The sequence below is a fragment of the Arachis hypogaea genome, chromosome 11, assembly GCF_003086295.3.
Source record: "Arachis hypogaea cultivar Tifrunner chromosome 11, arahy.Tifrunner.gnm2.J5K5, whole genome shotgun sequence".
Classification (NCBI taxonomy): domain Eukaryota; kingdom Viridiplantae; phylum Streptophyta; class Magnoliopsida; order Fabales; family Fabaceae; genus Arachis; species Arachis hypogaea.
This window is the reverse complement of record NC_092046.1, coordinates 64,212,073-64,284,161: the sequence shown is the minus strand read 5'-3', so window position 1 is coordinate 64,284,161 and position 72,089 is coordinate 64,212,073. Positions and strand designations below refer to the sequence as shown.

At 33.0% G+C, this 72,089-nt stretch overlaps 4 protein-coding genes across 5 annotated transcripts; 2 read left to right on the top strand and 2 right to left on the bottom strand.

Moving 5' to 3' along the window:
• Positions 1 to 781: 781 nt before the first annotated feature.
• Positions 782 to 5,290, bottom strand: LOC112722172 (cytochrome P450 736A117). The gene is made up of 3 exons (XM_025773140.3): positions 4,782 to 5,290; positions 3,069 to 3,625; positions 782 to 1,686 (listed from the first exon to the last, which is right to left on the bottom strand). The coding sequence occupies exons 1-3, from the start codon at positions 5,137 to 5,139 to the stop codon at positions 1,084 to 1,086; spliced, it is 1,518 nt and encodes a 505-aa protein (XP_025628925.1). The 5' UTR covers positions 5,140 to 5,290; the 3' UTR covers positions 782 to 1,083.
• A 14,393-nt stretch (positions 5,291 to 19,683) lies between these two features.
• LOC112722171 (bifunctional dTDP-4-dehydrorhamnose 3,5-epimerase/dTDP-4-dehydrorhamnose reductase) lies at positions 19,684 to 21,995 on the top strand. Its single transcript, XM_025773139.2, has 2 exons — positions 19,684 to 20,441; positions 21,221 to 21,995. Exons 1-2 carry the CDS (start codon positions 19,788 to 19,790, stop codon positions 21,668 to 21,670), a joined length of 1,104 nt encoding a protein of 367 aa, XP_025628924.1. The 5' UTR covers positions 19,684 to 19,787; the 3' UTR covers positions 21,671 to 21,995.
• Positions 21,996 to 43,988: 21,993 nt separating this feature from the next.
• LOC112721429 (uncharacterized) lies at positions 43,989 to 47,981 on the top strand. Its single transcript, XM_025772494.1, has 4 exons — positions 43,989 to 44,055; positions 44,843 to 45,220; positions 45,328 to 46,622; positions 47,952 to 47,981. The coding sequence occupies exons 1-4, from the start codon at positions 43,989 to 43,991 to the stop codon at positions 47,979 to 47,981; spliced, it is 1,770 nt and encodes a 589-aa protein (XP_025628279.1).
• Positions 47,677 to 53,200, bottom strand: LOC112722170 (hydroxymethylglutaryl-CoA synthase). Of its 2 annotated transcripts, none has more exons than XM_025773138.3 (12): positions 52,673 to 53,200; positions 52,031 to 52,137; positions 51,281 to 51,413; positions 50,695 to 50,838; positions 50,364 to 50,522; positions 50,125 to 50,198; positions 49,964 to 50,039; positions 49,761 to 49,816; positions 49,587 to 49,674; positions 49,371 to 49,511; positions 49,127 to 49,276; positions 47,677 to 48,191 (listed from the first exon to the last, which is right to left on the bottom strand). In XM_025773138.3, exons 1-12 carry the CDS (start codon positions 52,733 to 52,735, stop codon positions 47,991 to 47,993), a joined length of 1,392 nt encoding a protein of 463 aa, XP_025628923.1. In that variant the 5' UTR covers positions 52,736 to 53,200; the 3' UTR covers positions 47,677 to 47,990. The 2 variants fall into 2 exon arrangements, with proteins under 2 accessions (XP_025628923.1, XP_072063054.1); XM_072206953.1 differs by having other exon boundaries at positions 52,785 to 52,908.
• Between the last annotated feature and the right edge of the window lie 18,889 nt (positions 53,201 to 72,089).

The following is a 72,089-nucleotide window of genomic DNA, read 5'->3' as shown; positions in this document are numbered from 1 at the left end:
CAGACTCGCACAAGGAGAAACTAATCAAAATCAGGATGCTTGAGCACGACTTCCCCAAAGAGATCGAAGCTTTGAAAGCACGATCTCACGAAAAGGTCCGAACTCAAGCAGGGGCACTGTTCATGCATCGGTTCAAGCTATAATGGACCGGGTTGGCCGACCTCTTAGAAGGTTGGCCCATGACCGACCTCTTGGAAGGTTGGCCCATGACCGACCTCTTCGAAGGTTGGTCTATGACCGACCTCTTCGAAGGTTGGCCCATTATCGACCTCTTCACAAAGAGTTCGGCTAAATCACCAGAGAAGCCTAAAGAAGGCCCAGATGAAAGAACCCAGCCCAAATCTAAAGGCGGCTAAAGCCTAGAAAGATAAAGGCGGTTCCATTAAAGATAAGATGACTTCACTCAAAAGATAAGATAAGATAACTATCTGCAGAAAGGTCACTCCACACTATTATAAATACACTGGAGTACCTAGGTATAACTCATACTCTGATTCTACTAAAAACCTGCTTAAAACCCATACTAACTTAAACATCGGAGTCTCTTGTAGGTACCACCACCTTCCGGTGACGAAAGATCAGCAGCATCTCCAGCTCCACCAGTTCCACCAGGTCGAACACGACAGCTTCGGCCACCGGTTCCACCAGGTCGGATACGACAGCTCCGGCCACCAGATCCAACAAGTTGGACACGGCAGCTCTGATCACCACAGCAAATCTCGTCCGAGATCGACCTCCAGTTTCATGTAACCCTCGCAACAAGAACAGTAAGTGACATCAATTTGTTTAAAAAAAATTAAAATATGCATTGAATATACCTGAAAGATCATAGATAAGTAGATAACCCCACACACATAAAGATGTTACGTGGCTTCATCTCCGTCTTTATGAAAATACAAAACTCTGAAGTTAAATATTTAAAATTTTAGTCCTTCAAAGTGAGAACTGGGAAATAAAGAGTATTATTACCGAGTATTTTCCCAAAAACCATAAAAGCATCAGAACTTAACTTTGGTGCTTTGTTTTCCTTTTTTTTTTTTTTTTTTTTTTTTTGTCACTTTTTAAATCCCCTTGTCTAACTACTTAATTCTTTGGGCTTGCAAGGGCTACAAGAGGAACCTTTCTATAAATGGTTAAGCCAACTGTTTCAGACATGTCCAAACTTTCCACACCCTCTGGTAACACCCATTCAAATTGGTGAAGGAGGTTGGCTAGCACAATCTCAACAATAACCATGGCGAATATTGTTCCCGGGCAGCCCCTTCTCCCTGCTCCGAACGGAATCAACTCGAAATCATTCCCTTTCACGTCTATATAATTATTCATGAACCTCTCCGGTGCGAACTCCTCAGGTCGGTCCCAATACTTAGGATCTCTTGCTATTGCCCAAGCGTTCACAATTACTCGTGTTCCCGAAGCAATGTTGTAATCTTGCAGTTTGATATCTTGCATGCTTTCTCGTGGGACTAGTAACGGAATTGGTGGATTTAGTCGAAGTGTTTCTTTAATCACGGCTTTTAAGTAGTGCATGTGAACCAAATCATCTTCAGTTATGTTCTTTCTGTTACCAACCACGTTTTTGGCTTCATCTTGCACTTTCTTCAACACCATTGGGTGCCTTAAGAGCTCAGTCATTGTCCACTCTAAGATGGTAGATGTAGTGTCTGCACCAGCGACAAACACATCCTAAAACGAAGAAAATTAAATGGACGACAAATGATGTATATCTATATTCTATAGTACATATTTGCTGATAAAATCAACTGTATACTTAAAAATCAGCTACCAAATCAGTTATCTATATACAATATATTGAAATATAACATACATATTAAAAATGAGATAAACAATATATATATTCATATACAAATATGTAATAACTAATTTGTTAGTTAATTAACATTTTTGTTATTTAGTAAGAATGTTAAGGGCAGCACAATATTTTATATAGCCATTTATTCTTGAATAATGGCTTATAATTAAATCAAATCAATGATCAAGATTAAATTATCCACTTCTAAATTTTTCTATATTATTCTACATTATTATAGGATATTTAATTTGCAACAGAACTTTTTAAATAATTTGAGCTATATACTACTTACACTCGTGTAGCATTCTTTCATGGTATAATTAGGGGTGCACATGGGTCGGGTGAAGCCGGGTTTGATGTGACCCAGACTCGACCCGAAATATACATCGGGTTTATTTATTAGACCCGAACCCTACCCTAGACCCGATGAAACCAATACACTTTCGGGTCACAATTATACCGGGTGAAAACCGGGCCGTTAACATTACATTACGTTGATACCTTTTTATAAGCTAGCATGTAAAAATATCTAAATTTCCAAGACTCCAACTATTATTTAACATGGTAAAATTCACTTAAAAAAATATAACAAGAACCAACCCTTCTTTAAAATTAAAGCATAACCACAATCAATACTAAAGCAAAATCACAATCAATACTAATATTGTCTAATAATACCAAATATTTAAATCAATACAAATAACACAATATTATGCATTAGTCTAAAGTCTTATGCATTCTAAACATAAAACATTAACTTATAGTTTTATAATGACTAATAAAACAAAATATTAAAGTTTACAATACTTAAATTCCATATAAGAATAGTTATGATCCATCACTAATAACACAAAATATTAATTGTGTATGATGACCTGGCCACCGGGCCGACTTCGGATGACCCGAGCTATGGCCCGGACCCGACCCGAAATAATGACCGGGTCTATTTTTGAGACCCTTACCCGACCCTAAACCCGATGAAATCACACCAAATTAGCCCCTAAAGTGTTCGGGACCGGGCCGGACCTTCGGGCCGGGCCGGGTCTGTGCACCCCTAGGTATAATATTGATTAATGAATGTCTACTTTACAACTTAAACTATTTGTAAGGAACTGTGCATAAAAAAAACTGTTGTCACTAATCTTAATTAGCCATCAGAAATCAAAATATAATATCACCATTAAGCTAAATATATAAAGCATGGATTATTTGCAAGTATCATAGCCTCTCCTATATCCTCTAAATTTGTACTTACCAATATCAAACACTTGATCACTGTTCTATCAATAGGAAATCCAGTTGCATTTGTCCTCTGGAGAAAAAGCAATACATCAACAAAATCATTGTGGCCTTGAGAATCTGATCCAACATGATCCAAATTGCTAGTAACATCATCTGGATATCGATTCACATGGTGATCAACTACTTCCTCCAAGAATTTATCAAACCTTGTAGCTACTCTGTTTGCTCTAGTGTACAACCCCGAAACACTGGTCAACCAATCAAGCCAAGGCACAAACTCTCCAATAACAAAACTACCAAGAAGTTCTGTAAACTCCATGAACAACTCCTTCAACTCCTTCCCACTTTCTCCACCATACTTTCTTCCGAAAGTGACCCTACAAAGTATGTCATTGGTAATCATGGAGAATAATTGGCTCAAATCTATTGGAACAGAGGGTAAAGTAGAATGTTTGACTTCTTCCATCATGATTTGAGTTTCCTCCTCTCTAACGGAGCGAAATGATTGAACCCTTTTTACACTAAGCAGATGCAGCACACAGATGCTCCTTAATTGCCTCCAGTACTCACCTATAGTCCACGAGAATTAAATATGTATGAGTGAGTATTCGAAACAACAACTTTGTCAATACGGTTACAGTACAAAGGCACAACTTTTTTCTAAATACATACAATACAAGATATAGCTTCGTTAAGTCATTAAGAAATGAAAAATGGTCGGTCAATAATGAGGGTTTTTGGAATTAAGTTTACTCAAATATTTAAAAAAGTTATTTTTTAAAAAATTTAAAACGAACACTTGTACTCAATAAATACAAAAATCTCTTATCATAAAAATATAAATTAAAAAAAAATATTTATTTCGGTACGATAATTAATTATTACATATTAATACAATACAAATCAATCACCAAAAAAAATATTAATACAATACAATACAAATTTAAACGAATAAAAAAATATCACGTAAATTATATTATTTTGATCAATATTTAATTTTTTTAAAAAAATATATTATCATTACATTTACTAAAATATCCTTATAAATAATTATAAAAAGATAAACACACATCCCTTTAAATATTTTTGTTAAGAAATTATAAAACTGACAAAAATATCTTTTGCAATAAAAAAATTAAAATCAAATATGATTGATCTAAAAGTACTGGGATTCATTGTTCATTTTCATCTTCTTCTCTTCGTCAGGATCACCTCTCCCTCGTCGTGTTACCACTGCGTGGTCATACTTTCCCGTCAAGTCGGATTTAGATCCTCTAAATTTTGAATTTCACTTTATAAAGTAAAGTTTGATCTCACTCTTGAATAGTTTTTCTCTCCTATTTTCTCCTGGTCGTCCCACCTATGAAATAAATGATGAGAAATCAAACTTTAATTTATAAAATAAAATTTAAAATTTAGAAGATTAAAATCCCTCTCATAGATCTCCTCATCCCACCATCATGTTGGAGGTTCTTGCTTATCGGAGGAGAGTGGCGGAGCTATGCCTCGTGCTGCTTGCGTGAAAGGTGGATCCCCAACCAAAAAAAAAGTCGGATTCCTGAATATAACTTCAGAATATTTTTTTTTTGAAAATAAAGTTTTTTTATTTTATTCCAGAAAATATTGCGAAAAAAAGAAGTAGCTAGTAAGAAATATCCAATATACAATAATATGTTTCAGGTAGGAACATAATACCATTACAATCGTTAGCTTCTTGGATACTCACCATATGGGGCTGTTGACACATCTTTGGAACCATATATAAGTATGTCGAACAATTTCCTTTGGGGCCTGTTCGCAAATACAAGATCATGGGTTTTCATGATCTCACGTGCACCTTCAGCGGAAGAGACCACAAGAACCGGCACCCTCCCAAGATGGAGCAACATCAAGGGTCCATATTTTTTGGCCAGAGATTGGAGGGTGCGATGAGGGTACAAACCTAGTTGATGGAGATTTCCTATTATTGGGAATTTCGGTGGAGAAGGAAGTGAGTTTTTTCTGATTATGGAATAATTTGAATACCATTTTATTAGCAGAAACAAAACGGAAAAGATTGGCAAGATAATGAGAAGTATTTGCATGTTGGTTTATTTTGTGAAGTGTGAAGTCTCTAGCAGGTTCTTGTTGGAGTCGATAAAGTATAAGCAGGGAGCACCACATGGGTTGTTGGTATATATATTGGATAAGTTTACACTACCTTGACAATAATTTTCCTCATACTCTAATAATTATAACATTAAATTAGGGTATAGTATATTTTTATTTGATTGGTGGTTATTCATGTTATTTAAAATGATCATTGTTTATTTAGCACTTTCTAATAATTATTGCTCTATACGTTGTATTCGATTTGATTTAGGACTTAATTTATAGCAATATGTGTGGCTAATTTTTTTTTTATACAAAAATAATATTAGTATTTTTTTTAAAAAAAAAAGAGATTATTTAATATAATTATAAGTGAGTAAATTTTATATGTAAAAAATCAACAATAATATATAAAATACGTATTAAATACTTTTTTATATATTTATAATATTATAATATATTTTAAATATTAATATTTAACTAAAATAACATCTTTATCTCTATATTAAAAATAATTTTTGAATATGTGTGGCTTCTTTAGTTACCAATTTATCACCTCTGTTACTTTGACTAATGTGTAGTCATGGTTAAGGTTAAGGATACATTCAATATACGTTGATATAAGGTGCAACACACCTAGTCACCTATCTCACATCTCAGACCAGAATCTACCTCTCTCAAATAAAAACTTCAACTAACAAGGCAAAGAGAAAATAAATTTTAATAACAATTTAATTCGCAAACAAATTTTTTTATATTTTTACAATTTTGTAATAAGCCTTTGTACTTATAACTAAAAAGATTAAAAAGAGATGATAAAAATTAGAGAATCTTTAATAGAATCGGAATTAAAAATTAAGTTTATTTTATTGTTATTAGCTAATAGCAACAAATAATAGAATGTATTCAACTTAATAAATAAAGAACACAAAAGTCAAATAATTATAAAGTATATATAAAGCACCCACAAATATACATAGAAAATCCATCACAGAAAAATATACGCAAACAAGTATAATGCATGTTTAACCCTATGCAGGTCATGAGTTTATGTGTCGGTTTACATCCTGCAACTTGACATTACCTAAAAATCAGACAATCAATCTCAGATATAGTTTTTCATTGTGTCCTTCGTGTATACGTATCTGTGGTTAAAAATACCATCAGTTCGAGACCACCAGCAATCGACGCAAAACTCGATGCCATAATATACGCATAAGGGGAAACATCGATCCTCAATTTGTGGGCGTTCCCAAGATCAACACACAACAATTCGTGAGTTATACCCGCATTTAATAATTCAACAGTTCGTGAGTTATCCCCGTAATCAATGATTATCAATTTGTGGGTGTTCCCGCCTTTAAACATTTGGCACTAACGCCCAAACAACAATTATATTTCATATGCTCTCATGTGACGGACAGTCTTTCAGAGTCTTTTTATATTTGGCCTCTGCTCTCTTGTGACAGAGATTATTTAGATTCTCTTAGTCTTTGCTCTCTAATTTACTATGGCAGAAATCCTTTTAATATTTTTCTTTCTTCTTTTTTTTTTTTTATTATTCTCTTTTACTTTTTTATATTTTAATAATATAAATTATCTTCGCACTCTTCTCTCGCTTTTTGCTAAATTTGTTATGATAGGAGAATCATAAGATTCTTAGTTTTGATTTGACTTTCTAAAACTTTTAGAAAATATTGATGTTTCACTTTTTTATTAACAATTATTTAAACTAAATAATATCTTTAGTAAATGGATAATAATTATATTATTATGAATAGACTAATATTAATAATAAAAAGATAATATCATTATTATTTGATAATAAAAACCTGTTTATTAAAAGTCTTATTGTTAAAATTTAAGGAATTACATTTTAATTTCAAAGTTTTAGAAAGATTTATATCTTACTTTACAAACTTACTGAAATAATTTACCTACATTATAATTATAAAAAATATCATTATATTTTTATAAAATAACTATCTTACTCTTGAACTTTTACTTATTACCCAAAATATACATAAATTTATAAAATTATTATTTTTAATTATGATCTTTTATCAAAATACAATTTTATTCTCAAAAATAAATTTTGTGTTCGTGATTACACCTCCACTAATAAAATCAAACCTTCTTTTAAGAAATGTTCTGAAAAACGGATCGGACCGGCCGGTTCAACCGGATTAACCGGAAATCGGTCATCTGGCCGGTCCGAGTAACTCTTAAAACTGTTCTGTAAAAAACCGATAAAAAACCGGTCAAACCGGTAGTTAACCGGTGAACAGGACAAATCGGACGGGTTTTTCAGAAGACCAGTTTTGCCATCCTTATAGAAAACGGTGTTGTTTTCTGATGCTTGAAAAAAAAAAGTTCGAAAGGCCCATAACCCACCCAATCCCTTCGAGCCTAACGCCTCTCTCTCCCCTTCCAACCCTAATTTCCTTAATGAGCTGAAGGCTGAAACCAGCAGGAACGCCTCCACTCCACTGTCCTTACTACTATCGGCACCGGCAGTGGCCACCAGTCGTTGACACCATCACCACTCGAAGCTTCTGTCGCCATAGTCGTCGTCGGGTGGTCCGTTTGAAGCTTTTATCACCCTCGTCGTCGGAAGGTCGGGGCATAGCTTCTGTCGTCGGCCGCCTCTGTCCTGTCGAGCATCTCTATGCCACTTTAGGTCGTCTCTGCTTTCTCTGCATCAGTGAGCTTCTTAATGTTTTAATTAATTTTTTTGATAAACTCATAATGATATGAATTGCTAGCTTGCTGGAGTTGCTGCAGAGTTTTTCAGTTTTTCAATTAATATTTTTTATTCTATTAATTATATGAATCACTGGCTTGCTGGAGTTGCTGCATAATTCTTTATTTTTTCAATTAATTTTTTATTCTGTTAATTCTGCTACAGAATTGCTGTAACACTGAATGCTGAATAGAATTTCAAAACCTTTTTTCAGAACATTACTTCTGTCTCCATGATGTGCCGAATATTTGGCACATACCCTTGCTATTGAAAGTAATTCTAACATTATTTTTTGTTTCATTGTTTGGTTTATGAAGGAACTTGAATTTTTCTTTTGAATTTATTTTCTGTTAATGGCTGAAAACTAGTGATTTCATTGTAGAATTCTATATTCTATAATGTATTCTTCTAATAATCCTCTTAATTTTGATATAATTTCAGATCCTGGATTTTGAATGCTGAATTGAATTTTGGTATAATTTTATAATACTGAACAAAATTGGTATAATTTTGGATTTTGAATTGCTGTAATTCTGAATTTTGCTGTAATTGCTTTAATGGCTGAGGTTTTATTTTACTGTAATTAATGTAGTGTCTCAAACATGAAGTTAGGTTTTAAGGGGGCATGGAATAGTTTGTTTTGCACACCTTGATAAATTGTTGCTGCTGAGACTGGTTCATAGCTATTTCTAATTAGTAATTTGACATTAATTGAGTGAGTTTTGTCTAATTAAGTAATCATTGATATTATTATTGATTGTTGGTGATGGTTGATTGAATATGGATATAGTATTTATGCCATGATTTCTTTTAGTTATAAATTGTGATTTTTGAATTTGAATGTAGAATTTTAATGATGAGATGAGATATAGTTTAGTTAGTGGGTAGGTTATGAAATTTTAAATTTTATTATTACATGAATGATTAAATTTAAATTTTAAAAGATTTATATTACATTTTTAATAATTTTATTTTATATATAACAAAATCGGTTCGACCACGGTTCAACCGCGGTTGAACCATTGAACCATTGAACCAGTAACTTGACCGGTTCAATGACCGGTTCGGTTCTCGCAACCTTGCTTTTAAGTTTCTTTCCAAATTTTTGGTTTGATTTTTAATTAATTTTCGAGCTTTTCGCTTACCGGTTTTTCACAGAGTTCATCTTAACCTTCCAACCACCAAATCTTAACAAAATTTCACCAAAGCACAAAATCACTCAAAATCAAATCTCAAACATCAATTTATTAATCACACATTAAGAACACATTTAATTATTAATAATTATCAAACCCTACTTTCGTATGACAACCACCAAACTAAAACACCAAGAAAACTTTTTGAACGAAAAATTGAAAAAAAATGTCAAAATTGACTACTCTACCTCTAAGACTCACATGGCCGAACCTTGCATGGAGGGACAATAGCTCTACATGTTGCTTCTCCCAATGAAAAGTGGTACCGTTGTGAAGAAGACGAAGATAAAAACTTTAATTGGAGTAGATTTTTTTTATCGAAATTATGAAGCTCAAGAAATCGGAGCTTGAAAGTTTACGTTAACATGGAATCTTTCTCTTTCACTCATGGTCTCTCTCTCTTTCTTTTCTTGGTTCGGTGATTAATGAAGGCAGGAGAGATTAGTTAAATGAATGACGGTGGTGAGGTGTCATAAAGGAGTCATGTGTCACACTATAAAGCTGTTGGATTAGCGATTCAAGTTATAAGTATCTTAAATGGATAATTACTATTTTGTCGATTTTTAGCAAATCGATGGTGGCTCGATTCTAATGGTTTGGGAGCAAAACCTACTCCTCTTTTGCGGATACCAGTTTTATTTGCATCAAAATTTATGCCTTTGACAATGACGAAGAAGAAAGAACCAAGCTTTGCAGAAATTTGAAATGAACAATAAACTTTAAATGGCTTGAATAAAAGGGAAATCAAATTACAAAAAGGAAAAGTGTTTGAAAAAATAAATGGCAAATTAAAAGGTAAAGACTGAAAAGGGTAAAAGTTGCTGAATTTAAAGAAAAGGAAAGGACATTACAAGGAAGATAAATTGCATGAAAAGAAAGTTGCAGGGAATTTAAATGAAAAGTAAAGACATGGAAAGAACCCTTCAAAGAAAAAGACTCTTGACTGACTCAGAAAGTCGCTGGGGATGTGAGTGAGTGTGAGTGTTTTCTCTGAAAAGATTCCAACCCTTGGTCCTTCGAGTATTCCCCTATTTATAAGACTCTTCAACCAATCCGATTGAAATGTAACTTCCATGTACACTAATCCATGAGTAACCGTTCTCGCTCTTTGAGTGCTATCTATAAATGCCATCAACTATCTTCACGTATTCACTTCCTTCGATTGCTACATTGTCTCTCTATGAGTCCTAGTCGATCAACATTCTCTCCTTCATCGATTGACCATCCTCGATGACTCCACCTCGAAGTTCACAACTTTTTATTTTTTTCGACTAACAAATTGCATTGCTGACTTCTTCTTCGACACAGTTGACCACAATCGAGTCTGCCACTTCGACTTCCGAATTTGTATCAATCGATTAATAGAGAGTACATAACAGAGTATGTAATTGGCTTCAATCCAAAGTTAATTGTAACATATATTTGGAGGTTGATCGAAATATTATTTTGGTACTTGTCAATGATCGAAGTCTAAACTTGTCGAACATTGGCTTGTCAAAGAATTCAATAACATCTTTATCAAAAATATTATTTTTCGATATAACAAATGCCCCCTAAGTATTTATGTTTTCGACTAGAAGAAAGAAAATATAAATACTTACTATTATTCAATATTTTTGACGATGATACCAGCCATTTTTTCATCTTCTTCCTCAAAATATTTCTCATCAACATAGTTGAATCCATTTTTAGGAATGGAGTTTCAACTGCTTTGCCCCTGGAAAGACAATTCGATTCAAAGGAGAAGATTTTGCCCCTCATCGGAAAGTAAAAGGAACACCAGTATTAACTCGATGCAATTGTCGACCACTTTGGTTACCACCCATTCGATCTCGAAAAATGGTATTTCTATCACGGCCTCGAACAAAATAATTGTATCGAGTCTGTTGCTGTTGATATTCTCTCATCTTCTCAATCACCAAACTCTTGCCAATTCTTGATCCATTCAACTCCAATAACTCTTTTTTGTTGAAATTGATCTTCAATGGCTTGATCAATTTGAAACTGGCCCCAAATAGTTATTTGATCAATTTCATATATTGTACAAATTTTCACAAATATTTTCTCGTAGTGCATGACAAAATATTAGTGAAGCATCATGCCATTCTTGAAGAGCCCATGATAATTTTTTTTTTCAATTTATCGAAGAAAAATTATCTTTAATATAAGAAATGTCCCCAAGTATTTGTTTTCGAACTCTTGAGGCAAAGTGGCTGTTTGTCGAACTATTGGATCTTCGATATTTTGTTGAATATTTTCAACCGTATTCATTTTCGATACCTCATTGAAATTTTTTATGACAACATATTACCCAAATCATGGTAATTTTCCTTTACCTTCTCGGATCATTGTGGTCAAAGAGTTGTCATATTTGATGATTCGAAAATATCATAATCAAGAAATTTTTTTTTCAAATTTCCAACTTCACAATTTCCAAAGTGAACAGAGAAGCTTTTTCTTATCTGAAATTTGATCAACTTTATAGAGTTTCAAAGTTGAATAAAAATTTTTCTCTTTTCCACAATTATATCTAACAACTGTCAATAACCGCTTCTCAAGAACTTCTTTTTACAGACATACTTGTACATACCTTAATAGAGTACGCAACTCCTTCCAAAGTGTTCCAATATGCACCTGTAACTTGATAAAGTTCGAATTTGTGGAACATTGGCTTGTCGAAGAATTCAACAATATCTTGTCGAAAATATTATTTTTGATGTTTTTTTTTTCTAGATGGACAATAGCAAAAATACTTATCATCATTGAATATTGTTTTCGACAAACTCATATTCAACCATTTCTCTTTCTTTTTTCTTTTCTTCTTTTATTTTTTTAATTTGTCGAACTCTCTCAGCCAAATAGGCTAAATCAGGAATATGCATATTGAGTAATTTTCGACGCATATACAAGCCAAGACCTTTGATGGCTATTTTGACGATCTCGCTTTCAGGGACTGACACATAACATCGATTGCGAGCAGTTTTGAATCGAATTATATAGTCATATATTGATTCTCCATCATCTCATTCTATTGCAAGCAAATCTGTTAACGAGACATTCAATTCTGCTCTATAAAATTGAGCATGAAAAGCATTTTCAATTGTGCCCACGTTAAAATCGAACTGGGTCTCATATTTGAAAACCAAGTGAAAGCATTTTTTGTTAATGAAGCAGGAAAAAACTTCATTCTCAGGTTTTCATTATCTGCCAAATTTTCTAATTCGACCATATAGCGAGCTATATGCTCGACAGTTGACTCTCCAGCCTCTCCTGCAAATTTTGTAATTATTTTGGGATTTTTTTACACCCATTGGCACTTCTGTCATTTGCACTGCAGAAGGAAAAGCAGAAATAAAATATGGTTGATGCATGAAACCCACGTTGATACCCATTCCATTGAGGACATCATCGACAATCCTTGTCACCTGGTAATGATATCCACGCTGTGTGTGAAGTCTATTCAAAACTTCATCAGCATTTTGATCTCATCGAACGAGAAAAGCGATATGTTCTTCCCTTTCAGGATTGTTAAATACATTCTCCTCATTATATCCTACGTTCTTCTGGTCTACTACCAAATTTGGGGAATAGGCTGTCCCTCATCATAATCGACAATTCGAACAATTCTCTCGACTTGTTTAACCAGTCGATCATATTTTGACTCATTGTCAACCAGGATAGGATTCAGAATAGTAATCATCTGGTGAGTCAACAGGTTGACTAAATTATGATGGCTTTCATCAATATATTGTCGAAACTCAGCCATCGATTCTGGCACATTTCCAAATATGACTGGAAATGTGTACTACCCATATGAGGCGTATAGCCAGGAGGAAGGCCAAATGGAAGCCAACCTGCGATTACTTGCGGTTGATTTTGCACTGGGGTGATCGTAGGGCGTGAATTTCGCCCACTACCACCAACACTTGCATCAATAACTGCAATGTTCTCCCCATAATTATACTCTACATGTGGAATCAAATTTGTAAAAAATTTTGTAGCAGTTATTGGGGTATTATTACTTATTTCTGCATTGCCATTTGAAACTTCGTCAGTCATGGTAATAATTCTATCACTTCTTAATTGGATGCACCAAATATCAACACTGCATGCACAATGCAACAGTTGAAAGCAACAAATTTTGACACAATTAAATTTTAAAACTGTCCCACTGGACGTGCCAATTTGTTTTGTCGATTTTTAGCAAATTGATGGTGGTTCGATTCTAATGGTTTATGAGCGAAACCTACTCCTCTTTTGCGGGTACCAGTTTTATTTGCATCAAAATCTATGCCTTTGACAATGACGAAGAAGAAAGAACCAAGCTTTACAGAAATTTAAAATGAACAATAAAATTTAAATGGCTTGAATAAAAGGGAAATCAAATTACAAAAAGAAAAAGTGTTTGGAAAAATAAATGGAAAATTAAAAGGTAAAGACTAAAAAAGGTAAAAGTTGTTGAATTTAAAGGAAAGGAAAGGACATTGCAAGGAAGATAAATTGCATGAAAAGAAAGTTGCAGGAAATTTAAATGAAAAGTAAAGACATGGAAGGAACCCTTCAAAGAAAAAGACTCTTGACTGACTCAGAAAGTCGCTAGGGATGTGAGTGAGTGTGAGTGTTTTCTCTGAAAAGATTCCAACCCTTGTTCCTTCAAGTCTTCTCCTATTTATAAGACTCTTCAACCAATCCGATTGAAATGTAACTTCCACGTACATTAATCCATGAGTAACCATTCTCGTTCTTTGAGTGCTGTCTGTAACTGCCACCAACTATCTTCACCTATTCACTTCCTTTGATTGCTTCATTCTCTCTCTATGAGTCCTAGTCGATCAACATTCTCTCCTTCATCGATTGACCATCCTCGATGACTCCACCTTAAAGTTCTTACTCCACCTCGAAGTTCACAACTTGTTATTTTTTCGACTAACAAATTGCATTACCGACTTCTTCTTCAACACAGTTGACCACAATCGAGTCTGCCACTTCGACTTCCGAATTTGTATCAATTGATTAATAGAGAGTACATAACAGAGTATGTAATTGGCTTCAATCCAAAGTTAATTGTAACATGTATTTAGAGGTTGATCGAAATATTATTTTGGCACTTGTCAATGATCGAAGTCTAAACTTATCGAACATTGGCTTGTCAAAGAATTCAATAACATCTTTATCGAAAATATTATTTTTCGATATAACAATTACTAAAGTTAGATTATTAAAATACATATAATAATATATATGGGGATAAATATATATAAGTTACTAATATAAATGACATTAATAACATGATGATTATAAGAAATGAAGATATATGATGAAGTATTAGTAACTCTAAGTCCATCAAAGAGTATTGATATTTACTCATACCAGCAGATTTTGAATTTGAAATATTAATTACCCAAATTAAATTATAAAATATTCATCATTAATAGATTATTAAAATTATAGTTTCAATTATGCAAAATATCTTATTATAGCAAAATTATATAATAATCTTAATTAATCCAAACTCAAATGGTAATAATTATAAAAATTAATTTAATTTTATCTATTAAAATAATTTTTAATAAATAGTTCAAACTAATAGAATAAATCATAATTAGTTTAAACTTCAATAATCATAAAAATTAATGTAGTTACTTTTAAGTTTTAATAAAATAGTCTTCTAAAGATAATAAGTTCATATTAATAAAATAAATCGTAAATAATCTATAATAGAAGTTTTGAAAATACGAATTATTACAACCATAGATCTATGGTCACGAATTTTTTTACCTATGTTCATGATTTCTATGGTCATAGTTGTAGTGTTTAAATTCTGACACTTTTGCCCACATTTTTTTACGGTGACCTTAAGTTACTGTTACTCTATGGTCACGCGTAAAAACCGTGACCATAGCATGCTATATGATCAAGGTTTTAGTGTGACCATAGCTTATCTATGATCACCCAGTTTTAAAACTGTGACTATAGCCTACTCTTGGTCACTCCTGTTTTAAACCGTGACCATAGCCTAATCTATGGCTACGGTTTTAGTGTGACCATAGCTTATCTATGGTCACCCTATTTTAAAACTGTGACCATAGCTTACTCTATGGTCTCCCTTTTGTAAAACTGTGACCGTAACCTATCTGTGGTCACGGTTTTAGCATGACTATAGCTTATCTATGGTCACTCTATTTTAAAACCGTGAGCATACCTTATTCTATAGTCATCCTTTTGTAAAACCGTGACCATAGCCTTAACTATGACCACGATTTTAGCGTGACCTATGGTCACCCTTTTGTAAAACCGTGATTATAGCCTTATCTATGGTCACGGTTTTAGCGTGACCATAGCTTATCTATTGTCACTTTTTTGTAAAACCGTGACCATAGGCTAATCTATGGTCACGGTTTTAGCATGATAATAGCTTATCTATAGTCACCTTATTTTAAAACTGTGACCACAGCTTACTCTATGGTCACCCTTTTATAAAATCGTGACCATAGTATAACAACCTGAGTTTTTGAAAATTAAATAATGAGTTATTTATGATTTATTATATTTGTTGATAATTTTATTTAAAGAAAATTATATTTCTAAAAGTAATTAAATTAAATTTTATGATACTTTGAGTTTAAAACCAATTAGGATTTATAAAATTTTCTAAATAATTGAAAATAATGAGAGTTTTATATAATTTAAATTGAATAATTAAAAGTTTTGATTAATTTTCTGAACTAAAAGAAAATTTATTTATTTATCTCTAATTTTAAAGTAGAATACTTAATTAAAAATAATTTGTAAGTTGAAAAATAAATAGTATTCTTAAAATTAATTATTAGATTAAATTTGGTTTTAAATTATTACTCTATCCAAACCCTAATTCCCAAATCAAAACCCTAATTTTACCTAACTCTAACTCACCACCACTCATCCCTTTAGCCCTAACCCCCTTACCTTTTCACGCTACTCCCTAACCCTAACACATAAAATACATGCACACTTTTCAAAAACAGAAACAGAGAAAGATGTGATGCGAAGGGAAGAAAGAAAGGGAAGAGAGAAGAGGGCAAAACCGATCAGGAAAGATGGAAGAGAGATAGCACGAAGAGTAGAGGAGAGAGAGCATGGAGAGCAGAGGAGAGAGAGGGAAGAGTCGCGTTTTGCACCGTCCATCCCAAACCGTCGCCGCTGAACCGCCGTCGTGCCGTCATCAAGCCCGAGTTGAAGAGAGAGGGAGGCATGGAGTCAGTGTCTCACAGAGAGGAACGCGAAGCATGGGCCTCCATGTTACGCTGCCGATCTGTCACCGTTGCTACTGGGTTCTCATTGCCGCCGTCTATGGAGAGCCATCACCGTTCATCACTATCCAGCCACCGTTGCCGCTGCTGGAGGAGAAACCCGCAAAGAGAGAACGCAACAGTGGAGAGAGGGAGGTGCGGTGGTTGATGTTGGTGCTGTTGCATGTGAGAAGGAAGGGCCAGTATGCTATCTCAAAGCCGCTGCATCACCATCGGAGCTTCCTGCCACCATTCTACCCACGGAATGTCATCATCGGAGCTGCAGCTGCTCTGTTCTTTGGGTTCTTCTCTAACAGTAGGTTGTCTTACTTCGAAACTCTTATACACCATTACTATAGCGGTTATATTTTATTAAGTTTTATTAATTTTTAGTATATTTTTGTGCAAAATTCACCTTTTGGATGCTACTTTGAGTTTTTGTATTTTTCTTATGATTTCAGGTAATTTTTGGGTGAAATTGGTAAGTTTTAGCAAAGTCTGATTCAGCGGCAAAGAAAGGATAGTAGATGCTGTCAAATCCTGACCTCCATGCATTCTAACGAGCATATCCTGAGTTACAAAGGTCCAATTGACACGCTCTCAACGGCGTTGAAAAGCTAACTTCCAGAACTTTTCAGAAATATATAATAGTATATACTTTTCATTGGAAATGTTTGTCCAAAATGGGCGTTGAACGCGCAACTTACTCCCAAGACTGGAGTTCAACGCCCAAAGAGGAGCAAGCCCAACGTTGAACGCCCAAGACTAGAGTTCAACGCCACCCAGGGAGCAAGGAAACAGCACGCTCACCCCCCTAATGGGCGTTCAATGCCCAAAAGCCCAAGTTGAACGCCAGGCATACGAAGCACATGACCAAAGTAGGCCCAAAGTGGATTTTAGCACTTCTTAACTTATTTTATTTTCTTTTTGTAATTTTTAATTAAGAACAATATCTTTTAGGTTTAGTCTTAGAGTTTTTACTATAAATAAAGGACTTCCTTCCTCTTGAGGATCATGCCTCCCAGGAGGGGAGAAGCACAGACACATTACATTACACCTTCTTATCTGTTTTCTTTATAAAGCATGAGCAACTAAACCTCCTAAGTTAAGGATAGGAGCTCTGCTCATTCCCATGGATTAATATTATTACTTTTTTACTCTAATATATGTTTGATTCCATTCTATGATGTATTTTCGTTCTTCATCTTTATGGATTTGTGGTGGAACGAGAGTATGACCTCTTATTCTACATGAGCTCTTACGAAGCCTTAGCCGGATAGTATTGAGCTACAACTTAAGAATATATCACAGGTTCCAACAAGTTATCTGGGCTAATTGGGATACGTGACATGAAATCTCGTTAGTCATGGGTAATTAAGGTCTCTGTGGCGTTAAAGCTAGAATAATGAGCATCATTCTCCAATCCGAAAGATCTGACATTGTCTGTGGCGTTTTGAGTAAGATCACCAGAGATTGAATTGCGTGAGCTTCACCCTCATTCATATTGAATGACCATTAGCACCGGCGTTTGATGTGGATCAGAGGAGATTAATGACCACTAGGCCCGGCTTTAATCGCTTACAGCCTTGCCATTGAATGAATCACTCATTGTTAAAGTAGTCAATAAGAAGTTTTTATCCGGAAGAACAAGCATCTCCAAAGTCTTAACTGATTTTCCATCATTGTTTCTACACTAGTTCGGTATTACTTTCTTTATTATTCTGTTTTATACGCGGACAACAACCACTACCTGTTCTATTTGCCTGACTTAGTAAAATATAAATTACCTATAAAATATACGTATAATTTTTCATTACTTATAAATTATTAAGATTATAGTTTTAATTATGTAAAATATTTTATAATAAAATAATTTCTAAAAATAAGGAACTCCAATTCATAAAATAAATGATAACTTATTCATATTTAAATTTTTAAAAATGTAGGTTATTACAATGTAGATTAAGGAGCAGATTGTGATTGTGATGATAGAAAATCTGTAACCGAATATGTGTCTACTTAGGAACTAATTTGATACCATGGAACAGCAATCAACAACATGCTATAAGCAGGTCAAGTATGAAAGCTGAGTTTCGAGCTCTAGCAGCTACCTAGGCAAATTTCTTGTATCCCAAAGTGCTTGATTACTTGCAACCAATCCCATCCTGCATAGTAAGTCAAAAAACTTAGAACTAGACTTTCATTTTGTAAGGGGCCAAGTCACTACTCAAAAGTTATTTGTCACCAACATTCCAGTACAAGACCAGGTAGCAAATATCTTTACCAAAACTTTATCTATCAGTTTGTTCTAAGAATTTTGTAGCAAATCTAGAGTGGTTCCAAGACGCTCTCTCAGTTTGATGGGAGTGTGAAGGATAGTGATAACTTGAACATTAAAAAACAAGAATAGCAAGTTCAAAATTCTGTTACAATTGCTATATGAGTGATTGAATTCTTAGTTCATCTCTAGGTAGTTATTCTATTATGCAACGTTGCTATATATAAAATCCTTATATCCCAATTCAGATCAAGTGTAATTCACCCATTCCAAGTATTCAATACAAGATTATATTCATTTCTCTCTCAAATATCTAGATTTGATTCATTCTTTTCTTGCAATCATATTTTTCTTATACCATATTCATCAACTCCTTTGCAAACTTAACAGTTTTTTATAAAATAAATTGTTGTATCATAAGTTTTTCGAAAAAAAATTATTATATGGTAAAATGTTATTTAAGTTGCGTATGAAAAATATATGAAAAATTAGTAAGTTAAAAAAAAATTAGTCTACGAACCACTTTTATTTATGACTTTTAATGATATGAACTAAACTAAGTTGTTTAGCAAAATTTAGAGACTAAATTAAGTCACTTAACAAAATTTAATGACTAAATTGAGTCATTTGCAATGAAGATATGTTAATAACAGGTAGAAAAATCATGTTGGGACATAAAGATAAATTATTTTCTGTCACGTAATACCACCGTTTATGTCAATATTACGTGTCACTAACAACTACATCAGCATCCTATTATACTTAGTTGAAATTCTGATATGTGACACTGACAGTCTAGATCAGCATCTCATATTAGTACGTATTTATGAAAAATAATTGAAAAACTAACATGAGTCACAAATATAACCTTTAGAAACTAAATTAAATAAATTGAATTTTTAGAGACTAATTTAAAATACAAATATAATTTGAGTGAACAATTTGAGTATTAATTTTGTCGTTCAAATTGAATTTTCGCTTTTGAGCTGAATCACATCCCAGGGAATAGGGATTACACTCCTAAAATAATGGTAATTGAAATATTGAGTAGCAAAATTGACCATTCGTGAATTTAGCACAACAAAATAACAATAGAATCTTGTAATAACTAATAGCCGATTAACCGTGTTCATAGGAGTCACTGTCGGGAAAAAAGATGCAAATAATGTGTGTCCCTATTCAATACACACATTCATATCCGCTATATATGTATCCTCGAAACCTAGCACCCGAAAATCCCATTCTTCTAAGTTTCACAACAGAAAAATCTCAAAAGCAGAAATACACAACAAACTCAGAAGTCAAAACCAACAGAAAAACCCAGAGATTCATCACAAGTAGCGTTTCAGCTTCATACATGGGATTTCCAACCAACGGCGCCGGAGCTAACAAGCCCTTCAAGTTCCTCCTGTACGGTAAAACGGGCTGGATAGGGGGCCTGCTGGGGGACCTCTGCCGGGCCCAAGGGATAGAATTCTCCTACGGGTCGGGACGACTGGAAAACAGGGCTTCCCTTGAGGCGGACATAGCGGCGGCGAAGCCCACACACGTGTTGAACGCGGCGGGTGTGACGGGCCGGCCCAACGTGGACTGGTGTGAATCACACAAGGTGGAGACTATACGGGCCAACGTGGTCGGAACCCTGACGCTTGCTGACGTGTGCCGCGAGAATGGTTTGTTGTTGGTTAATTTTGCCACGGGATGCATCTTTGAATATGATAAGGATCATCCTCTTGGATCTGGTATTGGATTCAAGGAAGAGGATACTCCTAATTTCATTGGATCCTTCTACTCCAAGACCAAGGCCATGGTATATATACCTATCTTTTCTCTCTTAACTTCTGCCAATTTTTTTCATAGAAGAGATCTGTTCATAACTTGGTAAGTTCTAATGTCATCTTAGCTTTTGTAATTGAGAAATGTTAGGGTGCCAATACCTTTTATTGATACTAGCCAAACAACACCTTATTTTTATATTATTAGGATTAGAGTTTAAAATTTAAAATTTAGTACTTAAAGATTTAATTTAAAGTGTTAGTAAAAAATGATATATTTTGTTGGTCATGTATTCATGTTGCATGAGTGGGGTCGTTTTGACACTTGATTAGAAATTTAAGTTGAGAATCACTTGTACAGTCACATGTTTTAGTTACTCTTTCGAGCAATGTCACACATGTTATGTTTGTTTTATCTTCTTGTTATGTATGTATATGTGGACCCTCCGCAGTAATAGCTACTTGGCTAGTGTTTCGGTCTTTCGGAACAAAGTGGTGTTTGTTGTGTTGTGTTTCAAACTTCAATCCAACAGTGTCTAAATCTAACAGTCACACTAAGTAGGTGTATTTGCACAATTGCCCAAGAAAAAGAAAATGTTATGGTTGTCAAATTACCACTTAACCAATGTTTTATTCATAGATGTAGCTCAGTTTGCAAGAAAACACAAGAAAGAAGGGCAAAAAGTGTAAATGGAAAAAGCAATTGCCTATATAACTTTGGATAATGCTAATTTGACAGCCACAACATTTCTATTATGAAACATTGGTTTAGGCTAGTATACTTATTTACCCTGTTTCACCTTGTATGTTGCAGGTAGAAGATCTGCTGAGAAACTATGATAATGTATGTACCTTGCGAGTTAGGATGCCTATCTCCTCTGATTTATCAAACCCACGGAACTTCATCACGAAGATAACTCGGTACGACAAGGTAGTGGACATTCCGAATTCGATGACCATACTGGACGAACTACTCCCCATCTCCATAGAGATGGCAAAGAGGAACCTCACCGGAATATGGAACTTCACAAACCCGGGTGTGGTGAGCCACAACGAAGTCCTACAGATGTACAAAGACTACATTGACCCCAACTTCTCATGGAAGAACTTCGACCTCGAGGAACAGGCCAAGGTCATCGTTGCACCTAGAAGCAACAATGAGCTTGATACAACTAAGTTGAAGAATGTGTTCCCGGAACTCTTGTCTATTAAGGAGTCCCTTGTCAAGTATGTCTTCCAGCCAAATCGAAAGGTCAATGCTTGATTAAGCATGCATCAATAGGTATGAACATGAGTTCACATTTCATTTTGGTAAGCATGTGCAGGAAAATAAGAGAACCAAAGTAACTCTGAGGAAAGGGTTCCCATTTTTTGGCATTAGTATTGATTGCAGTTGGTGTGGATATATTTTTATGTTGTATTCTATTTTGTATTAATAGCACTATATATACTCATTATTTAATGGGAGTTGTTTACAAACACTGAATTAGATTTTGAGCTTCGAGCTCATTGTGATTGTAATGACTGAGAATGAATAGTGATCCAATTGGATTCAATAGTAAATTTTTGGTTCGTTCAAACGCTATAAATGGATGTTTGGAAGACACTAGTGTAGTGTCTTTACTATAGCAGCAATAGATCTTTAATGGTCAAAATTTGATTGAGTCAATAATATAGAGAAACAGCTTTCGTCATGAGTTATTATAGGGATAAGAAAAGTGATTAGTCATACAAGAAAGCTTATGGTAATTAACTTTGTGCAACCCCATAACAAGTAGGAAGCAGTTAATCACCCACACTTTTTGGGCCGGGGAAGGAAAATGTTTGGTAACCAAATAAAAGTTAGTCCAAAACACCAAAACTTTTCATGTTTGACATTATTTATTCCATGAGTGATGAGTGACATTTATTAATTAAATCAGTAACATTTGAATATAACACTCTCACCCGCATGAATTCATGTATGGCATTAATAATGATAACAGGAGCTGCATTACAATTTTTAAATTGTATCAATTTCATTAATAGTAATAACGATGTAGATATTATATAATAATATCTAAGTGTAACATTTTATTCTTGATACTTTTAATTTTGTTTCCTATCAAACATTTTTTAATAAATCTTTTTATTTTTCTTTTTATTTATAACCCTTTTCAAGTTAACCACTCTATTTTTTTTTTCAATTTTTATAAAATTTATACAAATGCTAATGAGACATAGTTGTAACATAATTGAATATTTTAATTATTATTTATATGTATATTTATTTATTATTTTTAATCTACTCACATAAAAATAATATTTAAAATTTATTTCATAATTTTCTTTCATATTCATATTTTATTTTTTATTTATAACATTCTATATAAAAATGATGGGTTGTATAACGAAATTAATTTAATATTTTTGGCATAACTTTATAATTTTATACCTATAATTATATATTTATTATATTTAATATTATACAATTTTAAAATACATATTATTATTATTATTATATATGTAATTAACAATAGTTTGAATATAGTATTTTGAATAGTTTAAATAATGTATATTTATTATTTATTATTTTACCATGAGAATCATCACGAGTGGTCACATAAAATTATTCCATAATATACAAATTTACTCTATAAAATAAGAAATTCAAGTTTAATATAACATCCCAAAATATTGATTCATAACATCCTAAAGAATAATCACTAAAATCATCTAAAAAACTTCAATTGTTAGCACAATATATATCACTAACACTTACTTCAATCATTGCTTTTTCTTTAGCGCAGCCCTTTTGGCATCAATAGCTGATAGCTCAATTTTTGTCTTTTCAAATTTATTTAAAGATCTTTAACTTCTAAAAATATCTTTAATATAACATCTATAATTTTTATAAATAACATACATATTTTATTATATATAACATTTATAATATCATATATATAATATACATAATTTTTTAAATATATTAAATATTTATAATTTCATACATATAAAAATTCACATTAATTTAAAATTTTAATTCAATCATCAATTATTATTAATGCAATATACAATGAATTATATTGTCAATTTAAACTTTTAATTTTTTTATTTATTCTGGGCGTTGTTAGCATTATTAGCGCTCATAAACCATCTTCTATATTATAATTTCATTAAAATTCATTTATCAATAATTTATATATAATTTGAAAAAATAAATAAATATTTACAATTTTTTTCACTTGTCTTTTATGACACATATTTTTGTTAGATATTTAATTCTTTTAATCAAATTGTAATTCTTGCTTATATCAATATATCTAAAAGTGTTCTATTAACACCATACATTAACAAATCTTAACATCTCAACTTTTTTTTTGAGAATGAATTTTTTAAGTAGAGATTTTGGTTTATTTTATTCAAAATAAACAAATATATTTAAAAATGTAATAAGAGAGAGAAAAAAAAACCGAGATTTGTGCATATAATTTGGCATTTCTTTCTTTTACAAATTTCAAACAATAAATATTTTGGGAAGGAGTTAACGTGCATTTAAAATTTTTATCAGAGATGTGATGGACGCGCCATTATATGGTATTAGGTTTAGAGTGCAATTCTTTGGTTAGGTAGCATCACCGGAAAGGAATTTGAGGTGGATTTTGTGTTTTATTTGGGTAATTATAGTTTTGAAGAACTTGATAATACTTTCCTTTTAAATTGTTACATTTCTTGTGAAATTACTAAATAAAAAAGAGAAAATAAATATAAATAGAGAATTTTTGTATTAATATTTTTAATGTAATTATTTTTATATAATTGAGATAATACACAAATTTTTTAATATTATATTCACTCTTTCATGAATATATATTATGTAAAATGATAATTTGTAAATCGAAATTTAAATATATCTCCTGTTTGTATCTCAAGATATTTTACTATAGAAGAAGAATCATACCCCACATAAATTCTTAATTTTTTTTTGGGTTTTATTTTGGTGCAAGAAGATAGGGCAATTGGAACATATATCGTACACCCAAATATTCTCAAATGAAAAATATTTGGCTGCTGGCTAAAAGATAATTGTAGAAGAAAAAATTAATGATAACTAATTGGCCTCAAACGAATAAGTGCTGCGGCATGTAAAATTGCATACCCCAAATAGAAATAGGGAGATTTATTCTTATAAGTAAGGGTCTAGCAATTAATTAGAGGCGTTTAATAAGTGATTCTGCTAATTCATTTTGTGTATGAACGTGAGCTACTACATGTTCAACACTTATTCTTTTAGCCATACAATAAGCATCAAAAGTTTGGGAAGTGAATTTTTACCAACATTATCAAGGCGAATTGCTTTGATTGGATTTTCTAAAAAATATGATTTTCATCGAATAATTTGAGCAAGTAATCTCGCAAACGTCAGGTTGCGAGAAAACAATAAGCACGCATGTGACCATCTCGAAGATGCATCTATTAGGACCATAGTTGTAAGAACCGGACTGGTGATCGAACCGGTCAGGTTACTGGTTCACTGGTTTATTGGTTCAACCGATAAACCGTTGGCTGAACCGGTAAAACCGGTTTCACATGAATAAAAAATATAAATATTAAAAATAGTCATAAACTTAATAAATTCAAAATACATATCGTTAGTTCTTCACCAACATTTTAAAAACAACCAAGTTTCAAAGTCTAAATATAACTAATACAAAGATAAACATGAAAGTAGTTAGTACTAGTACATTAGTATCATAATTAAACACAATATGGATAATAATTCATAAACTAAATCCAAGGAGTGATTTCGAAGTCGGCAAGTTGCTCTTCATCTGACAAATGTGGAGCTACATCCTGATTGGTTTCATTTTGATTTGCATTTTCCACAGAATTATTAGCTCCATCATCCTCCCGATCATCTTCCAAATCCAATTGATCTAGCATTATAGATAATGTTTCACAAATCAAGATAAAAAATAATATAAAACATGTTATAAGGCATACGAAAATCATAGTTGATCAAAACTCATAAATAAATAAAAGCATACCTAAATCATCTAAAGGTGATTGAAGCTTAAACCGATGAATTCCTCCACCCCTAATAAGCTTCTCACAATATATGCATAGCAGAATTATTTTTCCAGACTCCACAACTTGTTTACAATGACCCCATGCAGGATCGTTTTTTGCTCTATTATTGTTTTTTTGGGTTCCGATTGATGCATCAACAGTTGATCCTTGTTCTTGCGAAGATGATGTTTCTGATGGTGTATTCGCAGCAGACATTCTAAAAGAATATGGAGTAGCAAAATCGCAAAATTATAAAACAATAACAATCCTAAATTCCCTAGTTCCTATTCCCTATTCAGCAAGACAGCAACCTTAAATGCTTAAATAGTTAAATTCCCTATTCAGCAAGACAAACATATTCATATTTCATAGATTCAAATCAAGCATATAATTCAACAGTTTCATATTTCCAGTACAAATCAACAAAACAACAAATTTACAACTTACAAGTCAGCAAGGATATTCAGCTTAACAATTTCAATAAGCATATTCAACAGTTTCATATTTCAAGCTTTCAACAAGGATATTCAGCTTAACAATTTCAACAAGCATATTCATATTCATAACAGCAAGTCAGCAAGAAGTGCAGAAAAAAAGTAAGTTTACAACTTACAAGTGCAAATGTGCAATGCAGAACAGAGCGAGTGTAATGCATTTTTCACAGAACAATCATTAAACTTTAAGTGCAGAACCGAGAAGAAGCAGATTACACATTACAGAACTGGAGCTTACCTGTTTGACAGAGTCACAGAGCAGAAGGGCGAGGCAACGGCGAGTTCGACTGGAAAAGCAACGGCGACTGGGCGAGGGCGACGGCGCTGGAACGGCGAGTTCGCGGGTGGCGGGTCTGTATCTGTCCTGTTCCTACTCCCTTGGTTGAGTTGGTTCCTTCAGAGTTCAGACTGGCGGTGAGACGAAGAGGATGACGGCGGGCGGCTGGGGGCTGGGGGCTGGGTGAGTGAGGTGAGGCCGAGGCGGACTGGCGGAGGGCTGATAGGGTTAGGCTTAGGCGCTGTTAGGGTTTGGGGGAAAAGGGGAAAGTGGAAACTAGGGTGGGGGTGGGGTTTGGTAGCCCGTAGGGCTTTTCTTTTTTTTTTTTTTTAAAAAAAATAAACCAAAACGACGTCGTTTTGGAAAAGGAATTTTAAAAAAAAAAATTTTTGAACCGGTCGGTTAACCAGAAACTGCTGGTTTTTCGATTTTTATCAAAATCGGCCGGTTCAACCCGGTTCGAAACGGCTCTCTTCCTTATCCGGTTACATCACTCAACCGGACCGGTTATGGATCCAATTCACTGGTTTTTCGGTCGAACCGGCCGGTCCGGTCCGGTTCTTACAAAGTATCTAAAGGATCTACATAGTGGATGAATTGGTTCACATATATCTCCTTAAATTCTTTCTAGAAATTCAAGGGACTCAAATCTAATCTTTACTTATAATGACCTTACAATTAACTTTCCATGAGAACATGCAGTACAACAGAATTCACTAGATTGAAGAATTCTCTGACTCTTTAGTAAATATCCATAGAAGTTTTTAATAATTCTTCACATCGTAGTTGTTCTAAGATGTCCCAATCGATCATACAAAATTATGAATTTATTTGGGTTAGTAAATTTTTAGTTTACAATGCCATGTGATTCAATTGCACTGATTTTAGTATAGTATAATCTAAAAGAAAGTGATGGTAACTTTTTTAATATAATCTTTTTATTTAAATCATGAGTTGTGATATATAAGTACTCATGATTTTTCTCATTCGTTGTTTTAATATGATATTCATTTTAGCGAATATCGTTAAAACTTAACAAATTTGTTAGAGACTTAATAGACAATAGTGCATTATTTATTATGAATTTTGTTCCTCCAAAAAATAAAATTATAACTCTTTCAGAGCCTTCTATCATATTGCCTGAGCCAATAATGGTATTAACGCATTCTTCTTTTGATAAAAGATAAGTAAAATATATATTACTTTTAAAAATGGTATGCAAATTTGCACTGTTCACAAGGCAAATATCTTTATTATATGTTCTTGTCATTTTTTTTAAAGATAATAATAATAATAATAATAATAATAATAATAATAATAATAATAATAATAATAATAATAATAATAATAATTAAAGATGTACGCACAGTAAAATTATATTCTTGAATAATTAAAACGGACACATTTAGTGATTTTAAAGTTTTTAAATATAAACATTAATATTTTATTAAATATTATTTACATATTATACTTAAAATTTAAATACATAGAAAATAAATCTTAATAATAAATTTTTTACATTATTTTATGACATAAGTACTTAATGAACTTAAATATTAAATTTTCTATCATTGATTAAATGGTCAATATTTCTTTTAGAATCATCAAAAAAATCAGATACTTTATAATGAGTGATGTAATTTTCAACATCTTTGGAAAATAAAATTTGTCTCTTTTTCTTTGTCATCTTTTTTCAAGGATGCTTGATAAAGATCAACTAAATATCTTGAGTACGACAGGTATGTAACGAATGGCCCTTTCTATCGCAACAGAAATATTTATCTTCTTGATTTATTTTGCTCATTAATTCTTTCTTTATTCCACTTCTAGTAAGATCCTTTCTTGTTATCAAAATCTTGCCATTTATTCTTTTTGGGGTTATGATTTGCAGCATTCGCTTCAGAAAATGGGGCGGTGCCAGTTGGGCACGCTTCATGATTTTTTAAGAGCAATTCATTGTTTCGCTCAGTAACAAGAAGACAAGAAATTAGATTATAATATTTTTTAAATTCTTTTTCTCAATACTGCTGCTGTTGTAGAAGCACATTCAAGGCATGAAAGGTCGAAAAAATTTTCTCTAATATATCATTATCAGTTATCTTTTTCCAACATAGTTTTATTGGTGATGTAATTTGGAACATTGCTGAATTCCTATAATGCAAATACACTCATTCATATAGAGTTTGATGAAATATCACTGTCTTTTGATGATTATACCTTTCTTCAAGGTTCTTTCAAAGATCTGCAGGATCTTTTAATGTGAGATATTTATTTTTCAATTCTTCGTCAAGATGACAATAAAGGAAGATCATAGCTTTGGCTTTATCCTTTTGAGATATTTTGTTTTCAGTCTTAATGGTATTTTCGAGATCCATTGAATTAAGATGAATTTTGACATCTAATATTCATGATAAGTAATTATTTTTAAATATATTAAGAACATTAAATTTAAGATGAGAGAGCTTTAACATAATAAAAATTTATTACATGTATCTTTCTGAAATTTAATTAGTATTATGTTGATAACGTATTGTAAAATAACTAAATAAAAAAAGAAATAAATATAAAATAAAAAAGTGTAAATATAAAATTCTAGTATTAACATTCTCTAATATAGTTATCTATATATAATTGAGATAATACACAAGTTTTTTAATATTATATTCACTCTTTCATAAATATATATTATCTAAGCAAAAGTGTCTTATGTTATGTTGCTATATTTATACACAATTTTTTTTTTATTTTATGTCTCATGTTATGTTGTTCTATTTATACCCGTAGAATCCTCCTTTTTTTTTTTCTAATTTCATTAATGTTCAATCCAATTTTAAAAAATTTTGCACTTCTACCATTCAAAGTTTGAACCGTCCAAATAATTTTGATTGAAAAAATAAGTTATAGATGTTTAATTGATGGACATCCACATTGCAACAATTAAGACAGTTCTTTTTAACTTTTGCATGTTGACCTGGTCTTTACTGTTTGAATGTATAATGATACATGTAATTAAAAATACGAAATCCTCCTCCTTTCTCTCAAAATTGAGGATGAGTTGCTGAGTTTCCTTGATTAAAGTACATGTAATTGAAAATATGAAAGCCTCCTCTTTTCTCTCAAAATTGAGGATGAGTTGTTGAGTTTCCTTAATTAAAGTAAAATTTCTAGTTATGTGTCCCAGTATAAACGATAGTTGTTTTGGATGCCTAAATTTTATGTACTGGCTTTAATTCTTAGACAGTGTATATAATAGGATTTTTTTTTTATTTCCTATTTTCTTAAAGGTAAACTCAGATGCATTTAAAAATTGAAAAATATTAAAATAGTATTAGAATTTATTATTTTTCGTAATTATTTTTAGTTATTAACCAAATTTCTTTAGTTTAATAATCTAATAATATATTTTAGTCCATATTTTTAAATATTAATAACTAATTGTTGGCAAAAAATAAAAAAATTTGATAGTGTCCTCTAACATTTCTCTTAAAAATTACATATTAGTTCTCGCGATAGATAAATATTCGAAGATTTATACTAATCTAAAAAAATAAAATAAAATATAAATTCCTAGTGCTGATAATTTTTATTTAATTTTATTTTAAAATAAACTTTATCAAAAAAATTTTAGAAGAATTTTTTAATTTTTGGAGATAAATAATTTATTAGACTGTTATAGTTGTATTAAAAAAAATAAAATAGTAAACAAATTGTTTATTGACCACAAAAAAATAAGAATAATAATTACAAATTAGTATTTATTATAAACTTAATATTTTTTATTTTCCCTTTTTTTTTTTACAATTTCTTTCATTTTCTATGGTTTTTTTTGCCAGTAGCTTTTTTTCTTTATTTTTGGTTTCAAGATATAAAATTATAACAATGTTGAACAATTAAAACGGTATAAAACGTGATATAGGCTAAATGAAAGTCCAAAAAATAGTGCCAAAAATGTCCAAAAGTAAAAAAAAAAAACATCTTGTTAATTAATAATAATTATTCCTGGTTAAAATAAGGGATAAGTACTTTTTTCGTCCCTAACGTCAGGGGTCAAAATCAATTTTGTCCCTGACCTTTTTTTCTTATTAAAAGCATCCTCGCTCAACGTTACAAAACGTTATAAAATTATCCTTTTGTTCATAAACAATATTTTTTGGACAATTTTACCCTTTTACAAAAATAAAAAATATTAAAATTAATATTAAAAAATAAAAGAAACCCTCTCCATCCCTGGCATATCTCTCACTCTCTTTCGGTCTTTCTCTTCTCTCCCTTTCCGCCAACCCACCACCGCTGCCCCTACCTCCTTCTCCATCTTCTTCTCCCTCTCCATCACCACCCCTCTCTCTCTCTCTCTCTCTCTCTCTCTCTCTCTCTTCACCACCACCACCACCACCTCCTCCACCACCATACCACCCACTACCCTTAACTCTAACACCAATCATGCTAACTCTTCATCCATCAAAATCAACATCTGAATGGTTGAACAATATCACCCAATCAGTTAAACAAAATCAACACCCCCGCACCAACATCAATTGAATGCTCAACGCAATACCCGAACAGAGAAACAAAATCCCCACAAAATCAGCACCAAAAACAATTTTAAAACCGCAACCCAAACAAAAATGAAGAAATCCATAATTTAAAACAGAATTGTAAGGAAATTTGTTCCTACTTTCACATTAAGTCAAACACCTGCAAAACAACCCCGAAATATATTAGCAAACTACAATCTATGCCATCAAAGTTTACCGACTCATCAATCTGTGAACAAAATATGGACAAGCTCCATGTCTTTATTGACTATCACTTTTATTTAGACTTTTTTCTTTCATGCATTTCCAAGGCAGAATTACAACACATGAAAGCCTTACTAAAATCGTGGTTCTATCGTCGATCCACGTTTTGGGAAGAAAGTGGCCAGAGTTTGATTTCGTTGTCCAATGCAGAACCCAACCTAAATCCAAGGCACAATCTGTTAAGAAGATGATGGAACTATAAGTTTTTTTTCATTTTTACCTCTCTCAATCTCTTTGCTTTTGAAGTCTAAAATCTAGGGGCTTTTAAACGGTTTCATTTTTATTTTCGTAAGAAAATAAAAATATGACATAAAAATATAATTGATTAAACATTTTAAAAATATTTTCAAAAAAATAGAACAAAGTTAAAATCGCTATTTTCAGTTTTTTCGGTTTTAACTTTTGAAAATATTTTCAAACAAAAATACGGTGTTTTTGGTTTTGGGACAAAGGTTTGAATTTCTCTTACTCGTTTTTATAAGTTTTTTTGTGTTATATTCACCCAGTGTATTTTGCTTATTCTTTTCTATTTTTTTCTCCCTTTCTCTATGTTTTGTGGTTAGAATATCCATTATTTACCTCTAATTATACATACATTTTTTTAAAAAAGTGAAATTTTTTTTTATTTTTTTTATTTCATTTCACTTTTTAATTTTTTATTTTAGACTTAATTTTTGTATCTTTAAGTATATAGACAAGGTAATTAAAAAAATAGTGTTTTAATTAGAATTAAAATATAAATTTATTGAGTTTTATATTTGATTAAGCTGTGACATTTTGTTTCAAAGTAGCAATCATCTTCTGTTTCTAATATGGCAAATTTAGTTTAAGATGCGGTTAACGTAAAAAACATGAATAACAAGAAAGCATATTTGTTTAAGTTAATGGATGAAACAATAGCTTTGTTTGGATTATTCAAGTCATAGAGTGCCATAAAAGCATTTAGAAAACCTTTAAACAAAGGAACCAACATGAATAACACTCCATTTATCTATTTTCCCTCAAATAACCTCAATTTTTGATTTCAATTCCTTTAACAATCATCAAAACTTATTTTGGGAGTTCTTTACTTCTTCCATTCTTATTCTAATTGAATACAAATTTGAAAAAGAAATTTACAAGCACAGTAATGGTTCTAATGCACCATGCATCAGCTTAACAGCATATATAATAATCTTTGGCATTTACATTGATATTTAATAGGCTACATTCTGACAATTCTCTCTCCACCATGTTGTAGTATGTAGTCTTTCTTTATTTCCTCCAGAACTGCATCATTAGTGCTGTAAGAAAATAGAACAAATAGAAAAAAAAGTCCATTACTATATTTTCAAAACTAGAATTCTGATTGGGTGTGTATATAAAAGTAAGCCAATCATAATACCCTAGGATCAAATGATAGCAGATACATTTGGAAAGGTTACATGATCAAATGAGCTTGATGGCGGATATTTATAGAAAATTAAAGTCCAAAACCAGCATGAGTCATTAAAACAGGTTCAATTGCCATTGCATTATTTTCATCTAATATAAAAAAGTTAAAAACTAAGATTATATTAAAGAAACACATCTCGGTCTAAAGAAAATAACCAAAACTAACCGGAGTAAAAAAAGCACCAAAGAATTGCTCTTATATGTATGTATGTAAATTGTAAGTGTAAAAAGGGTAACATCTCCGGCAAAGACCTAATAATGCTTATTATCTTTTTTTTTTTAAAAAGTAGATTATACTTTGTAGCATACTCAATAAGTAGAGATTTGGAGCCAACGTTCCAAAAATTACATGAATAAAAGGTACTTGATCATGCAATAGCAAAAACGTGAATTCATAAAAAAAGGGTTAAGTACATTTTTCGTTCCTAAGGTCTGAGGTGAAAATCAAAATCGTCCCCGACCTTTTTTTGTTATTAAAATCATCCCCAACGTTACAAAACGTTATAAAATCGTCATGTTCTACTTCAATTATATTTTTTTGACCAAATTACCCTTCACTATTAATAAAAATAATATTAAAAAAAAAAAACAAAACCCCACCCTACCCCACTCCCCAACCTCTTCGGTCTCCCCCCTTCCCCCTCCAAAATCCCCTTCCTCCTACTCTCAGACACGCCCCACTGCCAACATAACCAAACTCTCAAACCCCCTGACCCTGCTTTCCAAGTTTCAACTTCCTTCTTCCTCATTCCTTCTATTCATTATTCTTCTTCTGTTAATGATGCTAACTACCTGAACCACTTGTTCAAATTGTAAAGTTTGCATTGAGGCACTGTCATTGCGGAAGAAGAAAGAGTGAGAAAGCAGTGCAGCTGAAGAATAATTGACATTTGAAAGGTATAATTATTAAGAGAGTGACAATGAGAACCCTCTGCAACGTATGCAAAAACGCCGCTGCAATTTTATTCTGCGCCACCGACGAGGCTGCTCTTTGCCGCTCTTGCGATGACAAGGTTTGACTTCAATTTTATCAAGATATTGTTCTTCCGCTCATTAATGTCTAGTCATTTCGATTAGTTTACTACACAAATTGAATTGTTATGGAGCAAAAATAATAGATAAAATTATTAGCACGGGTTTAAAATTTATTGTATACTAGGAGCCTAGGACAAGTATATTACATCGTTTGACTTGATTCACTTATATGAATACAATTGTTCAGGCCATTGGTTGGTAAAAAAGATCTAAAGCTTTTCTCTATTAGTCTACTGATCCACTGAATTGAGTTTTGTTTTATTTTATTTTTATATGGATTCCTGACTAGATTGTGCATTGTTGAGGTTTGAGTGTGGTTTTATGTTGGCTATTGGAGTTGTGTTGGGTAAGGAATTCAAGTGGAAAGAGTTAATGATAGTGGGTGGGGCGGTGGTGGTGGTGGTGGTGGTGGTGATGATGGTGGAGAGAGAGAAAGCGAGAGAGAGGTGATTGATGCGTAGATGATGAAGATGTAGGGAGACAGAGGGAGGGGGTTAGTGGGGAAGGAAGGGAAGAGGTTTTTTTATTTTTGTTTTAAGGGTAAAATTGTCAAAGCATTATTATTTTTTGTAAAAAGGATAATTTTATAACATTTTGTAATGTTGAGGATGATTTTAATAACAAAAAAAGGTCGGGGACGATTTTGATTTTGACCCAAAATGTTAAGGACGAAAAAAATATTTAATCCTAAAAAAAATTACATGAAGTTGAAAAGATACATCTTAACCATTATTGTATCGATTTTATCTAACTTACCAATTATTGGCTTGCTACAAATCAATCTTCAGCTTCATTGCTACCATGTGAAGCATCCTCATCATATGCTAAAATATAAGTAAAACAGTATCATTACCAGCCATTAAGCAATTAGAACATTATCATAACTCATTGACATATATACTTACAATCTCATCATGATCAATGTTAACATGATCAAGCACGTCATCTTCAAAAATGTCAAATTCAGGGCCTTCTAACTAACATTGATCAATGTCCCGACGAATATGATAAGTTGTTCAATTGTTCCATGTCACATTCATCATGGGATGATTAATGCCACATCCAAAAGTTGGGCAACATTAACACTTGCCAGCATTACTTGGAAAAAGAATCACCATCATAAAAGTACTATTTTTCACTTACTAATACAAGTTTATCAAATGCAAGTCAAAAAGTGAAGAATAGAAAGCTGAGACCTCACATGAAGAAATTGGCAGATACTTGTTGGTTCTCATAATGCGTTGGTCTTTATAATTCGATGTTCAAACTCAATGTATAATAATACATCACACAAATTTTCGCACACACATCCATGCCCTCTTACCTTATGCAATGCAACAATAAAAATAATAATTATCCTATATCCCGTTCCTAACGAAGCTTTACTACATGGATGAAATAGTGACATTACATCCTATCATAAACTATGTCTAAATTTTAGGAAAAATTGCTTAATATTTTTTTTTAACTTTGAACATACTTTAATCACCAACAACCAGATTAGAAAGGAAGAGACTCATCTTAAAAACTATGAAACACAAATCAAACTTCAACAAAAAATATTATGAGTTGTGACAGATTTCTAGCAAATGAAAAAAAGATTCATCAAGTTCAAATATTCAATGCATTTTCTGATCTCATTATCCACAATTAAAAAATGAGCAAAAAATAGAATCAATTTATAAATATGACTACACTAGTAAATATGACTTTGCTGATTTTACAAATATGAGCAAGTTAGAGATATAACACACATATAATCACATAAAAATAAGCAATAGTTATAATACAAAAGTTAAAGTTCTTACTTGTAGCTAGCGAGGACTTCGGGGAGAAGCGAGAAGAGAAAGAAGGTCTTCTCAACACCTTTGGTAGGCTTGGAGAGCAACGAATATGAAACTGGGCCAATGAGGACATGAACAATTTCAACACCAAGCTGAGCAAAAGAAAAAGATACTCAATCACAATGTTAATAATTTGATGTACATAAACACGTGAAAAGGCTAAGAATTGTGTTTTGAAAATAATGATCCACCCAAGTGGCAAGACAAGGTCCGATACAAGAATCAATAACAATTTTCAATTCAAATATTGAATAGAGTAAAAAAAATAAAAAAATATTTACTAGTTGTTACCTCTGATGCAAACCATGTTGGAGCGAGGTATAGGCACTCCAATTGCAGACATGGCAGTGAGACAAGGCGAGATCACCCAGTAGCGATGGCGAGATACAACAAGGAACAGAGTATCAGCGACAACTCAAGGTGAAGAGCAGAGAACGAGCAAGGAATTAGGGCAAGGAATAGAAAACCAGTGACGACGCAGAAAGATCTGAAAGTGTGGTGCAGTAGCGATAGAAGGAGGCAAGAACCCAGAGCCAAATGTCTCTCCTCTTTGAAAGAATGTTTAAAAGGGAAGGGAACATTTTGAAAAACTAAAAATATAAAGAGGCAATGTCTAATTATCAAATTTTTCAAAAACAAAAAAGCGGGGTTCCATTCATAAATATTTTAGGATGGTTAATGTGACTCCCACACAAAAGTGGGAGTAACAAATCTGTGACCTAAATAATATATATGGTCTCACTCCGTCACATACATGTATTTAAAATAATTAGTACATTTCAATGATATAGCATCTGAAGATACCCATTGGATGTGCGTATTTCCATTGACACAAACCCACACAACTTTTGTGCTGTTTCGGGAATAGATAATACATTTGAAGAGTGCTTCCAAAAAAACTAGTGAAGTAAAATTTTAACTCATTTTTCAATAAAAAGATACTTTAAGAAATGAATGTTTTTTCATAGTATCATTATTAATTTTATTTATCTAATAGTACTTGGTCTTAATGAAGATGAAAAGAGATCTCATGCAAAATTTTACCGTAAATTTTCTCCTTTTCAAAATTTTATTTTAAATATATTATTTTTTTAAATAAATTTAAAATATAAAAATTATAATTAATTTGAAACATAAAGAGTAGTAAATTAGTGTAGTCACTATATGATTGAAATTGTGCAAGCAAATTTTGTGGGAGTAAAAATCATTTTCAACCATGTAAGAAAGAACAGAATCAGAATTTACATATCTCAATACAATAATTAAGATTTCTAATTATTATTGAAGAGATGTTAGAATGAAAGAGAAAAAGTGACTAATTCAGAGAAACTAAGAGCGCAATACTAATGTGATAAAACTCATCAATTATGCATTACAATGCCTCCAAAGTCAAAATATATAGCAGAGGTTATGACCGCTGTAACACTCGACTACATAGTATTTTACGCTTAAGTCGTAAAATAGAGGTGATGAGGTATTACAACCTGTAAAATAAAATATATATACATAGTAATAGTTGAAAGGATTTAGTAATCATGTGGTGGAGCCTTAAAGGAAAGCTTAAACAAATCGTGAAAAGAAAAGAGCAACGCTCACGTAACAGAAACTTGTGTAAGGAAAGTAAATATACATATATATATAATAAGAGAGGAATGACAAAAGATACAAAATATCAAGTCCTAACTCGACCTGCGAAGCCAAGGCCGGCCAGAGAATATGTACATACATATATACATATATACAACCCAAAGTCTCCCCAAAATACTCAAAATAAACACTTAGTTCTCCATAAAGCTTCTAGGAGGATTAAACATAACATACAAGTGGAGAAAAGTCTAGATACACATATATACATAGTAAAATATCAGAACCAATGTCCCAACTTCGCTTGCATAGTAAATCCAGACACCTAGCGAGGTGTCTCTCGACCTGCATTTGAAAACCACAAATATATGTATGGGATGAGAACCGGAGGTTCTTAGCATGATAATGGTGCCAACATACATAATATATAAGGTCCCGAGAAAGGTAGAGGCAATCCAAGAATCCGATACTGAGAAATCAAACTTAAGGAATAAGCTAATCCAGATTTTGGGTATATAATCTAAGGTCCTTAGGTTTATAACTCAGATCCTAACTTAACCCTTCAAATCCTACTTCCTCCAGTTCTCCAGAACACCGGTGGAATAGTTCTCGTCACTCCTCCTCCAGACAAGGAGAATCTCAGTTGCACAAACAAACAATACAAGCAAAGAAAACACAAATAGGATGCAGTTACAGCAGGTAAAACATATAGCAAGTAGACATAGTAACTCAAATAGGCAAATCCAAGTAATGCAAACTCAAATAAAATAAACAAATACATATGATGAATGCCTGCCCTATGGCCGATGAGTCTCATTTGTTAGTTATAAAGACAAACCCGATATGTCCAGTAGCTAACCTTGGACAGAACAGCAAACACGGAGCAAGTGGGACAATGTCGTAACCCTTGCATCTTACCCGCGTACCCAGAGCAAATGACAACTTCACCCTGCCTCTTACCCAGGTGGTGTTACAGTTCTCAAACTAGAGCAAGCTGTGACAGAACTCAACCCTTGCATCTTATCCGGAGTCTCGAACTCTTTCCCGAAGCAAGTGGATAACACCACTGCATCTTACCTGGCTTATTGACTTTTATCCGGAGCGAGTGGACAATGCCATCACCTCTTACCTGGAGTCTCTACTTATATCCGGAGTGAGTGGACAATGCCACCGCCTCTTACCCAGCTACATATACCTCTTTACAATTCAATTCATTCATTATCAATTCTGTCTTTATTCATAACATCATCATCATTTTCGCACTTCATCAACCACAAATCATTACTCAAAATCTTTCTTCACCACCAAGTTAACCCTCCCTCAAGGTTCTCTCCCTTTCACCAAGATTAAAACTAAGTATTAGGACCTTAAAAAGTAAAAATAGAGGTTTAGAGGTTAGAAAATAGGTTGAAAATCACAAAAGGCACTTTTCCCAAAAGCAGGAGTCTCGTGTATGTGAGCTCTATCCGTATACGCGAGTATGCTGGACAGAGGTGCATGACTGCGTACACACGCCATATCTCGCATAGCAAGGGTGTAATTCGCTATCTCACGTACGCAAGCCCTGTCTGCATACACGAGTCTCATAGATAGAAGCGAATTCCCACATACCCAGCCATGTGTCCACATACACGGGCCCTGTGATTTCTCAAAAAGCTGTTACAACCTGCAGCAATACTTTCATACACCAAACTTTCGGCACGCATAATATTTTTGTTAGAAAACATTTTCTGCCTAATCTTCAAACGGTGTAAACTTCACGAACACAATTTTCGTTTGAAAAAAGTTTGACAGAAATTGAGGATCCAGAAGTCAAGTTATGGCCTGTCGAAGTTTAGTCAAAAATCAAGTTTTTCTCAAACAAATCACAAACCTCTATTTTCACCAACTTTCATTTCAAAACTAATTTTCACTCTTCAAAACCACACTCAATGTGTGTAAATTAAGATTTCAACCATTCCATCTCCTCTCCTTCACATCATTTTCTCAATTATATTGACTTCCACCCCAAACACCCAAAATTATACAACATAATTTATCATAATTCATTATCATCATCAAACATCAACATCAAAAATCCAAAATATCATTATTCATTAACTCATTCTCAATGTAATTATATATGTCTATCAAGGTTACTAATATCAACATACTTACACATTTCAACCTATCCTATGGTCGTCTAGCCTACGTTTTCACGAAACATTATACATTATCTACGAGAAACCAAAACCATATCTTGGCCGATTTTTCTCTAAGCCAAATACACCTCAACATCACCGCTGCTCAAGAGTCTACAGCCCCAAGGCCTCTCCAAACGGACTTCCATCTTCCAAGGTTCAATCTCCAACTTTCAATATCGCCAATGGACCTCAATTTAACATAATTCAATCTATTTTCACAACATGTCACCACAATCAACATTCAAGCCTACTAATTCAATAATCTACAAGAGGTTTGATGTTCTTAACTTATTCATGCATCAATTGAGCAAGACCCACTAATTTTCTCAAGTTAATTTGACCCTAGAACATCAAAACAACCCAAAATTCTCAACACCCAATTATCAAATTTTTGAAATTGGGGGAAGGAGAGACTGAGAGTGAGATTGATATTTTATTACAAAATTGGTTAGTGGAACTTGTAGAGCTCGATGCAGTGGTCGCATGGTCGCAAATGGTATGGCGATCGGAGCTCGGATTCGAAAGATGAGTGGACAAGAGTGTGGAGTTAGGGTTTGAGGCCCCTCTTCTTCCCTTTTAGCGTGCTTCTATGGAAAAATGAGGGAAGATCTGTTGTTTTGGGTTTTTTATATGTTGGGCCATGGGCCTAATTTGTGCTCAGTCCAACTGGTTTGGCCCATTGGCCCAATTTTGGGCAAAAACCTTTAGAATTAGTGTTAAAATTCAAATTTTAATTATTTCTACCTCATTAAAATATAAAATTAAATTTTTTATTTTACTTAATAATAATTAATTTATTGGTTAATTATTCACCAATTATCTGGGGTTTACATCCTACCCTCCTAATGAAAATTTTTGTCTTTAAAAATTTTGGTTACTGAGGAAAATAGATGGAAGTGCTATTCTAGGCCTCAACTCCTACTTCGGTCCCAAGTTCAATACTACGTTTGATCTTTGCAATCCTAAACTCTCAACTCTGCCATGCGACCTAGACGAATGCGAGGTTCCATCTTCAAATAGGACAAATTCGATTTATGTGTCCGGTATCACACTTAGCTCAATCCTGTTGTGACCATCCCGCATTTATGGCTCTCCCTCGCGGACAATTCCTAGATATATGTCCTGGTGTTTCACATCAAAAACATAAACCTAATTTGACCCAGCGCGGTTCGTCTGGAGCAGTCTCATTGTGGCCTTCCAATAGCAGCGTCCACTTCATGGAGCAACCTTCCGCGAACTGACTCTTGTTAACTAACTCAATGAAACTCCTTATCCTTTGTGGGTATACGTAATTGTAGATATCTCTCCTAAGTCCTCTCTCGTATTGGTCACAAGCCCACTCTTCATAATCGGCTGGATTTCTTTGACAAATCTTTGAGAAATGGCACACGTTGTTAAATTATTGGGTATACTCAGCAACAGATATATCCTTCTGCTTCAGCAGCATTAGCTCCAACTCCTTTACGGTGTGAACTGCTTGCGAGAAATATTTGCCGTAAAACTCCGCCCTGAACCTATTCCATGGAACATCGGTTAACTCCACCTGCGAGGTATAACACAACTCTTGCCACTAACACTGAGCATCTCCCTTCAACATATAGGTCACTATCTCTAAAAACTGTACTTCAAGAATACGCTGAGTGTGCAAAAACTTCTCTACATCTTGAAACCACTTATCAGCTTCCAAGGCGTTGACATTTCCATTAAATTGAGGTGGACCACTCTTAAAGAAGTCAGTAAGGGTCATAGACCTAAAATCTCAACCTACATTGCTTGTACTAGCACCAAAGTACCCATTTTGATATCCTCGGGTTCAATCATAAGATTTTCTCTCCGAGTACCTTGCCCGAATCTGTGAGACGCCATTTAGTCCCTGTTCACACCAAATAATGGATATCAAGTTGATCAGTCTCAATATCTTAAATTTAGTGTTTTAGGTCCCAAATCCATGCTCAGAAACATTCATGCCACATATATCAGTTAGATATCCTAAGTAACATGTAAAGACACCGATAGTATGCCCAGAAGTCAATGAATAAGGCATGTCCAAATGACGTATACATTTTCGAGCATAGACAAGCTAGTTAATACCACTTCAGGTTTTGCAACTTTAAGTTTTATGGCTACTTATTTAGGTTATAATCAAATACTAATGAATCCTAAAGACCAAGATAAAATAGCTTTTATTACTGAACATGATAACTTTAGTCATATGGTTATGCCATTTGGACTTAAGAATGCAGATACAACATATCAATGTCTCATGGACAGAGTCTTCCAACAATAGAATGGCTTAAACATGGGCGTATATGTAGATGACATGGTGACTAAGACCTCGAAGTAGGGTTCCATTGCAGCGACCTCGTCAAAATGTTCAATCAACTATGCCATTTCAACATGCGACTAATCCAAAGAAGTGTGCATTCGTAGTTGAGAGCGGCAAGTTTCTAGGGTCATGCTGACTATTAGGGGCATTGAAGCAAACCCAGATAAATGACGAGAAGTTTTAAACATGCAAGGTCCTGGTCGATAAAGAAGGTACATCAACTTATAGGCCGGCTGACAATGCTTTCAAGATTTCTCCCATGTCTAGCAAGAAAGTCACATCATTTTTTCCAATCCATACGAAAGTAGAAACAATTCGAATGGACAACACATTGTGAAAAGGCCTTTAAAGAATTTAAGAAGACACCGACAACACCCACAATCCTCCATAAGCCATAAAATGGTAAACCATTGTATTTATATCTTTCTGTTTCTATTAACGCAATAATCAAAGTCTTAATCACCATGAGAGTCAGGCAAGATCTTTTGACTCTTATGTATTGCTAAGGCATCCTCAAAATTAATTTCATCACCTTTAATTTCTTATGTGACACATCCACTTTTTCTTTTCCTGAAGCATCCGCTTTCTTCCTTTTCAATATAGTAGGATTAGTTCGAGAGCTCGGCTATGCAACTTCCACACCAACATCTTTTTAACCAAAGTAGTTGAATCTTCTTCCTCTCAAACTTTTCTCTTATTGATCCAAACTTTGAGACCAGCCAAAGTCACATTCGAGACTTTCTTAACTGCATCAATCATGACCCAAATACAAATCACACTTCAATTACACAAATTTGACTAACAAATCCTTAAAACACTAAATCTTTACCTATATGTTGTTCCACTGCTATTCTATATATATTAATCTTCAACATTTCAGATACACTCAATAACTTCTTTGACGAAATATTCTCTACCAAAAAGTTGACCATTGAATTATCTTTCTCACTATGATCCTCTACATCTAATACCAATTAGGTTTTAAACACCAATATATTGAAAATCACTCACCCGGATTCTTACCCAAATAAAATGGAGACTTACTCAAATCACTCCTAACTTTCACATACATTTCCTTAAAGACTTTAAAGGATGATAGAGAGAGAGAGAGATACATTTCCTTAAAGACTTTAAAGGATGAGAGAGAGAGAGAGGTTAGGAAGAAGTTGAGAGGGAGAATAATTTATAAGAGTTAGAACCTCACATTTGAAGTCTGTAAAAAGAAACCTTAACCGAAACTCAGTGAGAAAACAAGTGTAGACATAGAAATACGCTTAATCCTTATGGCAGTCACATACCCTATCACCTACCTCACATGGAAAAAACTCAACACACTAACATTTTCCCATCCCTAACGCACCACCCAGAGCTTAATTTTGACAATGATTCATAATCATCAAACATTGAGATGCGAGAGTTTACTTCAATATTAACCCAACCATAAGGACCATTATCCTCCTTCACACCTTTACCCTTAACCTCTGACATTGACAGAGAAAGAAAACACAAAGAGAAGACTAAACGAAACTACTTTAAAGAAAAAAAATTCAAAGTAAGTCACAGAACCCACTTACCTTGCTAACTCATTGTATCCTCTGCAATGTCTCTTAAATTTTTTTCCCAATTTTTTCTCCTATCAAAATTGACCGCCCATTCACTACAAAGTAGTTTTTAGACAACAATCAAATAGTTACGCACATGATCTACCATATTAAAACCATTACCGTTAGATCAAATAAATCCTTCAGTTTCAAGACTGTCTGATGGTGGATATTAATCCTCAAAAGTCGCACTCCTTTAAGTCATATAAACGCAGTCATAAAAGCCTAAGTAAAAATATAAATTTGCTCCTTTCTCCGAATAGTCAGGTTATGCTTGGGGGATACTAATCACATTCAATCGAGTTATAACATGTAACCTATCTAGGAAAGTTTAACATGCTTCTTCAGACAAATGGGTCAAGTTTGGGGATGTGATTTGTACCTATAATCCAGTTATAGTTGTTATAATTGGCCCACGTGATTAAAACACAGATAAAAAAGTTATATACACATAAGCCATAATCTTTCGTCAAAAGAACATCAATCACTTTAAGCGTAACTCTCATAACCACATTTTACCGCAAATCTCGGTCAGTGGAAATAGAGGTAAAATGATTATATATGATTTTATATAAGGCTACAAGGTAACAAAATAAAGTACACTTAAGCTATAGAATTTGAATACTAACTCTATCCTTTACTCGCACACTCCTCTTAAAATATTTCCTAACATAAGTATCGAGTACCTTTGCAAGTGTTCACCCCACTCGGTGTTCCTAGACAAACGACATATATCTCTTCCAGGGACGGATACATGGGGGGCAAGTGGAGGCCTGGGTCCCCTAGCTTTTTACAAAAAAAAATTAGTAGTAAAGTTTAAGAAGCCCAACCCATGAAATATAATAATTTTTGAAATTTTTTTAAAGCCCTAAATTGGCTAAACAAAAATACTATTCTTCCTTTATTCCTTTTGGCTTTTGACGTTTAGGATTCTTTTTGAAATTGAAGCCATAGGGATGCGGGATGCCCTCTACTCCACTGAGTTACTGACCACTATCTCACAACGGTACAACTACATACAAGGTACATTTTATTATATATTTTAAATTTTAAATTTGTTATTATATATCTTAAATAGTTACTATGCAGATTTATTGTTCTTGTTGATATATCTCTATGTACTGTACTACTGTGTGACTGTGTATATTATTAATTTGTCTAGTAGTTTTTTTATTTTTTATTTTTAGTAAAATTGATAGTGATTTAGTAAAAAAATATTATTAAATTGTTATTGATGTTTAATTAATAAAAAATATTTAGACTTTATTTATTCATGTGAGTATGTAATTATTTGAATTTTTTTCTGGTAAAAAGAAACTAGAACATTTTATGATGAAAAAGCAAAGTAAAATTGATGTAATTTTTAAGAGAAAAGCTGCTGATAATGTTGGAGTTCAAACAAGTCAACCCTCTAATCTTATTTCACAAGAAGTTTAAGTAAGTGAACTCTCTAATCTTACTCAAAATACACATCAACATGAATCCAAAGTTCCAAGATTAGAAAGAGATGTTGATATCTCTTTACTAGAAAGGGATCCAGGAAAGCGACGTCCAATTTGGCAGTATAATGTCAATGAACGTAATAAGATTTGTAGAGCATACATAGTAGCTGGGCCATACCAACCAACAAATATTAGTTATCCAGCTTCTGGTAATAACAATCACCGTCGATATTTTCAATCTTCTTGGTTTAAGAAATTTCCAAGTTGGTTAGAATATTCACCAGAAAAAGATGCTACTTATTGTTTGCCTTGCTACTTGTTTAGTAAACATTATGGTGCTCTCAATGATGCAAAAAATGCATTTTCAGAGTTAGGATTTAGTAATTGGAAGAAAGTAAACAATGGAGTGAATTGTGCATTTGTATGTCACGAGGGTTCTATTCCTAATTCTCCCCATAATTTATGTGTGAAATCTTGTGATGATTTAATGGCTCATTCTAAGCATATAGACAAAGTTCTTGATAGGCATAGTGATGAAACTATTGCAAATAACCGCTTAAGGTTGAAGACATCTATTGATGCTATTCGATGGCTTGCATTTCAAGCATGTGCATTTAGAGGCGACGATGAAAGTCCTGGATCTTTGAATAGGGGAAATTTTATTGAGTTAATTAAGCTTTTAGCTTCATGCAATCAGAATGTTAATAATGTGTCCTTAAAAATGCTCCTGGAAACGCTCAATATATGTCTCCCGGTGTTCAAAAAGATATATTGCATATCTTTGCTAGAAAAGTGCGTGCAACAATTCGAGAAGAAATTGGTGATTTTAAATTTTGTATAATTATTGATGAAGCAAGAGATGAGTCAAAGCGAGAACAAATGTCTGTGGTTTTGAGATTTGTAGACAAGCACGGTTGTGTTCAAGAAAGATTTTTTGATCTTATACATGTTTCTGATACGTGTTCTTTGACATTGAAAACAGAAATTTCATCAGTTCTTTCTCGTCATAATCTTGATGTTCAAAATCTTAGGGGACAAGGATATGATGGAGCTAGTAATATGCGTGGTGAATGGAATGGATTGCAAGCTCTATTTTTGAAAGATTGCCCTTTTGCTTATTACATTCATTGTCTTGCTCATCAATTACAATTAGCACTTGTTTCTGCAGCCAAAGAAGTTTGTTATGTTCATCAATTCTTTTCAAAACTTACCCTAATTGTGAATGTTGTGACTGTTTCTCCTAAACGTCATGATCAGTTAAGGGTTGCTCAAGCAAATAATGTTGCAAACTTAATTGCCAATGATCAAATTGTGACAGGTAGCGGACTTAATCAAATTGGTACTTTGCAAAGAGCTGAAGATACTAGATGGGGGTCTCATTTGAATTCTGTATGTAGCTTGCTATGCATATTTGATGCTACTTGTGAAGTTCTTGAAAAAAGCAGTGAAGAAGGTAATTTCTCCACTCGTGGTGATGCTAGTGCTGCTTATGATGCTATCACAACCTTTGAATTTGTCTTTGTTTTGCATTTTATGAGAAATATTTTGGAAGTTAGTCATGATCTTTGTCAAGCTTTGCAACGAAAAAATCAAGACATATTGAATGCTTTAACTCTGGTTTCTACTACCAAGACTTTAATCCAACGAATGAGAGAATCAAGTTGGGAAGCTTTCATAAAAGAAGTTATATTATTTTGTGAGAAACATGAAGTTGAAGTTCCTGATATGAATGCAATGTATATTCCTAGAAGAGGCCGAACTCACAAAATTGTTGACCAAATTTCAGTGGAGCATCTTTACCGTGTTAATTTATTTCTGGCTGTAATTGATACACAGTTGCAAGAGATTAATGGAAGATTCGATGATAATATGGTGGAATTGCTTACTTTAAGTTCAACTTTAGATCCCAGAGAAAATTATAAGCTCTTCAGTGTCAACAAAGTATGTGAATTAGTAGAACAGTTTTATCTAGGCGACTTCAGTGACCAAGAGAAATTTCACATTAGAATGCAAGCTCAACATTATGATCTTGATGTTCCTAATCATGTTGAGTTAACTAACTTGTGCACAATTTCGGAGTTATGTCAAGGATTAACGAAGACAGGAAAGTCTTTAACATATCCTTTGATTGATCGATTGATTCGCTTGGTATTAACTCTCCCTGTTTCAACTGCTACAACTGAGAGATCTTTTTCAGCTATGAATATTGTGAAGAATAGACTCAGAAACAAAATGGAAGATGAATTTCTTGCTAATTGTCTTTTGATTTATATTGAGAAGAAGATTGCTGAAAAATTTGACACCGATTCTATTATCGATGAATTTTATGATATGAAGAATCGACGTGTACCACTTCGTTAGTAAAAAGTATACATATTTTTTTGTACTTTAAATATATTCTCTATCGGTATATTTTTGTAATGCATCTTACATTATAATTTATTTACTTATTTTTTTAATATTATATATGTTATTGGCCCCCTCGATAACATTTCTGAATCCGTCCTTGAATTCTCTTCCTCAGTGCATGCAAGAAAGAGAATTGAGTTCATCTGCGATCGAGCTATACCTCAGATTCTTTTTCCACACATGAATAGTAACAATATTTTCTAAGTGCCGTTAACATTATATAATTACTATAACTAAATAGCATAAAGTCCACCTTTTTTTATAATTCTATGCATGGATTAATATCCTTCTAAACTTTTTAAATATTATAGTGTCATACGGATTTCTTTAAACTGCGTTTGGAAGGGGACTAAAACTGAAAGGCAAAGATTGAGAGACAGAGACCGAATTAAATTTCTGTATTGTATTTAGTATAAAATGTATTGGACTAAGTTATATCTCAATATCATGTTTGATTTAAGATAAATAAGAAGATTGAGGGGTAGATTTAGAATTTAAAAAGTTAAACGAGAATATTTCTAAAAAGAAATGATATAAAAGTTTCAATCTCCGTTACTAAAAATTTTAGTCTCCTATATCCGTACTAAAATTTTGTATTCCGAGACTAAAATTTTAGTTTTAATCTCTCATCACCAAACACAATACTTAGTCTCAGTCTCCTTGCGTCATTTACAATACTGATCCCATGAAACAAACGCAACCTTAGTGACTATTCGAACTGTGAATACTAAAATATGCTCATTGTCATTGATAACTTTCACTATTGTACTACTTACACTTTCAAGAGATAATATTGCCACGGATGTAAATATTCACAGTAGAATATGCCTCATTTTAAGCAAATATAAAGTATAAAATTACAAAGTCGAACAAACACAACATGGAACGTGTGCAGTTGAATTTTTTAACTGCTCATGATCCTTCTCCTGTGAAATTATTCGGATTCTAAAGTTAACACATGGTAAAACATATTTGAACAAACAACATTAGCACTAGGTAATGCCATACAAAAATTAATGCAAACTAAGGACACAAATTCTAAATGTTAAGCGATTCCCAATTTTGCAGGCATTCAACATTGTTTTGTCTTCTATATGACTGATAACATCAGTGACCATTGGCAACCGCACCATATTCTGCAGTTTTACTAAATTTCTGTTCATAGAATCTCCGATACATGGAGTCTACTTCAGTGAGATAGTATGTTCCAGGAGATAGAAGGCTAGTGTCCTTACTTGTTACAAACTCTTTGCCACCATACCTATGCTCCATTAACTTCAAAGTTTCGACAAATTTAGCTGGAGGGAACTGCATAAAAATCAAAACACAAAGGACACTCTGTTTTCATCATCTTATCAAACACAACAAAACAAGCTGAGAATAGAGACATTTCAGTCATATCAAGTTAAGTATCACTCTTCAAGCCATTTAAAGAGACTTAAATCTATTAATATATAACGATTGTGTATTGAATCACTTGAGGCTATTCAAGTCTCGTGATCTAATGCTTTAAAGGGAGTTTACTGGATTGGTAGTTTTATGTTGTTGTTGCACGAATAATGCATGGTTGGAATACAATTAAAAGCCTTTTACAACATGACACTTATACATTGTATGAGTGAATAGTGCACAATGCTATAAAATTGGTTGACTCATACTTTTAGTTAATGTAGAATGCTATAAAAATTCGGTTCTACAAGCTATTGAAATAGATTTGAAAATTAAAAATTAGATTAAAGTTTTCTGAAATCCAAATCTATTATATTCGCTCTGCTCCTTTGTTTGTTACCCTTTTTCATCTACTTTCCTTTATAAAACCAAAGTTTCTCGGTAACTTCTATCTGTAGGTAATAAATCTTTTCCCTAAAAAATTGTCCCATACTCCCATCCAATTTTAAAATGAAAAAAAAAAATGAAAAATATCAAATATCAATTTTTACCTCACATCTTCAAGACATACATCTCTCACTTTCATGACAAAGCGCATTCCACTTGTAAGAAATTTTACAAAACTATATATCTATCTGTGTTCACAACACATCAGGCTTTTTGAAATAAAATAAATTTCCTAAAAATCCCTCTTAGCAGTGGCCAAATAAAGTTGCATTCTAATGTTGCTCATATATATATATATATATATATATATATATATATATAGCATAAACATAGCAAATATCTATATATAGCATAAACATAGCAAATATCTATTAGCACATGCTAGAAATAAGACTTTCAAAATTTACCTCGTGCCTTGACTTCAGCTTTGCAGCAATGTCCAACACTTTAGCAATGTTTGACAAGCTAAATGGATGTTGACCTTCATTTATTTGTAAAGAGAACATTGTAGAAGTCAAGCCACTTCCATATGAGAATAATATCACCCTCTTACTGGCCTGAAAATTTTAAATTACAATTTTTACAAAGACCATGAACTTAAGTTGTCATAAAAGGTTATATTTGAGTTAAAGTAGTGTTTAGAACATTCACCAGTGTGCTATTTTTGTTGTGAAGAAGCGAAATAAAGGCTGCATAGAGTGATGCAGTGTATGTGTTGCCAATTTGTTTCGGTATCAAAGTGCCTGGTTGCACCTTTTCATCATACAGAGGTTTCACAACCTGCTGGGATACCTGTAATTTTCATTAGGTTACTTAGAGATTATATAAATTTAATATAAATAAGAAATCAAAATATGACTCTAAAACCTTCTCTAGATCCCGACTTTGATAGCTTTCTTCACTAGATAGTGTTACAAATGGTGCCAGCTTTTCTTTAGCAGTTTCACCCATCAAGCTGAAGTCATGTAAGAATCTTTCAAAGACAAATTCACTAAACACTTGGAATCCAACGCTTTCTAGGTGATGAAAAATGACAAAAACCTGGGATTCTTCAAGATGTCGTTGAATACCAAACGAGCAAAACTTTTCTGTACAAGCTGGAGTATTCATCAATACAAATAAAAATATTACTTAAAACGAAGATACAATCATGCACAAGATGTAAAATGATAAAATATGTAATATAAAAATTAAGTGTTATTAGATTAAAATATTTGATGATAGATAATTATACCACAGACTACCTTGTTATAGGGAGAGTGAAATACAAAATAATCAGCATTAGAAATAGAAAATTGTTTTCCCTGAAGTTTCTCATGTCTGCAAAACAAAAACAATATACCAAGATAATTAGTTACATTTACAAATCAAAGTTATAAGAATTGTATTAAAAGTATAGGCTTACTTTTTGCTGAGCTGATTATAGCAAGAATTAAGAGCCATAAGATAACATGTTTGAGAAAGTTTCCCATCAACTACCTACACCACATGAAATTAAAGAATGGACTAACAGTCAATTGTTATCCTTCACACCATATTCTTAGACCAAAGGCAAGTTGAAAGATGCCTTTTAAACATAACATTAGTCATAAAAAAGAAAAAAAATGGAATATAGCTTTAAAAACATATGATTCCGAAGCTTACCGGATATTCACTCGCAAGGTTAGGCTTGTAAAAATCATACACATGTGACATATGACTTGCCCTCAATTTGCTTTCGAAAGCAATGGGAACATCAGGACCGATTAGCATGGCAATAGCAGCAGCTCCACCAGTAGGCCGAGCAGGTCCTTTAGCATAGACCTGATTAAGTAACACATCTATTATAAAATATACATTTTTAGACTAAATGTAAAACTAATTAAAAATATACAAGTTTATAATTGCAGTTTCCCTGACTTGAGCTTTGAAAACGACTAACAAAACATGTTTATGATTACTAATAATAGTCAAAGGGTATTGGAAAGGATCTTACAGCACTGTCGGTGCAAACGACCAATCCATAGCGTCCATCCCATGAGCTGCTCTCCACCCAGTTGACACAATTGAACAAAGCAGCAGTTCCTCCATAGCAAGCATTAGTTGAATCAACACCCTCAATATCAGTGTTTCCATGTTTCTGCTTGTTACAACCCAAGAGGAAAAAGTAATTTATGTCAGAAAGCTCCATAAATTAATGATTTGATCAAGAAAATCATGGCATAACAAAACAACCCATTTTTTTTTCTAATAATAAAATGTCTGATAATTGAGATATTAGAATATTACTTGATCACATCATGGCAAACAAATCTCGTATATGATCTTGGTATATATTCAAGATGAAAGGATTCTAGATAGAATTACAAATCATGTTAGTTGTGCTCTCTTTGTTCAATATATATACCCAAGATTAAGTGACCTTAAGAGCTTCAATACAACCTTAAAATACTTGAAACGTTTTAAGGCTGAATAATTCCATAGAGATAATTAGGTACTTAAAATCACTTTATTTTCTAAACTACCATAATATGGTGAGTCAATAGCAAATCTTTCCATGTAATTCAACACTAAAAGGATACCTCAAAGATCTGCATGAGGAATGTCTTGATGGATTTGCTTTTGTCTATCACAGTTTCACTACCAACTTCCAAACGACCAATGCTTTTAGGATCGATTTGATACTTCTCAAGAAGAGAAGAAACTACCGTCAAACTGAAGAAACAAGAGTTCAAGAGATAAGACAAGGAAAGATGCACAGCATTCAATTTAACAGTGAAATTGAAAGTATAATACAGAGTAATATGTAATCAATAGTCTTGGATTATTGTTGCACAAAGCAGCATACAGAAACCTCCCCCCCCCCCCCCAAAAAAAACCAAAAAAATAAAAAGTGAAAAATACAAGAGACTCTTGCTGATCCAAAACAAATGATCTGATATATTGACCAACCTTCTCATCTTTTTCACATGATTAAAAATCATGGAGTTGAATATGTCTGTGATTGAATATTACAATTTTCCTCAAATAACAAGAATAATTCAACCATTTAGACACATTTCAGAGATATGAGTTCGGCAATTATTGTTCTTGAAAGTATTTGACAGAATTGAATCTTGATCAACTTGTTTGTAAATGTTACTCCAGCATTTAAGAAACTTTTTGAATTATGATATCCCAATAAAAAGAATAATGATAAGAATAAACATAAATCAGAAGCGTGAATAATAATGACTACACAGAAATAACAAACTCCAAGATAACAATATTACCCACATATATAAAACCCTCAAATAGATACCAATCAAATAAAAAAAATCCAAAGTAGAAACCTCATTGAAATGACATCTTCTACTTCAGTACAAAAAATCATGCAATCTTGCCCAAGTCCAATAGTATATTTCCCTTTGCTTGCACCATCATGTTCCTCCAGTGCTTCCTGCACGTAAACAAATTCAAAGCATTATTTAAAAAAAAAAAAGAAAATATCAGAGGGTAAAACACAGTATTTAAGGATTCATCGAAGAATAACACACAAGAATCTCCCTCTTTCCATCTTTTCTTGGTAGTAATGGAGCGAATGTACAAAACCATGATTTTTGTTTTATAAAAAAGGGATCTCATGATTTTAAGCACACAATAAAATTAAACTTGTTTCAAAACTTGCAGGATTATAATAATAACTCATTTGTTTATGGATTGAGCTAAAATATCTTGAAGCACCGTAGTTAGTTCCCGAACGACCAATCACACAAAACAAGAAAACGGAAACAAATAACAGAAAATTCAGCATTTAAATAAAAGGAGCTCGGTTATTATGACTTGTTAGTGCAGAAGTGTGGGATGATTCCTCGGGTTTTGCAAACACGAAAAATAACAAAAAGTCAAATTAAAAAAGAAAACAAACATTGTAAGTAAATAAAATAAAATAAAATAAAAAGGGAGTAGATGGAATGAAGAAGAAGCGGTGTGACCTGTTGAACACAGGTAGGAGGAAAGTAAATGTCAACGGCAAAGATTCCCACATTCTTTGCCATATCTCTGTGTCTGCGAATTCCAAAAGAGAGAGAGAGAGCTTTTAGTTACATGCAGGTATTGTTGTTCGTCTGTGTGTTTATATAGGGAGCGATGGAATGGGAAGTAAGTAGCGCGATCTCGTTTTGTTTTGCTTTTACCAAACCAAAGGTTCTGACTTCTGAGAGGTCCTCCCTCTTTCTTACGTCCAAATACGAAAGAAAAAGAATCCGCACACACACCCCTTTGCCCCTCAAAATTCAACAGCTGGCTATTTTTCACCACCCTTCTCTATTCTCACTTCTCGGCTCTGTTTTCTGTTGTAATTACCAGCACTGCCATATCAAAGCACCGGCTGGCGCCTGGCAGCTATGTGATTCTTCCATGTTCCTACATAGAGGACATGACTAAGACTAAGACTGTTAATGCTAATTCTATTTGATTTTTTTTTTTTTTTTGGTGACAATTCTATTTGACTTTGGAATTGCAGATTTAATTTTATTTTATTTGACTTATATTCTCTTCATTGTCCAATTTTATATATGTATAATAAAATTGATGAATTGATAATTATATTATTTATAATTTTAACATGGATTTAATTATAATTTATTATTTTTAATTTTAAAATAATTTAATTTTGTATTTTTTTAAATAGTATTTTTTTTTTACCAAAGATAGGAGACTCGAACCCGCAACCTCTTAATTGAGTATGTGGAGACTATGCCATTTGAGCTATTACTCATTGGCGTATTTTTTTTTAAATAATATATTTATGAAATATAAAATGATTAAATATTATGTTTGATTATAAAAATGGTTGTCGATAGAATAAAGTAGAATTAAGTAGGAAATTTTAAAATGCGAGTAGCATTATAAATAAGATAGAATTGAATTTTAAAATTTTTTAAATTTATGGATAATGTTAAAAGAATAGAGTCTAAATCTTATTTTATCCTATATTCATTATCAACCTTAGTATTCACACACCTAAAATAATAATAATAATAATAATAATAATAATAATTAATTATTAATTATTATTATTATTATTATTATTATTATTATTATTTAAATTTTGGATGATCTTTTTAGTTAGTTATAATAAAAGTCGTTGTTGCGAAGTAAATAAATACAAATTAATAAGTATTTTACAAAATTAAAATTATATTAGATAATTGTGCAATAATACCATTTTTGGTATTAGCTCATTAATAATTTTTAATATTCAGCGGATTAATTCAATAAATGATATATATTATATATCTGTATACTAAGTTCATTAGATTTTCTTAAATATACAATGATAAAATATTGGATAAATCTTTTTGTTTATTTAAAAAAAAACATTTATAATTAGTAATTTAGTATTCATTTTTCATTTAGATTTATTTAAGAAGCATGTTTGTTAAAATATAGAAAATGGAAATTTATTGACAAAATTAAAATCTAAAATTTCAATGACATTAAAGGTATTCATTAACAAAATCCTAGTTATTTTATTATTTATTATTTCAAATATGTTCTAAAGGAATTCTCTCTATGTCACTTTGAATTTTTTAATACATTAATGATTTAATGTATATTGGCATAAATTGTATCTAAATACATTCAGTTTTAAATGTATTTAAATTTTCAAGTGACATATATTATAAAATATATTAATTATTATCTATAAAATTAGTTGAAATATCTTTATTTTGGGATGATCCGATATTTAATTAATCGTATAATTTTGCATATTATATATTGTAAAATAACGCAATCTTAAAAGTAAAGATAAAGCCCAATAATATTTTTATAATATATTTACCCAAAAAAAAAGTAATGCTTTTATCCTTTTAAAAAATCAAAACAGCAGTCATATTAAACAAATCTCTCGCTGTGTTTGGAGAAAGGCAATAGAACCATCTTGCCCCCACGGAGGTACTAAATATCATAGCTTGTGTTTTTATTTTGCTGTTTTTAATATTTTTTGTTTTTAAAATTTTATAAATAAAAAAATAAAACGGAAAAAATAAAAACAAACTTTTATTATTTTTACCTCTTTTAGCTTCACAAAGTTTATACCAAAAAAATACATTCCATGTTAAAACTATGGATAGTTGCATAACTAATATTTGTCCAAAAATTAATCAACTAGTGAATATTACTATTGTGGTCAAAGAAGGTACCATCCTCAAAGGAGCATCTTGCTGTATTATTTACCGTTGGCAATTTCATTTCTCAAATAAGCCTTTGAAATAAATAATTTATTAGGATTGTATTTAGTCTACAGTGGAGTGGCTCAATAGGATTTTGAGTGCTCTGCTAGCATTTGAGTTGAGATGTGAGTGTCAAGTAGAATCCTGATTTTACGATTAACTTAGAGACCTAATATCCACCGTCTGCAACAACCATAATGGGAGATAGGGGCAAAAGTCATGAGTGAGGAGAAAAGGGAGAGACTGCCAAAGGAAGGAGTGGTTTTCTTTGATGATTCAGATGTAAGGGGAGGACTGGAAGAATGTTGAAGAAGTCTAGTCGGAAGATTACTGGCTGACAAAAATTTCAGTATTGAAATAATTGAACCTGTGATGACTACTATTTGAAGACAACCTGATGGCCTGAGAGTTATAGAACATGATGACAATATCTTCCAATTCTTTTTCGAAAAGGAATAGGATATGGTCCGGATCGAAAACAAAGTGCTTTGATTAAATCAAAATTTTTATTTTAAACATTAGGAGATGGAATAAGGAGATGGAGATTGAGAGGGAAGACTTCTCTTATGTTCCAATTTGGATACAATTATGGAGTATGCCTGAGTATTGTAAAACCAAGAAATTGGGGAGGAAGATTGGTGAATCCTTGGGACAGGTAATGAAGGTTGATTTTATTTATGATGAAAGGCCAAGAGGGTCAGATTATTAAAGTCATAATTAACTTAGATGTCACCAAAATACTGAAACAGTTGATCAATATAGCAGGTTTTGATAGGAGAATTCTAGAGGTAAGACTAAAATAAGAGCGCATTGGCTATTTTTTTACAAAGTGTGATCATCTAGGTCATGAAGTGAGATAGTTAATAAAATTAAGAAAAAATAAGAAAAAAAAAGATGAAAAATATTGTATTTTATATTTTTTTGATTGATTGTTGATTGATTAAATTGTAAATTATGAAAGTAAAGCTAAATATATAGAGAGTATTGCCTACAAAAGATAAAAGTAAAGATAAGAAAAAAAGTACCATAAAGATAAGATAAGATGATAAATGCTAAAATTATAACTGAATTTATGTATTCTGTTGGGTTGAATTTGTGGGTCGTGAGAAAGCAAAAGATGTAAACCATATAGTAACTTCAGCAGCTTACAGCATTGATTCGGTCGAGGAGATGTAAGCTCGGGTGGCAGAGTCATATAAACATCCTCAAAGAGATCCCCATGTAAGAAACCATTATTGACATCCAATTGATGTATGGGCCAATACTTCATAGAGGCCAATGCCAAAATTAATTTGATGGTGGCAGGCTTGACAACAAGAGAAGGTTTCCAAGAAATCAACACTTTCAGTCTGAGTGAACCCTTTAGCTACAAGGCGTGCTTTATATCAATCAAGTGAACCATCAGGCTTACGTTTGATGTGATAGACCCATTTCCAACCAACCGGCCTAACGCTTGCAGGGCAATCAACAAGACGCCAAGTTTTGTTCAACTCAAGAATCCAGCTCATCTTTCATAACACTACGCCAATTAAAGTGTTTATTAGTGTCCTTAAAAGACTTAGACTCAACATCAAAATGTAGAGATAAAAGAAACTTATGATGAGAAGACGAGAGAGAAGAAAAAGACATAACTGAAAATAGAGGATAATGACATTTTGAGGGAGAGAGATTTGTGGAGGTGAGAGAGGAATTACACAAGTAATCAGAGAGATATGCCGGAGGTCAGTGAGGTCGGTCGAAATGACGAGGACGAGGTTGCTCAGGTGACGTGGGATGAAGAGGTGATGGTGGGCTAGTGTCTATTGCGGAAAGAGGGGAGATTGTACGACTTGAAATAGATTCAGGGGTCATGCGTTCAAGTTGGTTAGGACATGGCAATGCGAAAGAAAGAGAGATTGTTGGAGAAAAGAAAAAATTAGATGGAAGTGGGTCAATGGGTATGGGTGAGGATCCAATTGGAAGACTAACTGAATCTTGTTTTTGAGAAGGCATGTTTGACAATGTTAGGATGCGTGTATGGAATTGGACATTTTTTGTGACTAAGGGTAAGATCATTTCATAAAAAATTATATTTATAGAAATCTCAATTCTTTTATCTTCTAAAACATAAACAATATATCCTTTAAAACCATGTTGAAAACCAATAAACACAGCCTTTTTAGCTCTCGGATCAAATTTTGAGATGTTTGCCATTAGGGTAGAAACAAAACATAAGCATCAAAAACTTTAAGATCATGATAATTTGGTGGATAATTAAATAAAATCTCAAATGGTGTTTTAAAATTAATTGCGGATGATGGAACTCTGTTAAGTAAATAAGCAGCATGCTTAGCAGCATAAGACAAAAAAGATGATGGTAAATTAGATTGAAACATACGAGCACGAGCTATATTCAAAATATGTTGATACTTGCGTTCTACCCTTCCATTTTGTTGAGAACTTTAACATAACTACGTTGATGAATAATACACTTTGAAATATAAAAATATGTAAAATAAATACTGGTCCATTATCGAAATGAATAGCTTTGACTTTAGAGTTGAATTATTTTTCAACTAAAGTAATAAAATTTTTTACATGATTTTGCACTTCTCCTTTTAATTTTATTAAAATAACACATGTAAAGCGACTAAAATGATCAATAATAGTAAAAATATATTTACGATTATGAATAGAATTTTGTCGAAATGGACCCCAAATATCAAAATGTAATAAATCAAAACTTGCATTGGCTTTGTTAAAACTTTGAGAAAATGAAAGTTTCTTTTGCTTCAAAAGATGACAAATGTCATAAGCCTCATCATGATGCACAGAAATAAAAGAAAAATGTTTATGTAAATAATTAAGTCTTTGTCCAGAAAGGTGTCCTAAACAAAAATGTCATATATTTGTGAGAATTGGATGGAATTTATAGAATGTGTAGTGGATGAATTTTTATCGAAATTGGGTTCAAGGACATATAATCCCTCTTTCATTCTGCCAAATCAATTGTCCCCAAATGGTTGCTTTGTAGAGTGCAAAAAAAGATGAAAAAGTGAGTACATATTTGAGTGCTGAAGTAATCTTTTAGATAGAGATAATATTAAAATTGAAATGAGGTAAAAAAAGAACATCATAAAGAACTAAGGATGGTAAAAATTGAACAATGCCTTTATAAGAAACAGTAATTTGAGAACTATTTGGTAAATGAACAATAATAGGAGAAATTTGTGTGTAAAATACAAATTTGATGCAATATGATCTGTGACACCAGAATCAATTATCTAAGTGTTCAAGAATGAATCTCGATTTGAAAAATTGTTAACAATTGAAAAAGTACTGAAAGAACAATGATAATGAGTAGTTGGACTTGACAAAAGGCCAAGTTGGTTTGAAGGACGAGTTTCTTTATTGGAAGAAAGTACCATGAAAGAAAAGTGTTAGGCTGACGAGATGTTCAAAAGAGACTCCTGATAAAATTGCTGGTGTGCCATTTTTCCTTGACTTAGGATAGAGTAGGGAGACAGCTCAGCAATTCGAAGAAGATCGCTTTGAGCTAAATTGGAAGGTTGATTATTTATAGTGGAACGGGAGGTTGAAGGAGTTTTAGGATCTGAATTAGTTCGTTTATCCATGGATGTCAGCTAAGCTCAAGAGGAGCTCTGATACCATAATAAAACTATGAAAGAATAAGAAAAGAAAAAATGAAAAATGTTGTACTTTGTATTTCTTGATTGATTGTTGATTGCTACGAAAGATAAAAGTAAAGATAAGATAAGAAGGTAACATAAAGATAAGATAAGATAAGATGATAAAAGATAAAATTGTAACTGAATTTATGTATTCTGTTCTGCTGAATTTTTGGACTGTGAGACTTTTTTATTGTTATCATGAGTTAAGGTGAAAGAATAGTTTAATAAAGCTGCAGCATCCCAAAGAGAAGGAATCAACACAAAAAGAAAAAGACTGGGGGGGGGGGGGGGGAGTAGCTAAAGGCTAATCAAACAGGGAGAAGGATAGAAACTAAAGCAAAAAATTCTAATCCTTATAAGTAGCGCCTCTAGTTGGAATCAATAAGCTAGAACGAAGAAGCTTACACTAGTTAGAGGAGCTGGAGTGTTTTTGGGGTGCATTTCAACAACGAGAACAATTTAAGGAAGGTTTAATTACTTTGTTGGTCTCTATAGTTTCGCAAAATTTTCAATTAGGTCCCTATACTTTTTTTTTCTTTTAATTGAGTCTTTGCACCAATTTTTTTTTTAATTGGGTTCCTACACTTTTTTTTCTTTTATTTAGATCCCTATACCAATTCTTTTTTTTTTTAGTTGGATTCCTATAAAATTAAGCCTATTACTATTAAGAGGGACTTAATTGAAAAAAAAAATTTGGTGTAGGGACCCAATTAAAAAGAAAAAAAGTATAGGGACCTAATTGAAAATTTCACGAAACTTTAGAGACCAACAGAGTAATTAAACCTTTAAGAAAGTCTCAATTTGATAAGGTACTACACATATTAAATTCAATTAATTCTATGTATCTTATCATAGGAGATTTCAATGCAATTGTTACTCATCATGTAAAAGATGATGGATGTCCCAAATCAACAAGCTTTATGCATTTCTTCCAAGAGTTTGGTCATACAGAAAGGTTAATTAATTTACAGTTTGAAGGTCCAAAGTTTACATGGTGTAATCAACAGTTCGATAACAACCTAATAAGGGAGCGAATTGATAGATTTTGGCATCTAATGACTAGATAACTAGATGACAACCTAATAAGAGAGCGAATTGATAGATATCCTCTTGAGCAAGTATTGTGATCCAGTTATGTTTAGTGTATCTAATTTTTCTTCTTTTGATATATATTCAAGATTTGAAAACGAATCTTTTTGAATAGGGAGAGAATGACACGTGTTCAAAAAAATATTTTTGGTATTCTAGAGTTAAGAGATAGAATAGTAATCTTGTCATATTTAAAAATTTGAATACTAGAAGAATTATATTGTGCCGATTTTAGACATCAAAGAGACTAAGAGTTCGTCTCAAAATAGTGGTGCTAAAATGTGGCATGACTCACAAGACCTATTGGACTAAGTCAAGACAGTAAGAAGTCCAATAGTGTTTTTCAAATTTAGTAAAAGGCATAAATCTAACATTAATTTAGAAATTATTTTGTTTTTATTTTAGTTTGTTTTGTTGTTAAAAATTGTTGAAAGATTTGATTTGATTTTGATTTGCTTAATAGTAATTTTAGGAGTTTTAAGTTTAAATCAAATCTGATCTAATCCAATAAGATTAAATTTGGTTTAAATTAGTTATTATATCTCTTAGGAGCTTTAGTTTAAATCAAATGTGATTTAAATTAATAGCTAATTTTAAAGTCATATTTAGAAAGATTTGGTCCACTTTTAGGCTAATATGTTAAGGAAACTATTTAAACACTTTTTGTAAGACAATTTGAACACTTTTGATGAACAAACATTTTCAGTTGCTTTATGTACATTTTACCTTGTGTAATCAAGTGAGGTGAGTAGTGATTTACTTTACTTGTTACATGAACAAATTTAAAGGATCTAGTCTAAGATAATTCTTAGTGTTAGTTTTTTTAATTTCAGTTCTTTGATCTAGGTTGTCAAGGACAGGTTCTTTGAAAATTTAGTAGAGAGAGGCCTTTTGGTAACCTAAATTGCTAAGAACAAGTTTTTAGAGGTCCAGTAAAAAAATTCTTATCTATCTTTCATCTGTATTTTCGTTTCTATTTTTGTTTCTGTTTTAGTGTTATTTTATATTTTTTTGTATCTTTTTTCAGTCTTTTATTCTTCATTCTTGTTTTCTTATCAACTTTGTTTGAAAGAGACAGCAAATATTGGATACAAGTTTTGAATAATTGTTAAAAATCAATATGTCTGATATGTTTTTACAAATATGTTATTTGTACATTAAAATGAGTTATTAAAATTAGCTATCAATATATTTGTGTATAAATACATATATGATTTAATTTATTTTCAATATGTATTTATATTTCAACATGTATTTTATACTGGTAGCTAATTATAGTAGCTGATTTTAATGTACACGTAGTATAACTCATGTTTTTATACTGATAGCTAATTATAGTAGCTAATTTTAGTGTACACGTAGTATAACTCATGTTTTTAAGCTTGAAATCGACGAGTATTTTTGAATGATGTTCGATTGCCATGCAAAAACTTTTGTCTATCATGCATCCAACCCATAATAAGTGAAATGTAAAAATTTTCGACCTCTATCTCTCGACAAGAGTAGAAATTAGGAAATTGTCAAAAATAAAATATTTGAGCTACACAACATGGCGAAAGCTGACAAAGATAAAAGCACATCTAATGAAGTAAGTATGTAACTAATCCTCCTAAAAAGTATAAGGTAAGATTTCTATGTAGATATTAAAAAAATTATAAAAACATAAATTTATTTAATACATTTACTTTATTTAAATAATGATTTGCTACATAGCACCCATAAATTATTTATAATGAAATCAATAGTTTAGGATCACTTCTTGTTTCTTTTTCCTTATCAAATTATTTGCATATTCACCGTTGATGTTAGATAGATTTAAAATATAGTAAAGTAATGATTAGAAAGTGTTAGAAGAGAAATATTTATATTTTATAGAATAACATAACTTATTTTACCTATTAATTAAAATTTGTTATTACATAGATAATTCTTGCGATAAAAAATGTCACCTTTTATCTATAATAATAAGTAAATAAATATATGAATGAGTAATAATTTCTTATGTTATTACTATTTTTTTTTGGGTATAACTGTAGTCTCTAATAATTTTCGGAGCAACCTACTATTTGAAAGTGGAGATGTCAATAAAGTTGTCTATGGAGAGAAGAAAAAGAAAAAAGAAAAAAACAAAGGAGATATATAAATAAAAAGTGATTATTAGAAGTTCTAATTTATCCTCCTAATACTTAAATAAAAGTTCTAATGGGCATGGCCATGGCCATGATGCATGGAGCGATTGAATGAATTAGAATATCGGTGGAGACAAGTGAGATATGATAGGATTTGTAATGCATTTGTATAGAGTCATTACTTTCACAACCTTATTCTAAATGAGTTAAATTTTAAAGTGATTCTTCGGATTCATGAAATGTATTTATTTAATTCTTGCCTTTTTAATTACACTATTTATATCTTTGAATTTGAATAAAATACATTTAAATGATTCCTTGTTCTGTTAAATTACTTGTCTCTAGGAGTGACCTGGCAAATGATTGTCACGTTGGACAACCTAAAATGTTATCGTATTAATTTTGGCGCTAAATCCATAATGAAACGACGTCATTTCAACTTTGAGGGAGTTAAAATATTTAAACCCCATAGCAAAGAGGTCATTTCATCTTTTTCATCTTCTTCGAACATAAACCAGGTTGCTCAAAATCTTGACATGCGCGAATCATCGTGAGGATTGTTGTGGTGAAGCGATTTAGAGTTCGTCAAAACCCTGATCATCACTGGCTCGAAATCATTGAAGGAAGGAGTAAGGCTTCTTTGTGAAACCCCCTGACACAGAGGTAGATGTGTAGTAGATAAAATAATTTTTTTTTTCCATTTTTTACGTGTTGAGGTATGCATCATTGTGAATTCTACTTCTGGATTTTGTGTAGGTTGATAAAAAATCATTGAAACTAGATTATTAGCTAGAATTTTTGTGTCTACTCTGACTTGGCGTCCTTGTCGTTGATCGAATAGAACTTGATAAACCCCAATTTTAGAGTTTATTTTGTGTTGAATTTGGTGGATTTTATCAACTTATCTCACATTTATTCAATGAAATGGCACGGTTTTGTGAATTTCTCCTAAATTGCACTTAAGATTGAAAACATGCTTTTTAAACTCTTAATTTGCTAAATTTAATTCACTTTAATTTTATTCGATACTTTGATTTGTTTGTTAAGTGATTTCGGGCTTAGAGGGCAAAGATTTGATTGAATAAATGAAGAAAAAGTATGTAAAAATGGAGAATTCATGAAGAAATGAAGCTTTGGAAATCTGCTGATTGCGCGTACGCATGACCTTCCACATACGCGTGACCTGAAATTTTGCCATGTGGCGCGTACGTGTGACCTTGCGTCTATGCGTGACATAAAGCACGTGACTCACTTAAAGAAAACATGACTGGCAATTTCTGGACTCCTTCAAGCCCAAATCCAACTCGTTTCTGAAGTATTTGAGGTTAAATTCAAGAAGGAATAAGGGGGGGGGAGCAATTAGTGTAGTTTAGGAACCATGTTTTAGGCATTTTCTAAAGAGAAAAGCTCCCTCTTTTCTCTAGAATTTAGGATTTTTAGCTTAATTTGCTCTTAGATTTAGGTTTTAATTATTGTTTTGATATAGTTTCTTTTACTTTTTTTGGTTCTATTGCCTTAATTTTCTTAGTTTATCTTGTTAATTCTTCATTTGTACCACTTTTTAGTTTATGAATACTATTGTTAATTTCAATTTCCTTTAATGCAATTTGATGTTTTATGTCTCTTAATGCTTGTTTGAGTTATTGTTGTTATTTTCTTGTATTTGGTAGTAGTAGATTTTATTATTATTACAATTTAATATGCTTTTCTTTTTATGCACACCAAATGTTTGATAAAATACTTGGCTTAGTTTTAGAGTAGATTTTTGAGCATTCTTGGCTTGGAAAGAGAAGTTAGGTACTCTTGAGTTAGTAATATCCACCTTATGTTGGTGATCTAGAGTTGTTAGTTAATCTTGTTTCCATTAATGCTACTTATGGATTGGGATTAACTAGACCTATTTGACTTTCTCCCAATATGGGGATAATGTAATAGTCTTAGCTCTTGGTAATTATTGTGTTATAATTAATGACTAGGATAGAAGGCCTTGATTCTCAATCCTTGCCATGAATGTCTCTTTAGTAATTGTTATCCTTTAGTTATTTTCTTTATTTTATTGTCATTTAGATTATTATCTTCTTATCCGCAAACCACCCCCGTGAATCTCATAACCGATAATACGCACACCTCACTGCAATTTTTTTGAGAAATGACCCGAGGTTTAAATACTCTCGGTTATTATTAGTTTGCATTGTGACAAACAAATTAAACTTTGATTGAGGGTCGATTGTTGGTTTGGATTTATACCTCAATGGAATCATTTTGTGAAAATTCTAAACCAATGATTTCCCTACGTCAAAACTTCCGTCACCTTCATTAGGGGCTACTACTACAATTAGGGTTAAAAAGGGGATAAGGGACCAAATTGGGTTGCACAATTTTAATTGCCACCTCATATAACCGTTAGACACTCCAGGGTGCCAAGTCAGTGACAAGTCATTCTCGGCGGCAAGCAATTTGACCAGAAAATAGACAAGAGACCACCTAGATACATTTTATTCAATCTCAAAAATATAAATAGTGCAATAAAAAAGTCAGAAACTAAATCAGTGCATTTTTGTAAATCTCAATGACTACTTTAGAGTTTAATTCTATCCCAAATTAATACTAATATGTTTTGTAACACCTTTGCTATCAGAATGTCACGCTTTCGGTTGCGCCACTCTGATAGCTTGGATATTACGACAAGTATAACATATTTAATACTAAGATATAAGCATGTTTAAAACTTAAAATCATATAACCCGCAAAAAAAGACTTTTTAGTTGAAAACATAGATACATACATACAACCCAGATACATTACTTACAAATCATATATATACATAGTATTAACTTACAAAAGCCTAGCATATCATAATTTTTATCTCTCTTATAAAATTACAAGAATAGAGGTGAGGAGAAAATAATATTTAAAACAATATAATATATCGGGTAAATAGAGGATAAAATAAACTCTTTATAACTTCTTCGTCCATATCCTGAAAAGAAAAAAATCTATAGGGGAGTGAGAACATCGTTCTCGCTGGTTCTCACTAGAGGGTTAAAGAATTGCTATAATAAGATACGTAAAATAGAACTGTTTTCAAAGTACAGTGATCGTTGCTTTTCATTATTGTTGCTGGTTTTCTGATTTTCTGACTGTGAGTTAATTTTATTGATGGAACAATTAATGATGATTATGAATTTTTATTATTAGTGTCTTTGTTTAGTTGAAAACTTGTTTGTTAATGTTGTTTCTTTTAGTGGTAGAATATTATGTGTTTATTATTTACATGTGTTTTGATCTACTTTGGTTATAAATTTTGATGCTTGAAATTATTTATGAATTTTTATCGATAAATTTGGCAATTTATTATGTAAAATTTTGAATTGTATTAGGTTAGAAATTATTAAATTTAAATATTTAAAATTATATATTGAATTTTTAATAATTTTATATAATTTTTAATTAAACCGGTCGAATTTCCAATTGAACTTCGGTCAAACCATTGACTCAGTGAACCAGTCGCCTCACCGGTTCATTGACCAGTCCGGTTCTTGTAACCTTGAGAATAATATATTACTTTATTAATGATTATGTTATCTAAAGAATATCAAAAGGGGGCTATTCATAGCCAAAGGCCCAACTCCTAGCGAGGGGTGGCAAATGGAAAAGTCCACCCCACCAAAAGTCCTCCCTCTGGCAGGCTGGCCTGCCCCACTTAATGAGGCGATCCTAAAAATATAAATATGTTATAAACATAATCATGAACTAAGTTTTTTGAAACAAAATAATAAAACTAATTGTTCGTCTGCTCGGGTTCTCGGGGGTCCTACTGTCTGGGTTGATACGCTTGATGGAGCAGAGGTTTCGAGGGGTTAGGACCTGGATACGAGCTGAGGAAGGTCAACCGTTGAGACTCGCTAGGTTACGAGGCGGCGGGGCCACCTACAAAGACTCCGACGCTCAAGTTAGTATCCGTACAAAAGGCGGCTATTAGGGTTAGGTTAGGTGACTTTACCTCTGGGGAGGGGTAGGTCCCTCCCCTCTTCTGCTATCAGGCCCACCTTTTTGGAAGCTTCTGCTAGCTGTCCAGGCTCCACGTGGTGAGGAGAGAAAGGCGTGTTCCCTCCTGGTTCGGGTAATGTGACCGTCGGATTGGTCGTTCGGGCTTAGACCTGGGTCACTGGCGGGTCGGGCCGGAACACTACCCCCAACGCGCCAGGTGTGGTGCAGCTCATAGCTGGCGCGTTCAAACTACTCGCGTCCTTTGGTTGAGTTCTCACAGTCGCGGGAGTTCGTGGTGGGATTCATGCCCCCAAGGCGCGTGTCCCTAGCTCGTTATCAGAAATGTCGCCTCGATTCTTGCATTGAGCATTTAATGCCCATTATGGCTGATTTGAAACCTTGGGTGAAAAGTGGTGCACAAAATTGTAATCACACCTTTGCAACTCCGCACAACTAACCAGCAAATGCACTGGGTTGTCCAAGTAATAAAACCTTACGTGAATAAGGGTCGATCCCACAGAGATTGTCGGCTTGAAGCAAGCTATGGTCATCTTGTAAATCTTAGTCAGGCGGATTCAAATGGTTATGAGGTTTTGATAATTAAAAGATAAATAAAACATAAAATAAAATAAGTTACTTATGTAATTCATTGGTGGGAATTTCAGATAAGTGTTTGGAGATGCTTTGTTGCTTCTGAACCTCTGCTTTCCTATTGTCTTCTTCCAATCATGCGTGCTCCCTTTCATGGCAAGCTGTATGATCCGCTCGAATGAAAAATATCAGGTACGATTTCTGCACGGCTAATCAACTGTCGGATTTCTCGTCTCGGATGAAAAATACCAGGTACAGCTATCGCATGGCTAATCATCTGTCGGTTCTCACTAGCGTCAGAATAGGATCTCTCTATCCTTTTGCACACTATCACTGTGCCCAACATTCACGAGTTTGAAACTCATCACAGTCATCCCTTCCCAGATCCTACTCGGAATACCACAGACAAGGTTTAGACTTTTCGGATCTCAGGAATGCTGCCAATTGGTTCTAGCCTCTACCACGAAGATCATAATCTCACAGACTCGGTCCGTGGATTAGAGACCCAAGAGAATATACTCCAGCTGTCGTCCAATGACTACGTTGAACATCATGTAGACCGCTTGTGGTTGTCAGGCACGCGGATCTTGGCTAAGCGAGTAATGAAGATAGTGGGTGATTGTCACGGGTCACCCCTTCATTCTAACTTAACTGAATTAAGTACGAGAGTATATCTTGGAGAAGAAGTAAGCGTGAATTGAAAGAGAAACAACAGTACTTGCATTAATTCATGAAGAACAGCAGAGCTCCACACCTTAATCTATGAGGTGTAGAAACTCCACCGTAGAAAATACATAAGAGAAAAAGGTTTAGGCATGGCCGAATGGCCAGCCTCCCAAATCAAAAGTGATAATCTCGTTCCAAAACTCCAAGTCTGTGAATAAAATAGTAAAAAGTGCTATTTATACTAAACTAATTACTAGGAATTACAGAAAATAAGTAACTAAGTGCAGATAGTGCAGAAATCTACTTCCGGGGCCCAACTGGTGTGTGCTTGGGTTGAGCATTGAGTTTTACACATGCATAGGCCATTTCTAGAGTTAAACGCCAACTTGGATGCCAGTTTGGGCACTTAACTCCAGTTCTGGTGCCAGTTCTGGCGTTTTATGCCAGAAAAGGGTCTCTGGTGGGCGTTTGAACGCCAGTTTAGGCCATCAAATCTCGGGTAAAGTATGGACTATTATATATTTCTGGAAAGCCCAAGATGTCTACTTTCCAACGCAATTGAGATCGCGCCAATTGGATTTTTGTAGCTCCAGAAAATACATTTCGAGTGCAGGAGGGTCAGAATCCAACAGCATCTGCAGTCCTTTCTCAGCTTCTGAATCAGATTTTTTCTCAGGTCCCTCAATTTCAGCTAGAAAGTACCTAAAATTATAGAAAAACACACAAACTCATAGTAAAGTAAAAAATGTTATTTTTGCATAAAAACTAATAAAAATATAATAAAAAGTAACTAAAACATACTAAAAACTATGTAATAACAATGCCAAAAAGGGTATAAATTATCCGCTCATCACAACACCAAACTTAAATTGTTGCTTGTCCCCAAGCAACTAAAAACAAAATAGGATAAAAAGAAGATAAAATACAATAAATTTCAAAAGTATCAATGAAGATTAGTTTTAATTAGATGAGCGGGATTAGTAGCTTTTTACCTCTGAACAGTTTTGGCATCTCACTTTATCCTTTGAAGTTCAGAATGATTCGCATCCATAGGAACTCATAATTCAGATAGTGTTATTGATTCTCCTAGTTTAGTATGTTGATTCTTGAACACATCTACTTTATGAGTCTTGGCCGTGACTCTAAGCATTTTATTTTCCAGTATTACCACCGGATACATAAATGCAACAGACACATAATTGGGTGAATCTTTTCAGATTGTGACTCAGCTTTGCTAGAGTCCCCAGTTAGAGGTGCCCAGAGTTCTTAAGCACACTCTTTTTGTTTTGGACCACGACTTTAACCGCTCAGTCTCAAACTTTTCACTTGACACCTTCACGCCACAAGCACATGGTTAGGGACAGCTTGATTTAGCCGCTTACGCTAGGATTTTGTTCCTTTGGGCCCTCCTATCCATTAATGCTGAAAGCCTTGGATCCTTTTTACCCTTGCCTTTTGGTTTAAAGGGTTATTGGATTTTTCTGCTTGCTTTTTCTTTTTCTTTCTTTTTTCTTTATTTTTTGCAAATTTTTTTCGCAAGCTTTCTGTTTTTCACTGCTTTTTCTTGCTTCAAGAATCAATTTTATGATTTTTCAGATTATCAATAATATTTCTCATTTTCCATTACTCTTTCAAGAGCCAACAATTTTAACATTCATAAACTTCACTATAAAAAATATGCACTGTTCAAGCATTCATTTAGAAAACAAAAAGTATTGCCACCACATCAAAATAATTAAACTATTTTCAAGATAAAATTCGAAACTTATGTACTTCTTTTTCTTTTTCAGAAAACATTTTTCATTTAAGAAAGGTGAAAGATTCATGGAACATTCATAGCTTTAAGATATAGACACTTAAACATTGATGATCATGTGATAAAGACAAAAACATAGACATAACATAAAGCATAAAAAACTGAAAAACAGAAAAATAAGAACAAGGAAATTAAAGAACGGGTCCACCTTAGTGACGGCGGCTAGTTCTTCCTCTTGAAGATCCTATGGAGTGCTTTAGCTCCTCAATATCTCTTCCTTGCCTTTGTTGCTCCTCCCTCATGACTCTTTGGTCCTCTCTGATTTCATGGAGAACAATGGAGTGCTCTTGGTGCTCCATCCTTAGTTGCTCCATGTTGGAACTCAAATCTCCTAAAGAGGTGTTGAGTTGCTCCCAATAGCCTTGTGTGGGAGAGGAGGGGGGGGGAAGTGCATCCCTTGAGGCATCTCAGGAATTTCTTGATGAGGAATCTCCTCATGCTCTTGTTGAGGCCCATGAGTGGGCTCTCTTATTTGCTCCATCCTCTTTTTAGTGATGGGTTTGTCTTCTTCAATGAGGATGTCCTCCTCTATGACAATTCCAGCTGAATCGCATAGGTTACAGATGAGATGAGGGAAGGCTAACCTTGCCAAAGTGGAGGGCTTGTCCGCCACCTTGTATAGTTCTAGAGGTATGATCTCATGAACTTCTACTTCCTCTCCATTCATGATACTATGGATCATGATAGCTTGGTCTACTGTAACTTCAGACCGGTTGCTAGTAGGAATGTTAGAGCGTTGGATAAACTCCAACTATCCTCTAGCCACATGAGGTCAAGCCTTCTCAGTTGAACCGGCTTGCCTTTGGACTCTCTCTTCCATTGAGCTCTTTCCACACAGATGTCCATGAGAACTTGGTCCAACCTTTGATCAAAGTTGACCCTTTTAGTGAAAGGATGAGGATCTCCTTGCATCATTGGCAAGTTAAATGCCAACCTCACATTTTCCGGACTGAAATCCAAGTATTTTCCTCGAACCATTGTGAGCCAATTCTTTGGGTTCGGGTTCACACTTTGATCATGGTTCTTAGTGATCCATGCATTAGCATAGAACTCTTGAACCATTAAGATTCCGACTTGTTGGATGGGGTTCATGAGAGCTTCCCAACCTCTTCTTTGAACCTCACGTCGAATCTCTGAATATTCACTCTTTTTGAGCATGAAGGGGACTTCGGGGATCACCCTTTTCTTGGCCACAACTTCATAGAAGTGGTCTTGATGGACCTTTGAGATGAATCTCTCCATCTCCCATGACTCAGAGGTGGAAGTAATTGCCTTCCCTTTCCTCTTTCTAGAGGTTTCTCCGGCCTTAGGTGTCATTAATGGTTATGGAAAAAATAAAAAGCAGAGCTTTTTCGCACACCAAACTTAAAAGGTTTGCTCGTCCTCGAGCAAAAGAAGAAAGAAAGGAGTAGAAGAAGAAGAAATAGAGGAGATAGAGGGGTGTGTTGAATTCAGCCAAGGGGGGTTTAAGTGTTTATGATGTGTGAAATTGAAGGTGGTAAGGAGAGGTATTTATAGGGTAGAGAGAGTTAATTCGTGTAAGAGGGGGTTGGGTTTGGGAGGGAAATGTTTTGAATTTGAATGGTGAGGTAGGTGGGTGACGATCGGACTTCTGCTAATTTAGAATTTTATAAAAATAATCGCGTTGTAAGTATAGTTTCTAAAGCAACAGAGAATCCTTTCGTACAAAATTTTGGTTGTCACAAGTAACAAAACCCAATAAAATTTATAACCGAAGTATTTAAACCTCGGGTCATATTCTCAAGAAATTACAGGGAAGTATGATTTATTATTGGTTATGAAATTGGGTATTTTTGGGTTTTTGAAATAGGGAACCAGTAATTTAAATAGCAAGAAAAATAAATTAACAATTATAAAGAAAACTCTTGGTAAGGTATGAGAACTGGAAATCCCATCCTAGTTATCCTTATCAGGTGTGATGAGAATTGTTTATTTCTCCCACTTAGTTAACCCTTACTAAATAAAGGAAAGTCAAGTGGACCAATTAACTTGATTCCTCAAGTCCTAGTCAACTCATGTGGAAAGAATAGCTTTAGAGGGATCCAAATCAATCATCAATTTCCAATTTTCAATCAACTGCTGAGTCTGATAACTCAAGTGTTACCAATTACTTAACCAAAACAAAAAGAAGAAAATCTACTCGAATAAAAATGCCTTCAGATTGGAAGCAGCAGTAACATAAATAAAAGAAAGAAATCTTAAATCTGAAATACCTCAAATTATATTAAATAAAGAAATCAACTCTAACATGAAATTCATAAGCCAAATTGAAAAGATAAATAACAATTAAAGTAATAGAATAAATAAAAGTAGAAAATAAATTAAAAGAACATTGAACCTGGAATGAAGAGAAGTAGCCTAATCATAATAGAAATCCTAAATCCTAATCCTAATCCTAAATCCTAAGAGAGAGGAGAGAGCCTCTCTCTCTAAAAACTACATCTAAAACCTTAAATTATGTGAATGAATGTTGTGTCTTATTGTATGAATGAATGGATTGATTCCTCCACTTTATAGCCTCTAATCTGTGTTTTCTGGGCTGAAAACTGGGTCAAAAACAGCCCAGAAATTGCTCCCTGCGATTTCTGGTATGTACAGGTCGCTGCAAAGTCACGCGGAAGCGCGGATTGCATTTTTGCCAGGTCGCGTGATCTACGCATTTGCGTCACCTGGCTTTGGGGAAGCTATAAAAAATTATATATTGTTGCGAAGCCCCGGACGTTAGCTTTCCAATGCAACTGGAACTGCATTATTTGGACCTCTGTAGCTCAAGTTATGGTTGATTTAGTACCAAGAGGTCAGGCTGGACAACTTTAGCAATTCCTTCAGTTTCTTGTATTCCTTCCACTTTTGCATGTTTCCTTTCCATCCTCTAAGTCATTCCTGCCCTATAATCTCTGAAAATACTTAACACACATATCAAGGCATCAAATGATAATAAGAGAGGATTAAACATAGGAAACTTAAAGCCAAAGAAGCATATTTTCAATCAAAGCACATAATTAGGAAGGCAAATGTAAAACATTCGAATTCAATGAGTAAGTGTGAGTATAGTGGATATAATCCACTCAATTAAACACAAGATGTACCACAAAATAGTGGTGCATCAAATCTCCCCACACTTAAACATTAGCATGTCCTCATGCTAAACTCAAGAGAAACTATAAGAGTGAAGAGGAATGGTAGAAAGTATGTAATGC

Excerpts from the sequence above, each read along its gene's own strand:
- LOC112722172 (XM_025773140.3), bottom strand. The coding sequence starts at position 5,139 with ATGCAAATACTTCTCATTATCTTGCCAATCTTTTCCGTTTTGTTTCTG. Across the intron at positions 3,626-4,781 it reads TGTGTCAACAGCCCCATATG|GTGAGTACTGGAGGCAATTA; the intron begins GTGAGTATCCAA and ends CGTGGACTATAG. Across the intron at positions 1,687-3,068 it reads TGATCAAGTGTTTGATATTG|GATGTGTTTGTCGCTGGTGC; the intron begins GTAAGTACAAAT and ends TCTTCGTTTTAG.
- LOC112722171 (XM_025773139.2), top strand. The coding sequence starts at position 19,788 with ATGCAAATAATGTGTGTCCCTATTCAATACACACATTCATATCCGCTA. Across the intron at positions 20,442-21,220 it reads ACTCCAAGACCAAGGCCATG|GTAGAAGATCTGCTGAGAAA; the intron begins GTATATATACCT and ends TGTATGTTGCAG.
- LOC112721429 (XM_025772494.1), top strand. The coding sequence starts at position 43,989 with ATGCGGGATGCCCTCTACTCCACTGAGTTACTGACCACTATCTCACAA. Across the intron at positions 45,221-45,327 it reads CCTGGAAACGCTCAATATAT|CAAGAGATGAGTCAAAGCGA; the intron begins GTCTCCCGGTGT and ends TTATTGATGAAG. Across the intron at positions 46,623-47,951 it reads TTGATCGATTGATTCGCTTG|GCATTCAACATTGTTTTGTC; the intron begins GTATTAACTCTC and ends CCAATTTTGCAG.
- LOC112722170 (XM_025773138.3), bottom strand. The coding sequence starts at position 52,735 with ATGGCAAAGAATGTGGGAATCTTTGCCGTTGACATTTACTTTCCTCCT. Across the intron at positions 50,040-50,124 it reads TATAATCAGCTCAGCAAAAA|ACATGAGAAACTTCAGGGAA; the intron begins GTAAGCCTATAC and ends TTTGTTTTGCAG. Across the intron at positions 49,675-49,760 it reads GACATCTTGAAGAATCCCAG|CTTGATGGGTGAAACTGCTA; the intron begins GTTTTTGTCATT and ends ACATGACTTCAG.